The sequence below is a fragment of the Protomyctophum parallelum genome (assembly GCF_964188405.1).
Source record: "Protomyctophum parallelum genome assembly, chromosome: 21".
Classification (NCBI taxonomy): Eukaryota; Metazoa; Chordata; class Actinopteri; order Myctophiformes; family Myctophidae; genus Protomyctophum; species Protomyctophum parallelum.
The window spans coordinates 9,063,393-9,135,481 of record NC_139713.1 but is presented as its reverse complement, the minus strand read 5'-3'; the positions used below and the strand labels follow the sequence as shown (position 1 = coordinate 9,135,481).

General features: G+C 42.6%; 2 protein-coding genes across 2 annotated transcripts; one reads left to right on the top strand and one right to left on the bottom strand.

Moving 5' to 3' along the window:
• Window positions 1–34,706: 34,706 nt before the first annotated feature.
• Window positions 34,707–35,807, bottom strand: LOC310878649 (kelch domain-containing protein 3-like; the record flags this gene model as incomplete). The annotated part of the gene is made up of 1 exon (XM_083793013.1): window positions 34,707–35,807. The coding sequence occupies one exon, from the start codon at window positions 35,805–35,807 to the stop codon at window positions 34,707–34,709; it is 1,101 nt and encodes a 366-aa protein (XP_083649139.1).
• An 828-nt stretch (window positions 35,808–36,635) lies between these two features.
• Window positions 36,636–38,387, top strand: LOC310879126 (very long-chain specific acyl-CoA dehydrogenase, mitochondrial-like; the record flags this gene model as incomplete). The annotated part of the gene is made up of 1 exon (XM_083793566.1): window positions 36,636–38,387. The coding sequence occupies exon 1, from the start codon at window positions 36,651–36,653 to the stop codon at window positions 38,385–38,387; it is 1,737 nt and encodes a 578-aa protein (XP_083649692.1). The 5' UTR covers window positions 36,636–36,650.
• Between the last annotated feature and the right edge of the window lie 33,702 nt (window positions 38,388–72,089).

The window sequence follows — 72,089 nt, the reverse complement described above, 5'->3', positions numbered from 1 at the left end:
CAAGTCCAGTCTAGTTTCATACTAACGATTCAAATGAAAAATATTCATGTGGATCTTGGGACCCAATTCCGAACGGGCATGGCTCCAGTTATAGATAGCTAGCCTCCTGCAGAGCCAAGTATGTCATGAAGAAAAGAAAAGGATCAAACCGTACATAAAACAACTTAGAGTTACAGACTATGTAACTTTCCTCTAGTCCAGATTTTAACTGGTTCCCTACGCAATGCTGACATTTTTACCATTGAGCTAATTGAGATACCAGCCTTCTGCTTTCTCAGGGGATAAATTGAATCTCGACCATCAGGTCCAACTTTCGCGTCAGATCCATGTATCTATAGGTGAGACATGACCTTTGACACGATCTAAACGTCTCGATAGAGCGCCGAAGTCCTGACGTCACTGGCTCTGCCTGGTTCACGGAAGTACATTTCTCTATGGAGAATAACATGCGGTCATCTTACAATCGTTTCATATAAGCATTGTGGTCCAAAAATAAACAAGCTGTGTCTGCGTTATTGTCAGGGAGGTGTCTGTTTCTAGCGAAGTAACTAATTCAGTAGCGGTAACAAACACAGTTCAAATAGGCAGTCTAAAATCCCCCTATGGGGATTACAATACAAATAAAAAGTACATGAACCCGTGGATTTGTGGCCTCTACTGATATTGGCGTCAGACTTCGGTGCTCTATAGAACAGCAGGTAGTATACAACTACCCCAATTGTATAAGTTATATTGTAGTAACATACCGTTATGCGTTGCCATGACATTGATTTCTTTTTTGTTCAGTGAGGGCTGAAACTCATTTGTTTTGTAATTTAATTTTGTTTCCCATCACATCGTCTTGTCAAGTCTCAACATGTGACTGGTGTATCAATCAAAGAGTAGTTGGTTTGAAGTCATTCGGTTTGAAGTCACACCTGTCAGTTTCCCCCGCCTAAACACTCGCTTCTCATCGAAAATGAATCACTAGGTGTGTCGGTCTCTCCCCGCGGATCTCACCTTCATCGTATCTTGGCGCTGTGCTAAATGTGAGTTAGGGTGGATTTCCTGCTGGTTACTAATTATATTTCACTGTTCTCTAAACTAGAGAGAGGTTGTGGCAAGACAAGTGATGTATATTTTATACCATACAGAGGAGAAAATGTGCAAGGCAGACAGACGAGATTCGATGTTCCATGAGTTGTTTATTTCAACGAAGTACAGCTTACAGCATAGACAGACTCACGCCAGCCAGCAAAGTGGCTGACGTCTCCACACAAGGCTTGTGCCCCAACTGACCAAATTATTGTATTCTAGGTGACTACTTAAGCACTTTACATTGGCGTGGGGTGTCGACATTTATTGCATATGTAAAACCAAAGTCTTTGATCAACCCGTCTGTTTTCTTCATGTCAACAAACTCCTTTGTCATGCCAATAACCACCGGAATTCGGCTCCAGGATATATCACCCTGAGAAGGCCGACACCCTATAGGTGCTAATCACCAAAAATAGGTCTACTGCAGAAGGACACAAGAGCATGTAATATTGCAGAATTATGGAATCTCATATTCATCACAAGTCTGCAGACAGTCTGTTCAGAATTGAAAAGAACGGACCCGACATCATTTTTCTTAAAGTGTCAGAAATCAATCTCGTCAATAAATGCACCCATTGATTAGTTCAAACATGTATACTGCTTGTAGTGTTTTCACATGTTTGACTGAAAGAGGAAAATCTGAATTTTAGAAACATGATAAAGATTGTTCATGAAATAGATAGATAAAAAATAGGTTTGTCAGTGAAACTACAGTAGTCCTGTCTTTCTTTTCACTTCAACACGTGGAGGCCGTGACAAGACCTTTTTTCACGTGCGTTGGGGGCATGTTTATTACGTTGCCTTTACTGTACATACTGTACACTATACTACATTTGCGTCAGTATAGCGTCACGATCCAAGCTATTGTGATTTCAAGAACATCATGCAAATATACACAGATGAACAGGTTGAGGGAAGGAACCATGACATTACTAGTGGATTAAGATGATCACGCGTCTGTAAACAGCCAAATGGAAGCGTGTAGGAGACGATAAATGATGCACATCATTTGTACAAGCTCTGTATATCAGAGCTTGTACAATCTGTTCTTCGCATTGTCATTTTCCACCCCCGTCAGAATCTAACTCCCCGAATTACATCAATAAATGATATCAATGACAAATACATGTGGCAACCAGTATTTTTCCTAGAAAAAGCCTACATTTGTGTTGGAGGTGATGGTTACAACTACAATTTATCTGACGCTTGCTGCAGTCGAATTTCCCACTGTACAATCACCAGCAGTACTCCCTGAAACATGACATGTCATAAGTACGAGCGTCATGTGATCCACATGGCTAGTGCTAAGGCTACAATGCAGCAGGATATTATTGCATATGATCTCTTTCATACACAGCATTTTCGTACGGGGCGATCTCCAACAGTTCTGGATGTTGTGCTCCGGGCTCGTGTAGTCATAAAGCCATGGATTATCACAGACGAGTTTGCAAAGCCTCAAAGCTTCAAACGATGATGTCATGTTGTCCTGTTTCTCTATCCATGCCGTTCAGATGCCGTTCCGTGTTTACGTTTACAACTCAAGGCGCCGGCGGAAGTGGCATCCTCTTTCGGAAAGAGGGGGGCCCCCGGGGGGGGCGACTCACTAATTCTCGCGGCCGGGGGCTATAGGAGCAGAGGAAAAGCCTTTCTTGCTCTCTACTGACAATGGTCGCCAGGGGTACTGTTCTCCGACGGAGACCGCGGCTGACATCCGTCGCCATCCGTTGCCAATGGGATCAGTTCCCAAAACGAATGGAACTACATCACGGACTGAACGCGATAAATTTAACTCCCCCCTCCCTCCGGCTTGGTCGCTTTTTGCGTCGATTACGGTCAACTCTGAAAATCACTTAGGTGGTGAGGTGACGAGCTGATATCTTAAGTATAACTTAATTTACAATGATATTCTCAAAATGGTCTCACATTGACTTTGTGAAAAGGGTCTCAAAGTCAATGTTTGGAGATAGCCTACATCATGGCAAGGTACAACAACCCAAACCTCTACCAAAGTGTTGTTTTCTTTTAACCCATTCTGACCTGAGATCAGATTCATACGAGGTTTTCCACTGGACACACACTGGTCTGATCAACCCATTCTGACCTGAGATCAGATTCTAAAAATGTCAGTCGTTCTTCGATTTAAAAAAAATAGCAGACCTACAACCTTGTATCGCGCCACTCGGTGGCGCGATATGAGCTTGTAGATCTGCTATTTTTCAATAGCTAAAGCATAACATGATGCTGACACCAAAATGGGTGCCCGTTCAGAATGGGTTAAGCATTCCTGGCATTAATCGCAAAAACAATCCAATAAGCTCATGTTCAGACCGAGCACACTGCTTTGATAACGCCTCACAGTTCTGCATATTATCACAGGCGGCGCAGCACAGCAGGCAGGCACAGGAAATGGAGGGTGCGACAGAGAGATAGGTGAGAGACAGAGAGAGAAGTGTGACTAAATTGTTATTCCTTGCATGTGGGGAAATACGTCCTTCCAACTTTGAAGTAAGTGCACTGGTGACGTCGGCAGAAAATATCTAGGGGCCAAGTTGCCTTTGTTTGTTTCATTGCACCAAGCTTTATAGTTTATACTGTGAGATTTATTTCATGTTGTCATCTTGCTGTTTGACACAATGCCACAGTGTGACACAGACTGAAGTACATTTTATGTCAACCAGATTAACCCATTCTGACCTGAGATCAGATTAAAAAAATGTCTTCTACATCCTGACAGTTTTCCATTCTGACCTGAGATCAGATTCTAAAAATGTCTTCTATGTCAGTCGTTCTTCGATTTTTCAAAAATAGCAGACCTACAAGCTCGTAGTGCGCCACTCGGTGGCGCGCTATGAGCTTGTAGATCTGCTATTTTTAAATAGCTAAAGCATAACGTAATGCTAACACCAAAAGGGGTTCCCGCCTAAACTGGGTTAATTGTGACCCCTGAAATGCAACACGCAGAGATCCCATTGGATAGAAGTAGCATATACCATATGAGAAAGATGTTTTAGCATGTTATTCCAAATATATTTTTTAGAGTAATCAAATATTTAAGACATTGGCGCGGTTAAAATATGCAGGAGACTGTGGGTTGAAATCATTTCTCCAACTTCTTCCTCGCCTCCAGCAGCATATCCACTCTGCAGGATGAATTTTTCATAAGTATGCTTGCTACCGACTAAAGAGCAACACACAGATAACGTAAATAAATAAATAAATAACTGTTTATAAGTCTTTCTTTTTCCCTTGACTTTAGACATGGCTGATAGCTTTAAATTGCCCAGGTAGCTTAGGCTTTGATATAAAGTCTCCTCACGTTAGATGTGTTTATTAGAGTGGGTAGAAATGTAGCATGGGTTATGAATATTAAAGGTTGATACTCAGACATAACTCAGATAATTTACTTCAGGTTGGATTTCCCTGGAGAGAAAAGACGGGGTATATCCATGCCTCTGCTTTTGATAGCAGAGGCCGTCTTTCCTTTTCATGGTTGGTGGGGATTTATCTACGTATGCTTCCGGTCAAACTGAATGGATTTATCTATGCTTCCGGTCAAACTGAATGGATTTATCTATGCTTCCGGTCAAACTGAATGGATTTATCTATGCTTCCGGTCAAACTGAATGGATTTATCTATGCTTCCGGTCAAACTGAATGGAATACTTAGGTTTCCTTTTGGGAAATGTTAGACTGTAGATTTTTGTGTGATAATATCAATAACAAAAATCAAAGTTGATCAAGTTCTGGTCAACATTTTTTTGGTGAAAAACAGATAATAAAAATCTCTTGACGCGTCACGATCTTCTGCTATTCTTTGCAAGTTGTCATATATGAATTATGGCTTTAGTCGGTATAGGCTACCTGCCCTGGTCAGGTGGTAGTTCTGTGGAGCCTGATGTGGATTATCGTTCTTGCTTTCAAAAGGAGTTTGGACACAACTCAGAGCTCTGTGCATGGGTGCAATCAAAGCAAGGCTGAATAATTGCATTGATTTGTTCATCTTGTCAAGCAAAACGAGCCGTAATTATCGTACCACTCGTGTGTTTATGGATATTTGAAACCTATGTGTGAGTTAGAATGACAGGCTGTAGAAATATGGAGCCCTTGACCCTCAAGCAACACAGTGTCACGGTGGCAGAATGACTGAACCCAAATGCAGAGGCAGAGTAGTTTCAAAAACAGTTTATTTAAGCAGAAGGCAGCTTAGTTTACAGCAAAGTAAAAATGCAAAATGCAGCAGTAACTCAGGAGAGCCAAACTGTTCAAAAACGGGGAAACTAGGAAATCCAACAAGGTCAAACTAGCCAAAGGCACAAAACATAGGAAGTCAAAAACCTTACGAGAACAAGGAAAATCCAGGTACAGGAAAACACCAACATGGAACACCAGACAATGGATTATGTTCCGACAGTGTGAGTGTGGTTTGAGTCCAGTCTTATAGTGAGCAGGTTGATTGTGGAAGTGTTCACAGGTGTGTATTGTGGGCGTGGCCCTGTTGGGCTGGGGATGGAGTGGGAACAGGTGTGTGACAATGACTGAGGGTAGGAATGCAGAGTGGGAGTGGCTGACAGGGATACATGGTATGCAGACCATGACCATTTTGCATTTTTACTTTGCTGTAAACTAAGCTGCCTTCTGCTTAAATAAACTGTTTTTGAAACTACTCTGCCTCTGCATTTGGGTTCAGTCATTCTGCCACCGTGACAGTATGTTCCGACCACATTGAACCCAGCAGACAGAGTTTAGTTTTTTTTAGTTTTTTCTAGTACTTTGCCTGTGAGCTGAGGCTGTCCAAAATGGCCAATAGCCATCAGCCCCGCCTACCTTTTTCCTCTGAGGATTTTGGTGTAACCAGGGATGTATTCAATGAAGATCCCCAGTTCCTCGAGCAACTGGAAAGATATTGGACGGGATCCGAAATTTGCCCAATACATGGGTTTTTTCAGATGGGAGAGTCGGGGAGCCATTTTTCCCCAGCTGCCGGAGGTAGCCCCACCGGCCTCTCCTGTTCTTCAGCCCACTACCTCTCCAGTTCTCCAGCCCAGCACTCCGCTGCGCAGCCTGCCCAGCTTTCCGCTGCCCAGCCTGCCCAGCTTTCCGCTGCCCAGCCTGCCCGGCTCTCCTCTGCCCAGCTCTCCGCTGCCCATTCTGCCCAGCTCTCCGCTGCCCATTCTGCCCAGCTCTCCGCTGCCCAGCTTTCCACTGCCCAGCCTGCCCAGCTTTCCGCTGCCCAGCTTTCCGCTGCCCAGCTCTCCGCTGCCCAGCCTGCCCAGCTTTCCACTGCCCAGCTCTCCGCTGCCCAGCCTGCCCAGCTTTCCGCTGCCCAGCCTGCCCAGCTCTCCGCTGCCCAGTCTGCCAGGCTCTCCGCCACCCGGCTCTCCACCGCCCGGCCCGCCCGGCTCTCCGCCGCCCAGCACTCCTCCGCCTGTAGCCCCGTCTGCACCCCCGGCTCCTAGACCTGCAGCCCCGTCTGCAGCCCCACCTCCTGAGCCTGCAGCCCCGTCTGCAGCCCCACCTCCTGTGTCTACAGCTCCGCCTCTGTCTGAGGCATCCCTGGCGTCTCCTCCAATGTCCTACGCATGGCCCCCGACCGTCCTCCAGACCGCGTGTCCTCTGCCTCGTCACGGCCTCCGTGGCGACCGCCCGATGACCCCGCTTCGGCCTCGTCACGGCCTCCGGGGCGACCGCCCGATGACCCCGCTTCGGCCTCGTCACGGCCTCCGGGGCGACCGCCCGATGACCCCGCTTCGGCCTCGTCACGGCCTCCGGGGCGACCGCCCGATGACCCCGCTTCGGCCTCGTCACGGCCTCCGGGGCGACCGCCCGATGACCCCGCTTCGGCCTCGTCACGGCCTCCGGGGCGACCGCCCGATGACCCCGCTTCGGCCTCGTCACGGCCTCCGGGGCGACCGCCCGATGACCCCGCTTCGGCCTCGTCACGGCCTCCGGGGCGACCGCCCGACAACAACTTGACCACCTCGTCTCGGCCTCCCGGCCGCCCGCCAGAAGAATCCTCCTTCGCCTCGTCTTGTCCCCCAGGCCGTCCACCTGACTCATCGTCTCAGCCCCCAGTCTCTGCCTCAGTGAGGCCTAGGATGAATATCTTTCCTATTATATTAGTGGTGTGCCTTCTCGGGTGTTCTCTTATTATTAAGCTCTAATGTACTGTAACGTTTGGTTAGTATTTATGCTTAACCCATTTTGGGCGGGAACCCCTTTTTGGTGTTAGCATTATGTTACGCTGTAGCTATTTAAAAATAGCAGATCGACAAGCTCATAGCGCGCCACAGAGTAGCGCGCTACGAGCTTGTAGTTCTGCTATTTTTTTTAAATCGAAGAACCACTGACATAGAAACATCGCTTTTTCAGAAAACTGTCATTTTCAAACAGACATTTTTAGAATCTGATCTCAGGTCAAAATGGGTTCATTAAATGAAGTCGAGAAACGTTGCCTTTCCTAACTTACTATTTCCAGGTTGAGGAAAACATCCTGCATGCATAATAAGGCCCCTGTAGACACTATGATGAACATAATGAGGCTGCACACAGTCCATATGCAATGTTAGTTAACCTTCAACACACCATTGTTTCGTTGTTTTGTTTCCCCTTCTTATCCCAAGTGGTATAAATATGGAAACCTTGTATGGCGAAGCATTTATTCTTCAGGAAATGGATGGAAATGGATAAAAATAGCCTTGTGTTCCAACGGATCCAATTAAGATCCGCGCCGTGGCGTGAAGTGTGAAGCCGCGCTCCAAGGGTTCAGCCTTATAGAGCGTTGCAGTCCCGCCCCCTTTCATGACGACGCCAGGCCCAGGAAATGATTCCCAATGCATTTCTCCCATAGACATTTCAAAAGGAATTTATTTAAAGACGGTTACGCCGCGGAAAAAGCCAACTCGAGTCATGACAACTCATGACAACGAACACAATATTTTGGACCAAACAAATAATTACAAAGAAGAAAAACAACAAAAAAAGTGTTGTAACCTGACGTTTTTTTCTTCTAATTATTTGTTCGGCCCAATTTTTTTTGTTTGTTGTCATGATTTGTCACGACAAGAGTTGGCTTTGTCCGTGGCGTAAACGTCTTTAAATAAATACTTTTTGAAATGTCTATGAGGAAAATGAACGGAGAATCATTTCCTGGGCCCTGGTAGGGGGCGGGACTGCGACGCTCTAATGGCACGACAGGTTGTGTCAGTCTGGCGAGTGGGAGACTGGGGTTCAATCCCCGCTCCTGCGCATCACTACACACACACAGATAACCACTTTCACTTTCAGTTATACAATGTATTTCATAAATAGCACTAAAAAAGAGCACATCTGGAAGCTCACAAAGCATCACATTGGGACACATACGTAGCATGCTTGTAGATCGGCTATTTTCACTACTTTTGTGCGAACCACTTGTATAACAAAGTAGAGCATTCGTAAAAAGTTTCTGCCTGAAAGCAATGATATTGGCGCCTTGCCCATGTGCTAATATTGCACTAATGGACAAGGACATGCAATTGTGCTAATACAGTTTGTCAAAGGGCACTAGCTGCTCAGAACAAGAACACATCTAAGAGAGATAAACACTTTAATCATCTAGTTTAGATTTCCCTTAATCGGTGTAGGCCAGGGTATAAAAAAAGGTTGGCTGATTTTAATCAGTCAGACCGGGCCTGAGTCAATGAGATAATTGATGCAAGGGGAATGAATTAGCCATCCACAAAGAGCTTCTGTCAACACAGGATTTTATATTATCCTCCCAACATATTATTTCCAAGTTGGCTGTTAATGTTTTGATTATTACAACTAAGGCATATGGCAAGCAGGGCAATGGTTGGACATAATATAATAACTTCTTTGATTCAGATCCCCGCTGTCTTCTGGTCTGTCCCCCGCTACAGTCTATGCTATAGTTTAATTGCGTCTGGGTCTTTGTTGAATTGATTCTGCCTTAGAAAATTATTCATCATGAAACTCTAACAGGGTTAGGGAAGGTTCCTTGATTGTCTGTTTGAGGAACTGTTTGATTTTCTTTCGGTCCATCTAACATATGCTGAAATTTAAACCAAGTTTAAAATGAACTCCATCATCTGAATTCTGGGGGAAACTTGCAGAAAGTTATTTTAGCTATAGCTATTTTCACTCAGTGTGCAACATCATCCATGCAGCATTATTATTACAAGTGGGATTTTTTAAGATTGTAATTAATTCAGCACAGCTCTTCCAAGCAGGGTTATACATAAACCAAAGCAACTCACTTCAAAGGCTAGTGCGCTCATCTCAGAAGAGGTTTAAGAGGTCAAATCTGTCACAGATTCTTGGCAACATGAACAACATCCACTCTCAAACAAAGTTAAGTTAAACTCTTTAACCTGTTAAAACCGGGAAAGCATCCGTGTCATTTTAGACTTCAAAAATAGCAGATATACAAGCTCATAGCGCACACTTTGTGTGCACCTATGAGCTTGTAGATCTGCTATTTTTGGGCAAAATTGTGAAAATGTGTGCCCTGGAACAAAATTTAAAAACACCATTGACCATGTGTTTTTCAGAAAACTGATTTAGAAGACATTTTGTAGAATCGGCCTCAGATGTTAATGGGTTAATAATATGCCACAGCAAGTGTTACGACCGGCTGACGATGGCCAAAAGGTCGCAACGCGCACATTTAAACCAGCCATTTGATCCATTATTATATCATCATATTATCATTTGGATTGTGTATAGCAGTGGGTTTACTTTAAACCCATTTAATATCTAATATAAGTGCCATTATTTATTAGGCATTTAAACATCATCACACAGGGTGAATTACTGTACATCATCGAGTATGGAATAAGTAATCATTATCTTTTTTCCCCTGTTGTTCTGTTGTTGCACACCTTTCTGTTATATCCCCTGTAATGCAGGTGTTTAACAATAATTTAACTCTTGAGAGTGTAGAACAGGTCCATTTGGTTTCATTTTACACTCTCAAGAGTTACAGATATAATAAGGTTCCATTTCCAATTCTCCATCATTTATCTGCATGGGGACCACCTGGAACCCGCTCAAGGACCACTGGTGGTCCCTGGAGTCCACTGGGGTGTGTATAGTAGTATTATTGCCTTTGGGTTTATACTGTACCAATAGTCTGTGATTTATTCAAATGGGCATCTAATGTGATGGAATACTTGTAATATAATATAAGATGTTTATAGGTTTGTCAACAATAATACATAGACCTACAGTCTGCGTATTTGCAGCTTGCCACAAAAAAACACAAATTGTAGTAATATGTAAGAACATAGTAATGATGAATTAGCCTATTGGAACGATCGATGGCACTATGAAAGGCACAAACATAGCCATAAAAAAGTTCAATTTGTAAGGTCCACCAAATAACAGGGAAAATGAAAAGCTAAACAAAAGGAACAAAAACAAACACATTCTTGTTCTCTGCGCTAAAACTTGTTGATGTACTTTGCACAGTCTCCCCGTCTCCCTGGTTACTTGAATTGATGCCGACACACAGAGTTTTATTAGCAGGGTTTGCCATTGTGATTTCCAATTACGCGATATAAGCTCTGTGCTGGGGAATTGTTTTCTCGATACAAGGTCGGCCCCTGTTGCCATAAAACAAAGAGATGTGTCAAGAGGTAGAACTTGGTGTTGGATGAGTTACCTGCTGCCCCTGCGCTCTCATCTCATTCAGTGGCATAAATTACTGCAGGCTCTTCCCCAGTAAAGCTGCCACCCGTATCCCTGGGGAATATACAATAAACTTATTTTTTTCAAGTATATATTTGCAATGATTGCATTATGGAGTTATCTGTTACGACCACAAAATGCCAGGAGAAGTGCAGAGAGGCCGAGGGAATATAACAGAAAGGTGTGCAACAGAACAACAGGAAAAAGAAGACAATGATTACATATTCCATACTCGATGATGTATTGTAATACACCCTGCTTGATGATGTTCTTCTGTTTGTTATCACGCCCCTACTAGGACACACGTTTTGAAGAATCAAGAGGGATTGATTTGACATTTTCTCATACAAGTGAGACTCACTCACTCATTTTGACCTCGGCCAAATAAATAAACACCATTAAAATAAACCAAATTGCATTGCCTTGCCTTATACTACTATGTAATTAAGTTTAAAAAAAGAGAAGAAAAAACAAAAGTAAACCAAAAAGTATAGTATAGTCAAATAGAAAGAAAGTGAAAGTACAGGTAGAAAGGCAGGTGTGATAATAAACTAGACAGGTATATATTTAGCAGCCGTGTCAACTCAAAAATGTGTAAAGCAGAAGGCATGTTCATATATTGTCAGCAGCAGTGTCAAAATGTGCAAAGAAGCAGACGTGTAAGCACACACATCAACATCACTTGTCTGTTTCAACATTCTGAGCAGCTGCTCAGGACTATCTGTCATTATGTTTGAAGAGGTTGTTGTCGCTGTTATAGTTATTGCATGGTGGCTTGGTGTGTCAGGGGCAGGGCCTATGGAGTGAAATAAGTGGTGTGAAACATATTTCACGGTGTGAATTTGATTCCATACGCTACACTACAGTTTCAGATAAGGTTTGACTATAACTGACATTTTGTCCCCGTTAAGCAGAATAAGGTTTAATGACTAGTATTAAAATGTCAAACATTCTGTAGAGATTATTGATTTTACGAGCTCAACAACTATGTTTTGTTCTTTTTCCCTTCCATCTCTGCAGCGACATATCACTTTTTTTGGAAAACCCTGCAGATTATACTCACCTTTTTACTCACCTTGACTTTCTCTGGCGGTCACACCTATCAACAGAGGTGTCACATTCTCCCTCCCACGGTTTGCATCCTTTTTCAAGTGAGAATTGGATGTCACTCTTATGACAGGCGGGGCCGGCAGCCTTTTGGAGCACAAGATCGCCTATAGCCGTTTTGCTGAATTACAGAAAAGTCAAAGTCAGAATTGCAGCACAGAGCAACAGGGGGATTGTACATTAGGTCAAATGTCGTGTTTCCACATTGCAAAAGGAACAAACACCCGCACACTGTCTTCAAATGCAGTGAAACAACTTTTACAGACAGCCTACAGAAAGGATGCTTTCTCATTTGTGTTCATAAAGATAGCCTGATGAATAGGCCCAAACGTTGCAGCTTTTCCCTATTAAAAGTTGGTTCACAGGCATTTGAAGACAGTGTGCGGGTGTTTGTTCCTTTTTCATTGTCGGGCACCGTAGCCTCTCCTACGCACCTGTCGCCTGTAGGTGTGCAAAAGCCTTGCTTTTTGGTGTTTCCACATTGCAACATCAAAAGTGGCAATTTCATTTTAGTGATTTGAGCTTTCACTGGAACCATCCAATGTGCTGGGCTGCATCTTTCTGGTTGGAGCTGTGCAGAGGGCGGACAAAGAGATAAATGAAGTGGGGCACTGCTCAGTAAATGTTTTCTGCCTAGAAGACCACATCTGCCCTCCAGTGTTCTAACCTTCATCAGACAAGAATGTGTATTTATTTGTGTGTGTGTGTGTGTGTGTGTGTGTGTGTGTGTGTGTGTGTGTGTGTGAGTGTGAGTGAGATGTGTGTGACCGCATGCACATGCACATGTTTGTGTGGCTGTGCCCTTGCTCACACTACAGTAGATAAAGACTAAATCAGATAGCACAAGGTGCAGTGGACCTTGAGAACATACCAATACAGGTGCAATTTGTCCCTTGTGGGCAGAAAAGATATCATCAGCGCTCAATGTACTGTGTACTGTATTGTAGACTTGCTTGACTGAATCCCTGTGCCTATACTGGGAGAATTTTGTTCATGTAATTGATTTGCCAGATATATAGATATAGATATATATTTTTCTTAGAGTTGTTTAGTAGCCTACATTCACAAGCGACAATAAAGTGACAGGTCGATTTGATCAAAAATAAAGTGATCAACTGTATCAATGAGGCATGTACAGTATGAACAGTTTGATGTGGAATATTTGCTAACGCATTTAGTCTCTGCACCTACAGCCACCCAAACAACCTTCAGTCTATCTACACTACACACCACTGCTCTATACATCTCCTTACAACAGGTTTTTTTACCAGATTTTGTTATTAGAACCGCCAATACCATTTTCATGTCACGCACCCCCTAGACCAGTGGTTCCCAAAGTGGGGTCCGGGGACCCCTAGGGGTACTAGAGGGAGTTCCAGGGGGTCCCCAGCATGATAGTTAGGAACCAAATGGACCCTTATGCCTTATGGGTCTGTAACTCTGAGAGTGTACACATTACTCTCAGAGTTAAATGAACAGTGATTTTACAAAATAAAGAGATAGAAATTACATTAAATGGGCGTCTGTAGACTAATTCAGGTCTGCTAGAGCTGTAGAAACCTTCTCCTATGGGGGGGGGGGGTCCCTGGCATATATTTTCAAATGGGGGTCCGCGGGCCAATTAGTGTCAATTTGGGGGTCCTTGACATGAAAAGGTTTGGGAACCACTTCCCGAATCCCTAGCCCATTTTGGGCGGGATTATGTTATAATTTAGCTATTGAAAAATAGCAGATCTACAAGCTCATAGCGCGCCACCGAGTGGCGCGCTATGAGCTTGTAGGTCTGCTATTTTTGAAAAATTGTGAAAATAATTTCAGAAAACTGGAGGATTTAGAAGAATTTTTTTAAATGTCGAGGTCAGGCCAAAATGGGCTAGACAGCGTTCATCACGCACCACACAGGGTGCACGCACCACAGTTTGGGAACCCCTGGCCTACAGTATCTCTGTGTGTATGATGGCAGCAACCCCCTGATACAATGACAGCCACATACATTAATCAATGGGACAACATTGCTGGGAGGAACACACATGTGTGGAAGAAAATACAGCGTGAGAGTGAGAAGATGGATGAACCAGAGAAAACAAAACATGTTGTGATGAGATATGGAGTGCATACTGTCTTTATTAGTGTCATTTATCAGCTACAGTTTTATAGTGTTCCAGTTGCATTATTGTGTCATCACTTTCAATTCCACTTGTTTAATCTGTATCCTGACTGCAGTTATCTATCCTGATTGGATCAAATTGGTATCCCGGCCTGAAAATGCATTTTCTGTTTAATAGAAAGCTGGAGAAACATTGAGAGTCCTGTTACTATCACAATATAGCTATTTTTTTACACTTATTCTAACCAAAGAAAATCACTTACAGTAAAAATTTCACAATGTTGTTGATGTCTGAGGTGGGTCTTGATCATGCTGAAATATTAAAGAAGAGTACCTCAAGTTGCCATGTATTGCTGAGAAATATGTTTTTTGGAATAATATTACATTGGGTAAAATATACCCAGGTTTAAACCCATTTTGGGCGGGAACCCCTTTTGATGTTAGCATTATGTTATGCTTTAGCTATTGAAAAATAGCAGATCTACAAGCTCATACAAGCGCATCTACAAGCTTGTAGGTCTGCTATTTTTGAAAAATCGAAGAACGACATAGAAACATAGCTTTTTCAGAAAACTGTCAGGATGTAGAAGACATTTTTAGAATCTGATCTCAGGTCAAAATAGGTTAATAATAGTGATCCTTTGACAAAAGTTAAGTTCAAGGGAAAATCGGATCTACAAACTCACAATGCACGCTATGTAACGCATTGTGAACTTATAGATCGACTGTTTTCGCTATAGTCTTTGAAAACTCCGCAAAATAACGTGCTCAAATTGGGACGCTAACAATCTTATAGGCCTGCCTATCCTACATGCAAAGGTTTCATGGCATTCATTTTCATTTCAGGAAAATCAGAGCACTTGTTTGAGCCAGAAAACCCCAGACCACAGAAAATCTACTGAATGTTAAAAGTTCAGGTTTTTTGGATGCAATGGAGCAGATCCCTTTAATTATTAGTAAGATACATAAATAAATTAAATCCAATTGGCCTTCCAGGGGACCACGACCTCCACACTCTACCAGTTTGTTTAAAATAAAGTATTGTTCATATAAAACAACACCAAATGAAAGCTGTGGATTGCAGCTTTAAGAATTTAATTTGAGAAAGCTCCCCGCTGTGTGAACGTCGTGGAGATGATGAAGTGATGGAGTCATAAGCACTCAGCAGCAGCCGTCTCCGGGCAGCGCCCAGAAAGCTCCGCAGCACATTATCAAGGTCCATTTGGATCACAACTCACCCATCCTTCACTCCTGCCACACCGTATTGATCTGCTGATGGAGGCCCAAGCGGTGGCTACTCATTTGCCCTGACTGCAAATGAAATGCGCTGTGGGGGTAATCGCTGATGACGGACATTATGACATATGGCGGAAAACAGGTGCAGAGCGGTTATAGACGCGTTGGTGACGCACACTCACACCGTGCAATAATCAAGGCTCAAGGGAGGCCATGTGAATATGAGGCTGCGTGTACATACTGTACATGCGTGTATACAGTATACAGTGTGATTCAGGTTAACTACTTTAACTAATACAGTAACTGTACCTACTTTAACCCTGGCATCCCTATTTTGGTCATTATTCTTCACAATTGCTTTTTGTATGTTATTTTCATTATTTAAAACACATTTCACTAGTAAGAGACGCATATTGGATGGGGAACCCAGGTAGAGTGAGGCCCTTTTTGAAACCAGTCCCTTGACTTGAAGTGCTCTCGGGAGGTTACCTCGAGAGGAAGTGCCCCTCCAGCTGAATCAAGTTCCCTTGATTAGAGTGCCGAGTATAAAAAACAGTTTGGAAATACACTCGCCCTCCTTGTGCAGAAACAGGAAACAGACACCATTCGTTGCCATGGTTACCATCATGCAATTGTGTTCGTCTGTTATTTTGTTTGTACGGTTATATTGCATTGCATCGTGTATGTTTGTGTGACATGTGGATTTCATTGATATGGACATTTAAAAGGAAATACAGCGTGACTGTCAAAAAGGACATGTCATAATACATCCATGGTGTTTACAAATCATTGTGTTCAAAGTTGTTTTGTTTGTGTGGTTTCATTTATAGTTTTTTTTAAAAATAAAGAGCCCTTGTGAACATCAGTTGGAGCGTTGTCTATTCTGCATCAGATGAAGATTTTTTTTTTTTTTTACAATGTTATTTATACATTTTCAGGTTTAAAGACAAGACATACTTTACAAACAATCACATCACACACACATATACACACACACATAAACCCTTCCCACCCCCCCATTCAAAGGAAAGAAAAAGGAAAAATAATACATTTAGCACAGAAACGAAACATACACAAATGAAAGTAATACTATACAATAGATCACAGTTAAGTTTTTTAGAAAATAAAAAATGAAATAAAACATTTATGTGCATACATACTTCAGCCTGTTAATGATAGGTGAGAAAAAAACGGTTGCCACATTCTGTCAAATACTTTCGTTTTAAGAGAAACGTCATATCTTATCTTTTCCATTTGTAGCAGGTTGGTCAATTCTGCTAGCCCAGGGGTCGGCAACCGGCGGCTCTAGAGCCGCATGCGGCTCTTGAGCACTCCCCTGGTGGCTCTCTGTAGCATTACAAAAAAATCGATGAAAATGTATAAAGTTTATTTTTTCACATTTTTATTTTTCATTTATGGTTTCTGTAGGAGGCAAAACGTGACAGAAACATTCTTAAGTTTCCCAAATTTGTAAAAATGTGTAGAATAAATATTAAGTTTCAATAATGTCAACTAAAATTCGCGTCATAGCATGCGACGCATGCTGCGCGCCAGACACTATTATAAACAAACCGGTGGGTGTGTGAGGCTGGTGCCTGCTACGCTATGGCTTCTACAGGGAGAAAAAGAAAGATAGCAGACGAAAACAGAGGATTTAACAATTCGTGGACAGACGCTTATGCCTTCACAGCCAATGCAGATGGATTTCCTGTATGCTTGATCTGCAGTAGCCCATGACGCAACAGCAGCCTGTTTTCGCAATCGCAGTCCAAACGTGTATATAAACATTCCGATTTCAAATATAAGGTCCTCGCCACATGTGCCACGGGGGTTAGAAATTTGCTGGTACAGTGATTAGCATTGCTGCATCCCGCGTTGTTTAATAAAAAGCATTTTTATCCGAGCGCCCCGGCTACTTTTCTCAAACGGGGTTGGGAAATCCACAGTTGCACACCGGTTGGGGGCGCGTAGTTGAAAGCCAATGGCAAAATAACAGCTCGGATAAAAATGCTTTTTATTAAACAACGCGGGATGCAGCAATGCTAATCGCTGTACCAGCAACATTTTAACACCAGTGGCACACGTGGCGAGTACTTTATATTTGGAATCTGAATGTTTATGTACACGTTTACAATGTAAATGTAGCGATTGCGTAAAACAGGCTGCAGTTGCCATGACGCACCATGGCTAAATCTGCAGTGACAAACTTATCAAACAATAAATAAAACGTGGCAAGCCGTTCAGACGGTGACTACAGTATATGAAGGAGTCATATAGACGTTGAAGGAGTCATATAGACGTATTATCTCCCGTGTTGCAACGAAACTATAGCAGCAGCCAGCATGAGTGGTGGAGTAAGCTGCGATCCACTTCTTAAAAGTTAGTTTGCTGACTTTGCTCCCTTCTGCTTTCTTCAGCAGTTCTGCGACTGCAACAGCCCTCTTTCTCTCATTCATGCAAACTTAGCATGCTTTCCCTGGAAATGTCTTTCAACGTTACTTTTTTATTGTTTGATAGTTTGTCACTGCAGATTAATAAGCATACAGGCAAATACCGATATTGTAAACCTCCCAAAACACGACACACTTGTGTGGAAAACATGGAATGCTCTTCCAGACAATTACGGAAGCGCACTCGCCTATATTAGTTTGCATTGCACAGTGCGCTCAGTGCGCTATTTCCGAACGTGCCCGTAATGAAAGTTAAACCATAGCGCACTTTTTATTTTGATAGATAGGCTAATATCCACTTGCAGCCCTTTTGTCTTCATTATATAAGCATTTTAAGGCTTACATTTTTGCGGCTCCAGATAGATTTTGAATTATTTTTTTTGGTCGAAAATGGCTCATTCAACATCTTGGGTTGCCGACCCCTGTGCTAGCCATACATTAAAAGTGGGTACTTCCACTCCTTTCCAATGGGTCAGAATATTCCTTTTTGCGATAACCATGCCATATTGTATGGCTTTATGTTGGTAGTGAGTCAGAAATGACAGGTCTTGAAATCCACCCAGAATAGCACAGTAGGGGTCTGGGGTGATAACACAGTCAAACACGTCTGAGAAAAACTTAAAGATGTCACTCCAATTTTTTTTTAGTTTAGGGCACGACCAAAATAGATGTCCTAGGGAGCCCTCTGCCGTGTTACACTTTGAGCATAGTGGAGAAACAGAGGGATAAAATGAGTGTAGCTTAGTGCAGGAATAATGCAACCTCTGGATTACCTTAAATTGGATCAATTGATGTCTGGAGTTTATGGAGCAACTGTGTATGGTGTTAAGATATGATTCCCAGGCATCATCATCAATTGTTATAACTAGATCTTCCTCCCAGGCCTCTTTCAGGTGTTGTGTAGAGGGAGATTCATATGATGTGAAAAAGTCTACCATTTGTGAAACCAGACCCTTAGAATCGGGGAGTTGGTTCATGATTGCATAGAAATCATGTGAGGGAGGAAGAGTAGATTCAAAATGTGGTACATTTCTGCGCGTATAGTCTCTGACCTGGAGGTATCGGAAGAACTGTGAAGTCGGGAGTGTGTAAAACTCCCGAAGTTGTGTAAAAGAGGCAAAGACATTATCAATATAAAGGTCAGATAAAGTGTTTATGCCATTATTCTCCCAGAGTGTGAAGCTGTTCTTATCCAGTGAAGGGGTGAAAGCATGATTATAATGTATAGGCGTATAAGCAGATATTTCAGGTAGTTTATATGCTTTCCTTATTTGGTACCAGATTCTCAGAGAATGTTTAACCAAGAAAATATTAGAGATGGAAGCCAGGGATTTTTTTGTTGAAAACAAAAGGGCAGGCAGGGACGTTTTATGGATATCCTGTTCTATGGTGAGCCATGAGGGGGTTGAGCTGGTGATTTTGCCTGGATAAGCGTCTAAGATGAAGATTGTTAAGGAGCAGTTTATTTATCATTTATTTGTGGTGGTACTTACATTTGCAGGTCGCGGTTTCCATGCGGACACAGAGCAGGGCTGCATAAGGCAATGGAGTCTAGATCGGCACAGACTCGCTCTTGAGGGCTTTATAAGCCACTTCCACTCAAGGCTGCTTGGTTCGGGACGACACTTAATATGGCGCAGCCTCGCGTGAACACGCATATCGAGGGCGAGTGGCGAGGAGGCGGCTTCAAAAAGAGGGTGAGACTCAGGGTGGGGGAGTATAGTCTCGGGAGCGGACGCCGTCGATGCTCGCTCAGAAAGTCGTCTCTGCTCCGATACTGCCCCGGGTTCCTGGGAGAGACGGAGAAAAGAGTAGGAAGGGGGAGAATGAGGAGATGGAGGTGGTAGGGGTGGGTGGGGGGATTGTTCAAGACCACGTAGGTAGGCAGTAAGAACAAGCTCCCAGGTATATTTATAGGTGTGATTGTGACAGGGATTGGTCGAATGATAATGGAAGGCAGGTGATGTTGATAAGGAGTGAGCAGGGAGTGGCCGTGATAAGCAGAAGGAGGTCTTGAAACTGCGTACACTTTATTTCCAAAAATAGCAGCACAATCTCACAAGCTCTCCCAGCGACATGCACTTGTACAGCTTGTTGTTCAGCTGTTTCAGAAAAAAAGTTATAACACAATTTAAGTGGTTTAGGTTGATAATTTGACACAGCCAAATGGTAGCAAGAAACTTTCCGCAAAGTGGTTTCTCACTTTGCGAGATTCTCTGGACAAACACACACACTCGCTTGCACGTGCCCGTGCACACACACAGACCCTCTCATAGACGGCTAGCCTCCTACAATGCCATACAGTAGGCTACATTAAAATGTATAATTCAATAACTGTTGAAGCTTTTTTTTTTTTGGAATAGAAACATAGTAGTTGGCAACCATACACAGAACATAGATTTGCTTCTCAATCAATATGTAGGCTACATATTTTATATCCTGTGGATTAATGAAACGTGCAAGAGGAGCCTAGAACTGCCAGCAACTACCAGAAAATAAACAGAACAGAAGGAAGGATATGCTCAAGCTTTACTGGATTCATGCTTTGAACAGTATGTGTGCTTGTGGACTTCAGTCGAGATCGCCCCCGTCTCACTCCAGCAGCAGAACACAGTATGGCCGCAGGGATTATATACCCTCACATTGCACTCCCAGAAACTCACTTCTCTTATGTCAAAAAGTGTGTGTATTCAGCCATGCCGTAAGGTGCTGGAACTCGGGGAGTTTTTTGAGTCGGAAGACCTCTAGCCCATTTTAGACCGGCGGCCGATTCTAAAAGTATGTCTTCTAAAATTCTAACAGTTTTCTGAAAAACGTTATGTCAGTGGTGCTCAACCATTTTCATGTCAAGGAGAATTATCTGTATTTGGCTGCGGACCCCCATCTGAAGATATGTAGTTCCAGGGACCCCCCCCCCTTCAGAAGCAAATATTTGAGTTTGCTCTGAAAGAATATATATTAAAAGATTTACGCCATATTTTCACGATTTTTCAAAAATAGCAGATCTACAAGCTCATAGCACGGCACCGAGTGCCGCGCTATGAGCTTGTAGATCTGCTATTTTTCAATAGCTAAAGTATAACATTATGCTTAAAACAACCAAAAGGGGTTATCCCGTCCTGAATGGGCTAGTCGAGCTTGTCCGCGTCCATATCTGGATGAAATAGCAGCACGTCAGGTTCATTTCAGGTTATATCTCTGCTAGGCCTCAGAAGGATTGCTCTCGCTGCGTGAACATGCTGAGTGATGACTTTAAGTGCCGGCACAAAGTTCACAGTCAGTGCTGTTTTCATGGCGCGGACGAAAATGAAGGGCTTGAGCCGACCGCGCCGCTTTGAGAGATTCTCATCATTAGTCCTCTCACAGGCCGGGATTTAATTATCCGTGGGTCGAACTCACCCGTACTTCCTCCTTCTCAGAAATGTATTTTTAGTCCTGGAGGACAAAAACACTATAATGCTTTATGCCTCGATCTCCTAAAGAGAGAAACAAAAAGGAAAGACAAGTGTATAATACATGCATTATGCTGTATACTGTGTTTGTACAGCATATTCTAAGTTTTGGTTTCAATATGTCTTCAGTTAATTGCCCAGCCCTAATAGCTTGTTAACACCCAGTGGACTCTATTAACTTACTGAGTTGATCAAATGCTATTTTCTCAATATCTTGATGAAGTATGATAGACAAATTATAGCCCAGCATTAATCCTTGTTAGGCTGGCATCGTGCATGGCTACCTCAGCCCTCACCAATAGCTCCAATGATGAAGACTGTATACCACTGGTTTTCAACCAGTGGTCCGGGGACCACCAGTGGTCCTTCTCCAATGATGAAGACTGTATACCACTGGTTTTCACCCAGTGGTCCGGGGACCACCAGTGGTCCTTCTCCAATGATGAATACTGTATATCACTGGTTTTCAACCAGTGGTCCGGGGACCACCAGTGGTCCTTGAGGGTGTTCCAGGTGGTCCCCCAGCTAAAGGATGGAGAGTTGGTAACAAAAAAGACCCTTATGATCTTGTGTGAAATGAAACCATATGGTTAAAATGGTAAAATGGTGCATTTAGTAAATGGTAAAATGGTAAAATGGTGCATTTAGTAAATGGTAAAATGGTAAAATGGTGCATTTAGTAAATGGTAAAATGGTAAAATGGTGCATTTAGTAAATGGTAAAATGGTGCATTTAGTAAATGGTAAAATGGTGCATTTAGTAAATGGTAAAATGGTGCATTTAGTAAATGGTAAAATGGTAAAATGGTGCATTTAGTAAATGGTAAAATGGTGCATTTATATAGTGCCTTTATCCAACGCACTTTATAGTGTTACATTCACCAATTCACTCACACGCACGCACGCACCCACGCACACATGGAGGAAACTATGCAAGGCAACTTGCTCTTCGGCAGTAGTTGGGTTTTTCAATAGTCTACATATTTATTTTTGTATTGCATCGCGACACCGCACGATCGGCTATTGTCACGAAATATAAAATAGGTTATTATGAAGAAAACATATAGAATATATATATATGGAGATACAACAGACTGCATAGAAGATGTATTATGATACATACAGTATCAGATGCGTGCGTGTGTGTGTGCGTGCGTACGTGTATAGAAAGGGAGTATGCAATTTAACTATAGCTTCATGTAATATTAATCTTCAGACAAAACATTGACCCAGATGTATAGCGGTGGAATCTTGTGCATAAAATAGATCAAATGAATCCCACACCAGAGAAAGAGTGGTACAGTGAAGGGAAAGGGAAAGGGAACAAAACAAGCGTTGATGATTAAGCGGTAACAAAGACATGAGGACAAGGAGGGGGGAAAGGACAACAACAGGGGGATGGATATGGTGAAAAAACAGAGACCTCTTATCTCCATAGTTTAACCCATTCTGACCTGAGATCAGATTCAAAAAATGTCTTCTACACGCTGACAGTTTTCTGAAAAAGCTATGTTTCTATGTCAGTCGTTCTTCGATTTTTCAAAAATAGCAGACCTACAAGCTCGTAGGTCTGAGCTTGAGCTTGTAGATCTGCTATTTTTCAATAGCTAAAGCATAACATAATGCTAACACCAAAAGGGGTTCCCGCACAAAATGGGTTGACATCCTGCATGGAAAGTAACTGTTTTTTGGACCTACGAGTTTTCTGCCCGACAGAGACGGAAAAGGAGAAGAACAAATGGAAACAGCAGAGGGAGCTTTATGGCCCCTCGGAGAGCGCCATACGACTAGCTGCTTTATGTCTTAACCCATTCTGACCTGAGATCAGATTCTAAAAATGTCTTCTACATCCTGACAGTTTTCCATTCTGACCTGAGATCAGATTCTAAAAATGTCTTCTACATCCTGACAGTTTTCCATTCTGACCTGAGATCAGATTCTAAAAATGTCTTCTACATCCTGACAGTTTTCCATTCTGACCTGAGATCAGATTCTAAAAATGTCTTCTACATCCTGACAGTTTTCCATTCTGACCTGAGATCAGATTCTAAAAATGTCTGTTTGAAAATGACAGTTTCCTGAAAAAGCTATGTTTCTATGTCAGTCGTTCTTCGGTTTTTAAAAAATAGCAGACCTACAAGCTCGTAGCGCGCCACTCGGTGGCGCGCTATGAGCTTGCAGATCTGCTATTTTTAAATAGCTAAAGCATAACACAATGCTAACACCAAAAGGGGTTCCCGGCCAAAATGTCTTAATGTTGATCACCCTGCCTCTGGTGGGACCTCATTAGCTCCACACTCACACTACATTGTTACATGACAGTAATCTATTGCCTTTGTTATACATGCATGGCTCAATGCTTGCAACAAAGGAGAGAGAGCACACACTGGTTTAAAGTAGAAAGAATATTTGTATTCAACATAAGCGTCAAGTACTGAAAAGTCATGATAGCAGTGTCAGTAATCAGTAGTGTAGTGAGTGTGTTGTACACAGAAATAAAGAAAAACCAACAAACAAACAAACACAGCCATGTGGCAGAGTGAACTCCGCCAGGAAGTTTGTCTCTAAAAGTTCGTCATATTGTCTCTATGACGTTTGTGTTTGTGTGTGACACTTGGCACATCAAAAACTGTGGAATGAACTATAGCTGGGGAGTGTATTTCACATGGGGTTGGGGCTAGAGGGCTGCACGGGTCCATAAAATTGGACCCGGTCCGAAACGGGACCGGTGATATCTGAACCGAACCGCTACGGACCCGAGAAACATTTTAATTGGCCGCACCCGCCCGGAAACGGCCCGAAAGGATTTGATCTGGTCCGAAACGGAGCCGAGAAGGATTTGACGGTTTGGACCCGGTACACTGATCCGATCCGATACAGATCCGGACCCATAGTGTGTTCTCTGCAATATCATATGCTTCAACATGACATGAGACTGCTCTCTATGAGCGACGCGTGCACCCCTTCTCTCGAGGCAGTGCAGTGGAGGGTTGCAGACTTGCATAATATTTGTGCATTTTAGTGCACCGACATTCTTACCAGAGGTGTTGACAATCACAACAAAACTGTCCCACATTGCTCGTTGCTTTGCATTTCGCCTCGCTCGCTCAAGGGGGCCACTATGATTGCATTAATGTTGCTGTGTGTGTGTGCGTGCATGTGTGCGTGCGCGCGCGCTGTCGGGATTAGGGTGAGAGAGGCAGAGCCAAAGCGAAAGTGTGAGAGAGAGCGAGAGAGATGGCATGTCGAGGTGCATGACGAGACCCAGCCCTCGTTGACTGTTCAACAGACAATATGTAATATGTAATGTAATAATTACAACGAACGCATGTCTATTTTGAAACCTATTTTTAAAGTTGAAGGGTTTAATATATAAAGCTCGGATCCTCACGGGTAATTTCGGGCAACTGCATTTCAGACGATCCGAACGAGACCGCGGCAATCTGGAATGGATCCGACCCTGCCCAAGGGACAAGTCAATATTTTGGGCCCGAACCGGCTCGGTTCTCGGTTCAGCTCTCGGGTGTTCGGTTCCGGATGGACCCCTGCTGCCCTCTAGTTGGGGCAGACCATTGTCTGACCACGGACTTCCACGCTTGCTGCTTCGCATCGAGGACAGCTTCGTGCTGTGGTGAAAACACCACGAGCCTCCGGTGTCCTCTGTGAGATATGTTTATGCTGAAGCAGCTAGCATGGAAGCTAACGTTGGTCATATGGATTATGGAACCTTTCCCCCTGTGTTGTGTGTGTGCAGCAGCAGCATTACATAAAGAGCGTGATGCGTTACAGCGTTACTGCTCGTTTTCATAGTAAGTGCGACCTAGCAGTTGTTTGTAGAGGGATAGAATCACAGTCTGCCTGTCTGTCTGCCTATATCTATCTAGATATAAGGTTACCTTATACATAGTATATTACAATAATAAACATAATATACTTACTTACTTACGCCTATTACCCCTTCTGGGGTTTAGGCCGTCGACAAGAGTTCTCCAAGCATCCCGGTCCTCAGCCAACACTTCCAGCTGTCCCCAAGTGTGGCCCATAGCTTTCGCATCTGCCTCCAAGTCTCTGCGCCAGGTGTTCCGTGGCCGACCTCTCTTTCTTTTCCCTTGGGGATTCCACTTGAGGGACTGCCTTGTGGTGTTTGAGGCTGGTTTTCGGAACATAATATACAGCGACGTATTTCTTGCAGCAGTATTAAGAAAAGAGAGGAGGAACAGTTTGTTCCTTTGATTTGTCTCCAGCTGAAGCCGTTACGTCCAGTAATCATGATGACGTATATTATAGGCACAACAATGGGCTCTCTACATGCCAGACAGATTCACCCTAATCTGTTTGTCTTTCTAGGGCCCAAAGGATGATTATATTTCCCCTTTTTCGGCAACAGAGCCACCACCTTGTGGGCTATTCTCCCATAGAGTATTCTTTATTGTTTTCCTTTTTTAGCCAGCAACATGATAGCCAGGGCTATCTTTATCCAGTGCACTCAGTGCGTATTGATCTGCAGGGTTAGCGGGGGCAGATTGCATGACAAAGTGGTAATCTTGGATTTGCCGGATCAATATAGCGCACTACTGGAGGATTCTGGGTGGGAAATTGTTTATGTAAGTGTCTCCCCTATAGCTATATCTGGCTTATTTTCCAGTCATTAGAATACATAATGGGATTATAATAAAGCCCCGCACCAGGGAACTGATTAGGGAAGTGTCATGTTGTCACGATTTCCTTGATATAGTTGAAAAATGTTCAATATTGAGCAAGGATTTGTACAAAAGTACCGCTTTGCACATTTTCACGCAGAAAGTGGCTTTTACTTTCCCTCTCCGCACACGCATGAGCAAACTGACACAGGCAATTAACCAGGATAAGGCGACGATACCGTGATACAGCATATTTATTATAGGGCTAGTAACAGAAATCTGTTTTGAATTTTGATTACAATTATTATTATTTTCCCCTCCTATCAGGGGGGGGGAGGGACCCCTACTTCCCTCAGCCAGGTGTGCCATGAGATTCCGAGTTGCCCTTTAGTGTGCCATGGGAACAGAGGAAAGTTTGAAAAGCACTGGGTTAGTTGGTGCATGAGGAGCAGTGCAGTGTGGAGGAAGCAGGGCCACCTGGGGCTAATCTGTGATTATTCTTCATTTGCATGTAACAAGGAGATTTGCATTTAGATTTCTATGAAATATTATGTGTGTAATTTTGACTGTGTAGGGTTGTGAGAGTCTGTGTGTGTGTGTGATCACTGATAAGCCTCAGGGCACGTATGTAAATAACATATTTAAACGCTATCAGTAATCGCAATTTTTTATTCCTGGTGGTGTGTGCTAATGTGTTTTGTGTTAATTATTCAGCATGCATGATTGATAAGATAACATGAAATAAATAAGATGTGGAACGCCCTACCAACAGTCATTAAGACATGCGAATCCCTTGACTCCTTCGAAACCGCTATCAAAGGGCACCTACGGACGGCCGCAATTCGAAACTGGCCCCCGTAAAACCTGAATCCCCAACCCACCCCTTTTCCCCCTCACTGTATGTATGTTTGTTTCTTTCCTTTTTTAACTTTTTTATTTTGCTATATTGTTATGATGAATTGAACATGGTGGGCCCTATTGTAAACTTGTGCAATGCTTTATGGTGTCGTCCACAGTTAACAGTTTTGTCTTGAGTTGTGCTTGACATGTACTGTAATTGTCCAATCTGTTAATAATCAATCAAGATAAGATAAGATTGCTGTGGAGTTTGCATGTTCTCCCCGTGTCCTCCAGGGTAGGTACCCTCACAAAAGAACATGCAGTAATCCTGGTCTCTAAACCACCTCCCCCTGGCCAGCCGGGGCGCCTGATGGAGGGGAAAGGAACTCCTGGTCTCCAAACTGCCTCCCCCTGGCCAGCCAGGGCGCCTAATGGAGGGGAAAGGAACTCCTGGTCTCTAAACTGCCTCCCCCTGGCCAGCCAGGGCGCCTAATGGAGGGGAAAGGAACTCCTGGTCTCTAAACTACCTCCCCCTGGCCAGACGTCACCTCCCGGTGACGTCTCTATTATATATATATAGGTCCAGTCAGGTTTATGAATGAACGGAACAGGACAGGACAGGACAAAAAAAAATTGCACGGTATTTCAATGTGCCTTTAATTCAAGACTTCACTCTCTCAAAACTGTATTTGTGTTGTATATTCTCTGGTTTGAAAACATCGATCCTCTCCTTCATGGAGCTATAGACCGATTCCGAAACGGTTCTCATGGTCGCAGGAGACGTATTTCCTGTAGGCGGAGACGAGTAGGCCATAAATGGCCAACTAGTGCGCAAGAGACGAGTAGGCCATAAATGGCCAACTAGTGCGCAAGCAGAGCGCGCAAGTACTTTTGACCGCTGTAAACTGTCAAATCTCAGTATCTCTGTGAAGGAACGTTTGAAATGTATAATTATTAGATGTAACTATTTGCTACCTACCTACTTTATGCATATAAACACCTAGTATTATTAAGTATGGTTCAAGTTTCTATCTATATAAGAAATACAGTTTTATCGATGTAGATATATTCTGGATCCCTTTTTAGTTTTTTAAAGAAAAATAAATCATTGATATGTGATGAAAAAAAAAGGTATGTAAACTGAATTAAAATATGTTATACAGTATAATTATTCTGTAAACTGTGGAATCTCAGTATCTCTGTGAAGGAACGTTTGAAATGTCTAATTATTAGGTGTAACTATTTGCTACCTATCTACTTTATGCATGTAAACACCTAGTATTATTAAGTATGGTTCAAGTTTCTATCTATATAAGAAATACAGTTTTATGTAGATATATTCTAGATCCATTTTTAGTTTTTCAAAGAAAAATAAATCATTGATATGTGTTGAACTTTTTTTTATATAAACTGAATTAAAATATATTATACAGTATAATTATTGTATTACTTATTGTAAATTGTAAATGACCATATTTCTTACGTCATCTTTGAGAGCTAGTCATACATATACACACACCACGTACTCTGGTCCCAGCAGATCAGGCACAATTTGCTATTTTATTTTTACTGATTATGTATATAGTATACGTATGACTAGCTCTCAATGATGACGTAAGACATACGTATACATATACATATACTATATAGAGTATGTAGTTGTAAGTTGATTAGCGGTATACTGTGGTTACTTTGCGCCAAAAACCGTGACAGCCAACCCGCCATTTTATGCATATGCAAGAAAAACAGCAAATCTGTGCCTGGTTTGCTGGGACCAGATTACACAAATGACCATATTTCTTACGTCATCATTGAGAGCTAGTCATACAAATACACACCACGTACTCTGGTCCCAGCAGATCAGGCACAATTTGCTATTTTATTTTTACTGGTTATGTATATAGTATACGTATGAGTAGCTCTAAATGACGACTTAAGACATACGTATACATATATACTATATAGAGTATGTAGTTGTAAGTTGATTAGCGGTATACTGTGGTTACTTTGCGCCAAAAACCGTGACAGCCAACCCGCCATTTTATGTTTATGCAAAAAAACATCAAATCTGTGCCTGTTTTGCTGGGACCAGATTACACAAATGACCATATTTCTTACGTCATCATTGAGAGCTAGTCATACATATACACACCACGTACTCTGGTCCCAGCAGATCAGGCACAATTTGCTATTTTATTTTTACTGGTTATGTATATAGTATACGTATGAGTAGCTCTAAATGATGACGTAAGACATACGTATACATATACGTATACTATATAGAGTATGTTGTTGTAAATTGATTAGCGGTATACTGTGGTTACTTTGCGCCAAAAACCGTGACAGCCAACCCGCCATTTTATGTTTATGCAAAAAAACATCAAATCTGTGCCTGTTTTGCTGGGACCAGATTACACAAATGACCATATTTCTTACGTCATCATTGAGAGCTAGTCATACATATACACACCACGTACTCTGGTCCCAGCAGATCAGGCACAATTTGCTATTTTATTTTTACTGATTATGTATATAGTATACGTATGACTAGCTCTCAATGATGACGTAAGACATACGTATACATATACATATACTATATAGAGTATGTAGTTGTAAGTTGATTAGCGGTATACTGTGGTTACTTTGCGCCAAAAACCGTGACAGCCAACCCTCCATTTTATGCGTATGCAAGAAAAACAGCAAATCTGTGCCTGGTTTGCTGGGACCAGATTACACAAATGACCATATTTCTTACGTCATCATTGAGAGCTAGTCATACAAATACACACCACGTACTCTGGTCCCAGCAGATCAGGCACAATTTGCTATTTTATTTTTACTGGTTATGTATATAGTATACGTATGACTAGCTCTCAATGATGACGTAAGACATACGTATACATATACATATACTATATAGAGTATGTAGTTGTAAGTTGATTAGCGGTATACTGTGGTTACTTTGCGCCAAAAACCGTGACAGCCAACCCTCCATTTTATGCGTATGCAAGAAAAACAGCAAATCTGTGCCTGGTTTGCTGGGACCAGATTACACAAATGACCATATTTCTTACGTCATCATTGAGAGCTAGTCATACAAATACACACCACGTACTCTGGTCCCAGCAGATCAGGCACAATTTGCTATTTTATTTTTACTGGTTATGTATATAGTATACGTATGAGTAGCTCTAAATGATGACGTAAGACATACGTATACATATACGTATACTATATAGAGTATGTTGTTGTAAATTGATTAGCGGTATACTGTGGTTACTTTGCGCCAAAAACCGTGACAGCCAACCCGCCATTTTATGTTTATGCAAAAAAACATCAAATCTGTGCCTGTTTTGCTGGGACCAGATTACACAAATGACCATATTTCTTACGTCATCATTGAGAGCTAGTCATACATATACACACCACGTACTCTGGTCCCAGCAGATCAGGCACAATTTGCTATTTTATTTTTACTGATTATGTATATAGTATACGTATGACTAGCTCTCAATGATGACGTAAGACATACTTTCGGCCTATTTCCAAGCTCCCATTTAATTCCAAAGTTTTGGAAAAATGTGCCCTGGCCCAACTGATGCCCCATTTGAACACACATGGCATTCTGGAAGTGTTCCAGTCCGGGTACAAAGCCCTCCACAGCACCGAGACTGCACTGTTAAGAATCTTTAATGACATCTTTTTGGCTACTGATTCTGGTGACTCTCTCATTCTGGTGCTCTTGGATCTTACCGTGGCATTTGACACTGTAGATTACAGTATCTTGCTCTCTCGTTTGGAGCACTGGGTTGGCATTAAAGGGCCAGCACTAGAGTTCTTTAGATCTTACTTGTCAGGGAGAAGTTTCCGTGTCACCCTAGGGGATGCCACATCCACCACAGCATCCCTCCATTGTGGAGTGCCACAGGGCTCTATTCTTGGACCAATTCTGTTCATGTTGTATCTGCTCCCCCTAGGATCCATTTTTCGGAAACACGGTGTTTCTTTCCATTGTTACGCTGATGACAGCCAAATTGATTTGCCTCTAAAGCGTAACAATCCTGACTCTTTGAAACCACTCCTTGCTTGCCTCGAGGATGTAAAAGCATGGCTGGCTTTAAACTTCCTAAACTTCAATGACAGCAAAACTGAAGTTATGGTGTTTGGGCCCACACAAGCACATGTGTCCCCTCCTGGTGTTTTAGGCCCCCTTGAGCCCTTCTTGAAGCCTACTGCCACCAATCTAGGTTTCAAAATCGACTCTGACCTAAAGATGGACAAACAAATAAATGAAGTAGTAAGAAAGAGCTTCTTCCAGCTTAGGAGGCTATCTAAGGTTAAGTCTTGTCTATCCCGCTCTGTGTTTGAAACTGTAATTCATGCTTTCATGACTTCCCTCCTTGACTACTGTAATGCCCTGTATATTGGAGTAAACCAGGTTTCCATATCTCGATTACAGCTAGTCCAGAATGCAGCTGCTAGGTTACTTACAGGCACACGTAAGCGAGACCACATCAGCCCTGTACTAGCCTCCCTCCACTGGCTTCCTGTGCGATACAGGATTGACTTCAAAGTATTGCTCTTTGTCTTTAAGTGTCTAAATGGTTTGGCACCCATTTATTTATCTGAACTGCTGAAACCCTATGCTCCGACACGGACGCTCAGGTCCTCTGACCAGCTTCTCCTGGTGGTTCCTAAAACCAAGCTGAAGCTCAGAGGTTATCGAGCTTTTGCAGTGGCAGCTCCCAAGCTCTGGAATGAGCTGCCTCTGCACACAAGACAAGCCCCCACCCTCCAGGTGTTTAAGTCACGCCTCAAGACTTACCTTTATTCCTTGGCTTTTCCAAGCACAGTATGAGATGTTTGATGTTTAACGTGACACTGTGCATGTTGTTTGTGGTTGTTTTGTGGTTTTTAAATGAAGTTGTTTTTTAATGTTGAAGTTGTTTTTTAATGTTTTACTGTAAAGCACTTTGGTACAACGTTGTTGTTTTAAAATGTGCTATATAAATAAAGATGGTATGGTATGGTATGGTATACGTATACATATACATATACTATATAGAGTATGTAGTTGTAAGTTGATTAGCGGTATACTGTGGTTACTTTGCGCCAAAAACCGTGACAGCCAACCCTCCATTTTATGCGTATGCAAGAAAAACAGCAAATCTGTGCCTGGTTTGCTGGGACCAGATTACACAAATGACCATATTTCTTACGTCATCATTGAGAGCTAGTCATACAAATACACACCACGTACTCTGGTCCCAGCAGATCAGGCACAATTTGCTATTTTATTTTTACTGGTTATGTATATAGTATACGTATGAGTAGCTCTAAATGATGACGTAAGACATACGTATACATATATACTATATAGAGTATGTAGTTGTAAGTTGATTAGCGGTATACTGTGGTTACTTTGCTCCAAAAACCGTGACAGCCAACCCGCCATTTTATGCTTATGCAAAAAAACATCAAATCTGTGCCTGTTTTGCTGGGACCAGATTACACAAATGACCATATTTCTTACGTCATCATTGAGAGATAGTCATACATATACACACCACGTACTCTGGTCCCAGCAGATCAGGCACAATTTGCTATTTTATTTTTTACTGATTATGTATATAGTATACGTATGACTAGCTCTCAATGATGACGTAGGAAATATGGTCATTTGTGTAATCTGGTCCCAGCAAACCAGGCACAGATTTGATGTTTTTTTGCATAAACATCAAATGGCGGGTTGGCTGTCACGGCAAAAGAGACTGGGCTAAATTATTACTTGCGCGCTCTGCTTGCGCAAGTAACAACAACGGAATGTCAAAATATCTACCGCGGTGGCTGAGACCAGAGCCATATAGTAATTGTTGAGACAAAGCAGTGAAAGGTCCTGAAAGATACATAACGCCAGTCTTACCCAATACCCAATCTTTCTGGTTTAGGAACACAAGGCTGCTGTACTTTATACCTCATACCTTTAGTATGCAGGTATAACGGTACTTTAGTATGAGGTATTTAGAAGAAAGAATCGGCCTTGGGTCTTAATGGGTAACAAAGGGAAACAGGAGAACAGGTGTATATTGAGTGGGAGAGGTGGTTAAATTAGTAACGCAAGGATGGAGCACATCCGAGGGGGGGTGCAATGAGAGGAATACAGAAAGTCACTAGCAGAGAGACAGAGAGAGAGAGAGAGAGAGAGAGAGAGAGAATAAGAAGAAGCCTTGGATATATATATTTGTTTCAGCTGCACATGATTGATCCATGCTAATAGCCGGCTGTCTGTGTGCAATCAGGCATAGTAAACCATGTCTCTAGGAGGCCATCTCTCCCTCTGCTCGCCCACATGAGAGACCCTGGATCAATCCAATAAGTGTGCTCATCACCCCATGCATTACATGGACACCAGGGTTCAATTTGCTGGGGGAGGTGGGGAGTTGTCCATGCTTCTGCTTTTGATATCCTTTGGTGATACATTTGTATATAATGGTGCATTTATATAGTGCCTTTATCCAAGGCGCATTACATAGATTGTGCATTGCCTGTGTGCATACCTATTCACACGCACATTCATGGTGCTATACGTGATTATTTGTTATCTATCTATAGATGAACGTCTGTGTCTATTCTGACCTGAGATCAGATTCTAAAAATGTCTATTACATCCTGACAGTTTCATTATTAACCCATTCTGACCTGAGATCAGATTCTAAAAGTGTCTTCGATTTTTCAAAAATAGCAGACCTACAAGCTCGTATCGCGCCACTCGGTGGCGCGATATGAGCTTGTAGATCTGCTATTTTTCAATAGCTAAAGCATAACATGATGCCAACACCAAAATGGGTGCCCGGTCAGAATGGGTTAAACGTTATGGTAAGTTTTGCTGATTGGACATTCGGTCTGACCAGCGGTTATGCAGAACCGAAAACATTCACTGTATCTGTCTTATCGGTGTTGCTGTCGGTCTGTGTACCTTTTATGCCCATATGTGGAGATCCGTGATGTCATCAATATGATGTCGTAGGATCGATGTCCTCCAAGTACTATTACAAAGGGTACTGCACTAAATACCCATACAATGGATTCAATGGATATTGCTTAGCCAAGTCAGTAGATATATAGTGTATTAATATTAGTGGGTTAGTCAACTCACTGTGGAGAAAACACAGTTCCAGGCAGACGTCGGTTTCTTCATTTCATAGTAGGATATGAAAAAAAGAATGGACAGAATAATTGTTAAGACAATAATCGAGAGTTACAGCCGCGACCGTTTCCTTGCTTCTTCGAGCCTGGTGGCAATATTTGACAACTGGAATGATATGCGTTCAGTGGAGCACATACGTATACAGACATGACATGTGTCTTCACACCTTGCTGATCTTTCCCTGTAAAGCAATTCTTTCCCCTTTGTCCTTGCTGATTTGTCTCTTACTTTCCTCCCCTGACGTGCCAATGGCAGGCCAGCCCTTTGCAACCGTCTCATCTGTAGCTGTCAGAGTCCAGTGAGTTGACTTTTTTTTATTATTGCTACATGTCTCTAAAATGAACAAATAGTTCAGATGGATAGCTGAAACGTTTGTTCATTTTAGAGACATGTAGCTATAATGAAAAAGCCTACTCTTTCCACTCTGAGAGCGACCCATTACTTGTATAACTGTTGATGATCTAAGAGGATGTCGCACCAGAGCCAGAGCACAGCGTTAACAAAAAGTGTATTCATCCGTATATGCAAGTCATATCGATGATGTCCGCGTCGAACTCCTATAGAGTTAAAATATAGAGAATGACGTCCCCCCACCTATTCTTTTCAATGACGTTGCTCACCCAGAGCATGAAGCACCCGGAAGTGCCCTCTTCTTCTGCATTTGGTGCTCAAATGCGACAGTGGATCCGAGGTTATTTAAAAATCACACTCGTTTAAACATACATCCTACTCTAAACAAACATAAAAGTCCATAGAAGACTTGTCTGCCACATGACATCACGTTTAGTACTCTAAACAAAGGTTTAAAAAGCCCATAGACTTGGCTGCCATATTACCTAATTTCTTTTAAAAAAAAGAATATATTAATAACAATAAATCCATACAAATTATGGCTGTCATCTTTTCACTTTCCGTTGGTCATAGCTCCCAGTTCCCACTTGATGGTGTGTGGAAGTCCCGAAAGCTCCAGGCCGTGCTGAATAACGGCTATCTTGCATAATGTCCTCAGACTAGGAAGTAAGTCTAAGATGTACAGGCCATCGTCTTGCGTGAACGATTTGTATCGTCCAAAGAGGACGATGCGGTGTCCCACGACGCAACAGCTCAACATAATCAACTGATCAGGGCCGCTGCCCTTGGGCTCAACCTTCGTCCAGAAGAAGGTCTGTGGGTTGAATCTCCACAGATCGTTGAAGATCATCTCCTGACCTTGGAAGTTGCAGCCACCAAATACGTAAAGATCTTCGTTGTAGGTGAAGGCCGAATGAGACATGCGTCCTTCTGGATGAGACGCACGTCCTCCTGGAAGAAGCTGGGCTTGTGAGGGCGTGGTCACCCAGCAGTCGGTGTCCGTGTCAAAGACCCTGATGTTGTTGTAGACCTCATTGTTGTTCCCTCGACCGCCATATATAAACATCCTCGTCCCGATGATGGTGGCAGAGTGGCATGCCGAAACGGGCGCATCTCTGCCTCGGTTGTTAATTAGACACCAGATCATTGTGGCGGTGTCCAGCTTGAAGGTGTCATTAATTAATCCAGTCAGAGTGCTGCCTCCATAGATATACAAGACCTGCCCCAAGGCACATGCCGAGTGACTGAACCTCGCCTTTGGAACGGTCCCAGAAACATTGGGTTTGAACCATCTGTGGGTGTCGACATCGAAGGCAAAAAGGATGTTGCAGCTGAACCCGTTTATGGTAACCCTATCGTCGTTGTCATCTATCTCAAAATCGAATATACCGCCCCATATGTAGACGGTGTCCTCTACAAGCACGGCAGCGTGGCACACGCAGTTGGAGGGGACCTCGGGGGGATGCTCTCTTCCGGTTGTCACGGGAGGCAACTTCGTCCAACGTAAAGACAGTGTGTTGAAGACGTGCACGTCGATCTGGTGCCAGTCGTTCTGGTTGTTGTACCCGCCAAAGGAATATACCTTGTACCCCACTGCCACGGCAGCAGGAAATATGTTTGGCCCTCCTCTGAGTTGCACCGTCCAACACAACATTGCAGTGAAACGCACCACAGTCCATGTAGACTGATGAAGTGCTTGCTTTTACCGGTACAGCGGCACAAGCGTCACACAAAGAACTCCATATCTGGACAAGGAGCACTCCGATAGGATCAGCCCCAAGTGTTCGCGACCCACCGTTTTTTAAATAATTTTCTGAATCACCCTCCATCCATATTTGGGCATGACTGACACTGTCATTATGCCATCAACATGTGTCTGTACATGTCCAAATATAGAGATGGCTGACATATTGATTACATAATAGTTCTATCTGACAATGTGCATTGCACAGGTTATTATTAGAATAATATTAGATCCCTGATTGTAGATTTAAGAAAGCTCTGAGGGAAAGACATTAGGTCGTTTAGTTGTAGCACTTCAAACATGCCACACATTTGATTACCTGCACATGTATGTCAACAGAGGAAACATCAATATTAGCAGAACAACCTAATGTACCTCCGTGACATAAGGATACACCAACTCTTGAAGGCAAAACAGGAAGATACTACACACAGCTCACATCCATACCCAAAACATTCTACTTAGACATAATGTGTGAGCACTAATGTTAATTAAGAAAGTCAATGTTATATCATAGTCAGGCCAGTATAAACAAATAAACAAAACATGCTGCTGCTTCTTCGTAAAGGGACCCAGTCTTCCTCATTATGCAGCACCATTCTTCGCTCTGCAGCTAGGGCTCACAGACAAGCTGCTGTTGTCGTAGCCCTCCCTCGTCCTTATGCAAGCCAAGCTACAAAGGGTAGTGACGCTGCCAGTTCTAAGGCGGAGAGGAAAGCAGTCAGCGCAGAATCCAAATCGTTTGCCGTCAACATGTTCAAGGGCCAGATCACCACACCTCAAGTATTCCCCTACCCCTCAGTTATGAATGAAGAGCAGGAACAGTTCCTCAGGGAGTTGGTGGGGCCCGTTGGCAAGTTCTTTGAGGAGGTGAACGACGCAGCGAAGAATGATACCCTGGAGAAGGTGGAGGACCACACCATGGAGGGACTGAAGGAGATGGGGGCCTTTGGCCTGCAAGTGCCCGCTGACATGGGGGGCCTTGGCCTCACCAACACACAGTATGCCAGGTTGGTCGAGATCGTCGGCATGTACGACCTGGGCGTTGGCATCACCCTGGGTGCCCACCAGTCCATTGGCTTCAAGGGCATCCTGCTTTTTGGCAACCATGCCCAAAAGGAGAAATACCTGCCCAAGCTGGCCACAGGAGAGCACTTAGCAGCTTTCTGTCTGACTGAGCCTGCCAGTGGCTCGGACGCCGCCTCTATCAAGACCACAGCTGTCCAGTCCCCCTGTGGGACGTATTTCACACTCAACGGAGGCAAGATCTGGATCAGCAACGGAGGCCTGGCAGAGATCTTCACAGTGTTTGCCAAGACCCCGATGAAGGATCCCGAGACAGGAGAGATTAAAGACAAGATCACTGCCCTCATTGTGGAGAGGAGCTTTGGAGGAGTCACCCATGGCCCACCGGAGAAGAAAATGGGAATCAAGGCGTCCAACACAGCCGAGGTTTACTTCGAGAACGTGCGCGTGCCGGCTGAGTGTGTGTTGGGCGAAGTAGGCGGAGGCTTCAAGGTGGCCATGAACATCCTGAACAACGGGCGCTTTGGCATGGCCGCCGCCCTCTCGGGCACCATGAAGGGAGCCATCGCCAAAGCTGTGGATCATGCAGCGAACAGGATCCAGTTTGGGAGCAAGATCCACACATACGGAGCTATCCAGGAGAAGCTGGCCCGCATGGCCATGCTGCAGTACGTCACCGAGTCGATGGCCTACATGATCAGCGGAAACATGGACAGCGGGGCGACCGATTTCCAGATGGAAGCGGCCATTAGCAAGATCTTTGCCTCCGAGGCGGCGTGGACAGTGACTGACGAGTGCATCCAGGTTATGGGTGGCATGGGCTTCATGAAGGATGCTGGAGTCGAGAGAGTGATGAGAGACCTGAGGATTTTCCGGATCTTCGAGGGAACCAATGACATCCTGAGGCTGTTTGTAGCACTCAACGGATTCCAGAGTGCTGGACATCATCTTCAGAGCTTACAAAAGGCCTTGAGGAACCCTCTGGGCAATGTTGGGCTGCTGGTAGGAGAGATCAGCAAGAGAGCCAGGAGGAAGGTAGGTTTGGGCACAGGGCTGACACTGCAGGGGACTGTGCACCCAGAGTTGGCCCAAAGTGGCGCATTGACGGAAAAGGCCATTGGACAATTTGGAAGTGTCATCGAAGAGCTGCTGGACAAACATGGAAAGAGGATCGTTGATGAACAGTTCGTGTTGACGAGAGTGGCTGACAGCGCCATTGACCTGTATGCCATGGTGGTCGTCCTGTCAAGGGCGTCTCGCTCTCTGAGTCAAGGCCACCCTTCGGCTCAGCATGAGAAGATGCTGTGTGAGACGTGGTGTATGGAGGCCCATGGCAGGATCACACAGGACGTCAGGTCCCTGCGCTCCAGTCAGTCCAGGCAGATCTTCAAGAACCTGAGGACCATCTCCACAGCCATGGTGGACAATGGAGGAGTGGTGGCCCCTCACCCCCTGGGCTTCTGAACACACTAATCCCTTTAAGCCGTATTTCACCTTTACAAACCACCGCTCTAAGTCAGATGGGTCGGGACCCTTCATCTCCCTAACAAAAGGGAAGCTTTCAGGTAAATGTGTTGCAATAGTATGGGCTTGGAGTCAATGGAATAATGAAAATATAATATTAATACATTTTTTTAGTAATTCCATGTTTTTCCATTACAGAGCGTTCGCGTCTGACATTTAATGGTGCAGCTGGTAGTTGAATGTTTCAACCATTAGAGGGAGGGACAAAAGTGGAACAGAAGGTATTGTTAATGCCAGAACTTCCATGTTTTTCATTCGTTTGAACAGCAGTTATTGAAACTCATGATGTTATGATGCTGAACAGTTGCTGTATTGTATACAAACAGCGACAGCACGGTGATCACTTGTCTTTGTAGATATAATAAGATAATAATTATGACGGAACGGTACTAGAATGTGTATTGTTGATCTGACAGATACAAAGAACAAGATCAAAACACAGACGAAAAACAACTCTGGCAGCATCACTCACTCACTGATGAAAGCACAACAAAGGAGTCAAGCTAGAGCCTCATTGACAAAACTTTTCTTCCTGTGAGAAGACCCTATGCAAATCGAAACATAGAGAGTCCCTTGATTATGTGCCCCAGGTGTATAGCAGATGATGAATGCCAACTGTTTCTAAATTGGCCGCACAGTGTGAGTGTGTGTGCAAATTAGCTGTGGAGAAAAATCCCTTCAAGTTCAGAAATATAAATTGTATTGTCATGCCATGCATGCTTGAAAAAAAATATTTTCAAAAGTCTACAGCCAAGTAGTGGAGTGACAGACACTGGGAAAATAAAATAAAAATGCTCACAACTGATGAGGTAAAAAACAAAGATGGTTTACTTGAAAATATAACTTGGTATATTGAGACTGTGTTGGTAATGTGTTATCAATAAAGCTTAAAGAGGAAGTCTACAGTATTTGCTAATTGCTATGCAATACTTGGTGAGCAGTCAGCACGATCGATACTTTGAAATATATCGTGTGAAACAATACTTTAGACAATAATAATGAAACAATAATGAAAGAGATCACTCTGTCGCAGGTATCAAAGTAATATTACAATATATGGGGGAAAAGTACATCTATCATTCTTTGTACTACTGATTTTAGGTCTAAGCCTAAAGTGTACTGTATGTTTTATTTGCATTTCATACATTATCGGGGTTCTACCACAGTTTTCCAGCTGCCATGTGAGCATTTACACAGTGCTGGGTGAGCATTTGCATGGTGCTGTTGACATGATTATAATCAGAAGCCCCATTATAGGTCCTCAAATGTACTGGAGCATTTACTTGTTAATGGGGTTTGCATGTTCTGTTGCAATTCATCATCAATACCTCAGAAATAAATAGCTGTACACCCTAACAACAATGTAGCAAACCATACATAATTAAAGAGAGACTGTATCAATCACGGAAAATGAAAAGCCATTTGAGGCATTTAAGACCTGGCATAGAATGTAACTGATAATTGTGCAAAAGGAACACTATTCTTGTGTGTCTTGAAGTGAAGACAGGGAGATTATCACACAGACTTGTAATGAAAGCAATCTATGAATAAAGCAATCACTGACATGACTCTGGCCTGCATGCAAGAACCAAGTTAATTTATTATTTTTTACAATTTCATTTTCACAATAAAAAAGAAAAAAGCAGATCTACAAGCTTGTAGCGAGGCACTCCATGCCGCGCTATGAGCTTGTAGATGTGCTATTTTTCAATAGCTAAAGTATAACATAATGCTTAAAACATCAAAAGGGGTTCCCGTCCTGAAGAATGTCTTTTGGGTCTCGAGATAAAAGGTCTGGGAACCACTGATTGATAACAGTGGTTCTAAAAGTGGGGTCTGGGGACTTCGAGGGACATCCTTGAGGGGGTTCCAGTTGATGTGTGACATTTATCTGCTGTGATAAAGTGCAGGGTCGAGTCCAGAAGAAAGGGGGACATTAAAGTTGATCTTATCTTATCTTCTCTTAACTTCATTTATTTTGCACAAGGGATAAGGTGGTTCCTTATGGTAGAAGGCAAGTGTAATTCCTTCTTCACAAATATGCCTTATACAGATGCAGTAGATAAAGCTATGTATAGTAATTTCATTCTTTCTGTGCTTGTTCGAGGATAATGTAAGGTCTTCTCATTATCCCCGCCAATTTGTTGCACCTACGCTGTGGAATGATTTACCACTCTGCTTGAGAAACGCTGTATCTGTTGAGATCTTTAAGAAGCTACTGAAAACGCATTTGTACCGCAAACATTTTGGCTTGCTCCAGTGATTTCTATGTATTGTTTTATCTTATCTATTTCTAGGTACTGTCTTTGCTGCTCTGTTTCTTATTTCATGGTTGGTTTATTTTTGATTGAGATGTTCTTGTTTTATTCCTTTTATTTTATTGTACAGCACCTTGTAACAACTGTTTTGAAAGGCGCTCTATAAATAAAATGACCTTACCTAATGTAATTTTGGAACAAGTGTTAACAGAATATTGATGTAACGCTCGGTTCCAACTGTACATTAAACCCATTGTTTTGGATCCAGGATTCCAACACATCTATAAATAAACATATCCTATGATCTTGTTGTTATGCCACAAGATTATGTGTTCTTTACAATGTGGATTGTGATAAATCATGTTGCACTTTAGTTTGAATAAAATCCAGAATCGAACTAATACACTATTACACTTGAAAGGTTAGCATATTGTATCACTCATACCGTCTATTGAGCCAATTCTTATAGCCTATTTGGCCATAAAAAATGATTTTCAAATTATGGTTAAAATATACCCACCTACACATATAGTGAATTCGAAATATGGGATTGAACAAGTTCAGAGTAACCTGCTAGGGTTTCTGATAAATCTGCTTGGGCCTATATGAATGTAAATATTTGCATAATACGTGAAGGTATATGCAAGTGGTATGTAATGTACAGTATGTATACGTGGCAGTACATACGTACGTGTCTATAGATATTACTGCATATTTATTTATATTACAGTATATATCTTTTGTGTAACAGTTCATTCTACACTCATGACTACTAAACTAAAAGTGTGAGGGAGGGGGTTCATATGTGAGTATTGGTGTGTACATAATTAATAACATGGACTGTGTTTTTATGTATTTTCATTTATTCATTGTGTTATAGTTCATTTGTTTATATTTTGTTAGAATTTCCCCTCAAGGTGGAGGTGGTGGGATGCTGTTTATGATTAAAAGTGAACCAGGGGAGAAATTGTGTAGTTTCTGGGTGCATTGCGTTTGCATTGCATTCTAAGTTAATTATTAACTCCTCATTAGCATGCATTTTAATGGCAAACCATAATAAAATATAAAACGGGCAATGTTTGTAAGTAGACTTAACCATCAAATTTGATTGTACCTTCCTTTTTATTATGCATATTGCAAATATGTGTTTTTTCTTCTTAAAATGTCTCAACTGCAAGTTGTCCTGGGTATATCTATAAAAACTGACGTATTCATTAATAAAAACAAAATTAAAGCTGTGATCCAGGACTTATTTTACTGAATAAAACATTGTAACCAATATTTATGTTAGATAATACACAGAACCACTATTGCAAGTGGTTAGGGGTGGTCTTCGTCTTCTAATCTCGCTAAAGCTTATATATGTGAAGCAGGAATTTAGCAAGTTAACAGTTTGACTGCGGAAAACGATTTATCAGACTTTTAATCAACCCCCCTTCACTGCCGAGATTGTTGTATTACCTTTAGAGCATACGCTGAATTATTTGGTATTTTAATCCGCGAAAATCGAGCGAAAAAAGCTTCCTCTGTCTGTTATGAACGATCGTACCACCCGCCATCTTGGTACACCCGGAAGACGCAGCACAGGACCCTCCTCCATGAGGCGTTGAACCCCATTCGTTTACATTGGCCTCAATTTCCCAGAAGCCCTAGCAGCCCACAGCATGTGACGATTTCCGGTTTCATCTCAAAACAGATTCATCTACTCTCTTTCTCCGCGGCGATGACGGATTTTCTTTTTTTTGTTTACATTACGGCGGATTAAACACATAAAACAAAAGGCGCGTATGTCCGATATGGCAGCGACAATAACCTGGAGTAATCCATTCAAAGCACGGAAACTGTTAACAAAGGAGATGCACAGGAGACAGCTTGTCCGGCACACCGAAAAAAGTAGTAGTAGTCGTAGTAAAGGCCACGACCGACGTATCGACGTATTAATGCAAGAAGGAAGTATGTAGTCATGTAGATGTAGACATGATCCTGTTTCAGGTTAACCCATTTAGGACAGACCAAATTCTACAAAATGTCTTCTAAATCTCGACAGTTTTCTGAAAAACCTATGTTTCTGTCAGTGGTTCTCAAACTATTTCATGTCAAAGGACCCCAGAAATTATATGAACTTCACAATCCCTTTAACATTTTTTAAAAAATCTTGAAAGTGTGAGAACTACTGATTTAGAAGTCATTGTAGAATCGGCCTCATATCTTAACAGGGTAATTGATTAATATGCTCAACTTTTACATCTGTGACAATCAATATGGGCAAAAAGAAACACACCAAGAAAGGAAAGTTCCAATGACTGAGTTGTATGCACTGCACGTGGCTCTCCAAGGCCTTTATCCCATTCTGACCTGAGATCAGATTCATACGAGGTTTCCACTGGACACACACTGGTCTGATTAACCCATTCTGACCTGAGATCAGATTCTAAAAATGTCAGTCGTTCTTCGATTTTTCAAAAAAATAGCAGACCTACAAGCTCGTATCGCGCCACTCGGTGGCGCGATACGAGCTTGTAGATCTGCTATTTTTCAATAGCTGAAGCATAACATGATGCCGACACCAAAATGGGTGCCCGTTCAGAATGGGTTATTGGCTTGCTATGGTGTAAACAACCGGATGCGCATCCCATTTCAATAAGTAATTAAAACCTACTCATTCATCAGCCATATGAAGAGCCGTGCTCTGACGTGGTGGGAGATTCATCATGGTTACAGCAAACCAATGTTTCTGTTGCCTGAGGCGGTTTGAGCCTGCAATGCATGGGAAGCCATTCAGCCATGCATGTCGCCATCGCTGTCCACATGCGTGGAAACCCTGTATGTCCAAAACTAGGGATGTCCCGACCACGTCTTTTTGCTCCCGATCAGATTCCGATCATTTGATTTTGAGCATCGATCTGCCGATACAGATTTTTCCAGATCAGATATTTATATTTTATAGAACACGTTTATGCCATATCACAATAGTACAATATCCCAAATCACAGACAATTTCCAGTCTAATATCATGATATGGATATAATATTGATACTAGTGATGTCCCGATCACGTTTTTTGGCTCCCTATCCGATTCCGATCATTTGAAAATGACGTGATCGGCCCCGATTTCTGATCACCCGATCCAATCGGGACAGCCCTATAGGTGAAACCTGTGTTCCCATGGATCTGATGTAGGTATTATTTAGTCACATTTTAATTTTAATTTTACTTAGTGGTGGTTCTTCAATTTGTGGGTGGTCTTCAGATGGCAGTGAAATGACATTTAAGGACTTTAAGACCCTTGTAATGCCTCCAAAAAAGTAATCAACTAACTATACGATACAAACTGGTCAAACACTGACCAAGTTGTCAAATAATATAAGAAAGGGGAAAAACTTTGGAAAATAGCCGATCTACAAGCTCACAACGCCTCGCACCACGAGGCATTGTAGCTATTTTCACTATGTATATCCATGGAACCGAGTCAAACTAAATGCAATGCCTCCTACAATTCCAAGTGTTTATTATCAGGGTAAATATCAGGTTCAAATTTATATTTTTTTTAACCCGAGAACAATTATATCTTCTATTGCAGGCTAACTTTCCAGGAATAGAAGGCCTGCAGTTTCTATTAGAACTTGTAGATCAGCAAGTTTTGCTATACTTTTGTGTGACACTGTACTGTATGTCTACTATGATGTAGGGCATTATTTAAGAAAATAAATCAATGATGAGATACAAGTTTTCGGCCGGACAGCAACGATATTCATGTAGCATGCACAACTGCTCCCCAACTAGAACTCGACTGTAGTCCATAAAAAGACACACATCAACAGCTGCAGATACAGTTTCTTGCACGCACAGTACATTATATGCCAAGAAACTCATAACTCATGCAGAGTGAATAGCAGGGGTCAATAATATATAGCATTGCTGGAGGCACAGATCTTGAGCATGATATTCGACCCATGAAAACTAGAGATGCATCCAAATACAAATGTAAATCATGTCTAAAGTTAGTAAATCGATATACAGAAGCATTGTTTCTGATTATCGCAAGCTTCCGTAGCTCATGTGACGGTATAGTTGGCCGGAGCAAGGACTTGAGCTGCAGTGAAATATGGAGCATGCATTTCATTTCGTCCATTTCATTTTGGCCATTAGCATGCAAATGCACATGCATACGCACACGCACATGCATATATACATGCACATACGCGACACACGCATGCACGCACACACACACACACACACACACACACACACACACACACACACACACACACACACACACACACACACACACACACACACACACACACACACACACACACACACACACACACACACACACACACACACACACACACACACAACACATTTGGATTACATTTGTAATTGTATACAGTGCATTTTAGGATGCCGTTGAAAATAATATGAAAATACAGTAGCAGACAAATTGTTACGGTTCGCTCTCCATCACCTCCACATCCATGTGCTGTGAGTGATCTGTCTGGACATCTGCAATCATCTCCTGAGGCTACAAGAGCCAGCCCCGCCCGGAGCTCTGTGCCAGTTCCTCACCAGTCTACGGTTGGTAAAGTTAGACAGCCAGACTTACCTGTAGGTCCTCAGTGCTTAGAGTTAAGACAGTTAAACATCATGCCGTTACTGTGCTATTATTTTCTCTCGTCTGCCATTGACTCAACCTTCTCTTCTCCTCTCCAGTGTTTCCGGGATGCGAGCTCTGCGGAGCAGCCATACGGATCCCTGCACTCTCTTCACTCGCCGTGTTTGTGAATAAAGATCCGCCCGGGTGGGCTTTAACTCTGCTTAGCCTCTCCTTTGTTGTGCTTTGGGTCACACTACACTCGAGTCATAACACAAATAGCCGATTTAGAGGCTCACAGCGCTGCAGTTCACATGCAGAACGATCCGTTGTGAGCTTGTAGATCTGATATTCTTTCGGTGTGTGTGTGACATAGAGCGGCCAAAAGCCACTCGTGGCCGGCGTCTCTTCCTGGTATGGAAATTAAGCTCCCGCGGGAGCAAGCTTTTCCGGGAATCTGGCCGACGCGGCATTCTGCCGTGTGGGTGGAGCTTCATTTCCATCCACCAGCTGCCTAAAAGCCAGGAAGAGACACTGGCCACGAGCGGCTTTTGGCCGCGCATGGAATCCTAGGTGTGCTTACACCCATTACCAAAAAATAAATAATAATAGGGAAAACTCTATAATTCTAATCCCACCCCAAATAAACCATGTATCTTGCAGAGAACCCTCACAAGTAGCAATACAAATATGCTACTCACACGCACGCACGCACGCTCACACACGCACACACACGCACACGCACACGCCACACACAATCTCCCCCCCGCTCAGCATATAGCAGAGCCTGACGACTTTCAATCTGCAGATATATCCGGATAACAACCCGGGTTAACCTTGTGGCCTTTAGCGCTGTGTAGTCCCGCGCTCTCCCAGGGTGCAGCAGTGCAGCAGCGTGCTGCTGCTGGAGAAGGAAAGGCCAGGGCAGGCGAGGAGGAGGAGTAGGGGGGGGCACAGGGGGGGGCACGAAGGAGACGCAGTGGGCTAGATCATTGCATGGCCCGCGGCTTCCTGCATCGATCACACAACAACTATAATAACCTTTCAGAAGCATGCTCGTGGCGAGAGAGGTCGGGTCGGGGGAAGAGAGAGAGGGAGAGAGAGAGAGAGAGAGAGAGAGAGAGAGAGAGAGAGAGAGAGAGAGAGAGAGAGAGAGAGAGAGAGAGAGAGAGAGAGAGAGAGAGAGAGAGAGAGAGAGAGAGAGAGGGGGAGAGAGAGAGAGAGAGGGAGAGAAAAAATAAACCACCTGCCAGAGTCTTGTCAATATCTGCGCCTAAATAATAACGCGGCAGCTATGAATAAATGCAGCGGGATGATTTATACGCTCATTATGGAGTCGTGTTTCACAGACATCCGTCTCTGTGGGCTGCTTTGTCTGTTGCGAGGCATCCGGTGCGTTCTCTCTTCTGAACACCGGTAGTGGACAAAGTCAGTGAGTTGTTTTTACTCAATAATATTGGCATCAAAATAATAATGAAAGTACCAAAAGTAAAGTTATACTCAACTTGTCAGAATGTCGCATTTCACAAGTTTTCAAATTTATACAACACATACAGTAAATATCTTTTGAGAATAGCAGACAATATTTGCCTTGGAGATATACTGAGTAAAGTACTTTTCCACCACTGGTGGACAATTAAAGTATTCGAGAAATGACATATCTGACCTATTCACACCTATACACACACCATTCAAATTGTGAATAACATTTTCTTAAAGATATCAATTTCTATTTGAAATGTAGCAGGGGGCCAGCCATTTACTTTTTCGAGGTTTTAATGAAAGAAAATACTGACGGTTTCTTTTTCATATATTAATGTCATACACTATTATAAGAATTCATCTTTGCATTCTGGCAATCATTTGGGAATCCCTGGCCCACGTATGATGTAAAATACAAATACAAATTAATAAATTATAATCCAGAGGGCATAAATAAAAAAAGAATGAGCAGCTGAACGAAGCTGGCTCTCATGTCACCAAGGCATGAAAGATTAATTGAACTCATTTACTCTGCCTCTCTCATTGTGCCACTGTAGTTGTGCTCACACCATAGACTGTAAAAAATATGGACAAAGTGTTCTCCGGGTCTAACATGGACGTAAAATGAAGCCTGGAATTCCTTGCAGTGCTTGCACTGTAAGTCGCCATCTTTCTAGATCAGTTTGGGCCCAGCTGGCCATTGGCTGGCTCCATTTGGGCCCGGCTGGCCATTGGCTGGCCCAGACAACGAGGCGGGACTTCCCCCCTTCTTCTCCGTTGGTTTTTATTTTGACTCGAGTGGGAGGGGAATCCCGATCATAGACTTTAACGGTAGCCACGCCCCTCAGAACATACTCGACTTTATGGTCATTTTTTTAATAAATGGGACCATCATTTTCCAAAAAGAATATTATGACATTAGAAATGAGACTTTAAACTAGTGACTGGAAGCAGAAAGTATTCATGACCATGTTTATTAAGGTAATACAGTCTAGGTGAAGTTGGGCCCAAATACATGGACTTCTATGGGGCTATGGGTTTTTCTGGGTCCAATGACAGGCCATTATATGAACTTTCATTTCCTTAGTGGCTTCACAAAATATCTGTCTGACTGCCCCCCTGGCTCACACACAGGGAACACCACAACAACCCTACAGGGGAAATATCTACTAAATAAAGGCTCAAGGCTAGCCTCTCTAATTGGTGAAATTGTGGGAGGATTCCAAAAGGCACCATTAGTTTCCTACTGGTTAGAGACTAATGGGGAATGAACCCTGCCCAGACAAACACACGCGCACGCACAAGCACGCACGCACGCACGGGAGAGATAAAAAGCACATTTGGTCCTTTTGTATTTGAACGTGCCTTCATGCCAGCTCCATCTGGACATAGAGGGGGAAAGCGTTGGAAGTGCGCGGCCTCAAAGACCACAAGTGGAATAACAGCAACAAGGTCATATGTTTTTATGGAGCCTTTTTATCTCAGTCTGACGGGACACCTTTCCAAAACTGTCCCTGGGTAATTAAAGCCACAACATGCAGACGGTACACAGGAGTGCTAGTGGAACTTGAGTACAAATTGCTGCATGTGTTGGACAATTCAGAAACAGAAGTCTCTGTGTTTGTCTGGTTGGTAGATAAAAAACGGCTCTTTTCTCAGTATCTGGTATAGTACGGTATATTTTATTCGATTTTTCTGTTCATAAACCATGGAAATAGCCGGTTCTACAAACTCACCAATGGGCCACACTGGCCACACATTATAACAAAAAATGTTCAGTGACTACCTTTTTTCCCAAACTAAGCTATGACGACAAAAACTAAGACTAAATATAATTATTGACAAAAACTAGACCAAACATTTGAGATGACTAAAATATGACATGGAACTAAATTAAATTGTATTCGAAAGCTAGACAGACTATATAGGAAACTAAATCAAAATGCTTGGTATGCGCGTCCTTATGCCGGACAGTGATCGGCAGCAGCAGATATATAGAAAATGGGCTTAGCAGCGCTGAGCTGGCCGTTCCTTCCTGTATCTCATTACATTAGCAACTCCATCATTCATCCTCTCGTCTGGGAGGCTTCATAAATCGTGCCACTCCTTTTCCCCCGTGAACGGCACACTCTGGGAGCACGGCACAAAATATTACACAGATTTATGAGCGGCTCAGATAACAGATCTGACAAATAAAAAGGTGAGATATGGTCAATGAATTATATTTACATGTGGAATTTAATAAACCCGCCGGTTAGCATGTGCATGTGGTGGTGGTGTATCTTCTTAAGAGAACGCTATTAAAAATCACTTTCGTTTTTGCTAAATCAATCTACCCGGTGGTGGGCAGTAATATTATAAAGTACATTCAATTAAACACATTTTGTAGTGTCTGTACTTGAGTAATTGAGTATTTGTATTTTGTGGATACTTTTGACGTTTCTGGGAGATCTTAGATTTTTTTGGGGGGGGGGGGGGGGGAATTTATAACAATATAATATAACAATTCATTGATATTACAAAGAAAACATACTTGATAATTTGCACTTTTGAATATACTTTGTCAAGTACTGGGGTTGAGTACTTTTGTCCACCACTGGTGATCGAGTGAGCAAAATGCTAGGCCACCTCTACTCTCAACATTGGTAATGTTCATAAACAGTGGGGCAAAGTGAAAGCTCAGTGGCCTTGTGGTTAGAGTGCCCATGCATTCTGACACTATAGGAGGTCAGGGTTTAATTCCCCTTCCAAGTCATACCAAAGACTATACAAACATGCTACCCCAGCATCAAGGGTTGGATTGGGGGTAAGTCCTTTAGTTGTGACATACTAGTGTCATGTCCAGGGGGTGTACCTGTACATCATGTGACATACTAGTGTCATGTCCAGGGGGTGTACCTGTACATCATGTGACATACTAGTGTCATGTCCAGGGGGTGTACCTGTACATCATGTGACATACTAGTGTCATGTCCAGGGGGTGTACCTGTACATCATGTGACATACTAGTGTCATGTCCAGGGGGTGTACCTGTACATCATGTGACATACTAGTGTCATGTCCAGGGGGTGTACACTGTACAGTACATTGAGCTGCATCACACTAAGGAAACAGGAGATAGGCTTCTGTTTTGACCTATGGACCACATCATGGCTCTGGAACAGTTCTTTCCCCATGCTACATACTTGCTATTATTTGGAGGAATAGTGACCGGCTTAGCAGATTTGACAAAGATATGCTTTGACTCTGTGTTTCATGTTCACAGACGGCGAGCAGACGGCGAGCACTGCTTGAATACGTTCAAAATAGTCCATTGAAGCAGACAAACATCCAAAGTTCTGCTGTAGGCTACTGTTGGCGACAGTTGAGCAATGAGCCATAAAGCATGACCAGAAGCACTGTGAAATCAGGAGAGCAACGTAGATTGCTTGTATACTTCAATCGACATGGTGGATCGTTTTGTATCTACGACGTGAGATGGGGACATTCAAAAATGTGTTCCATCGATCTGGACGAAACTACTGACATAACGGTGGCATGTTTGTCATTACAAATTGCGGCTGCGATGGTATTTGAAGATGCCACGCTGAGAGGTGGTAGCACAGACTGAGGAGGATGAAAGGTGTGCAGTGGAGTTCATAATATTTATGACCTTATAACATGCCTTGAAGGGACGCTGGGGCACAATTGATATTGCAAGTTCAACATGCTGCCAGCTGTAGGCTTTTTGAGTAAGGATTTGTTTTCTGGCTGCTAGGCCGGCAGGTGGTCTGGCGCTAAAAGCCTGGGTCTCCTGAGGACTCATGAACACGCACAGACTGGCACTCCAGATGGAATGAACATCTTTGCAGCAAAGAGCCTAATCTGTGTGCACGTATAGCTCTGCCCATTTCATCAACACATTGTTCCTCAATATTAGTGGTTACTACTTGGTTAAAGGCGCAGTGAAATGAAAAAGACGTTTTTCACACTTTTAGACCATATCCGTGGTCATCATATGGGCATACCTAACAATGGATGCCAAAAAAATGTGAAAATTCTCATTTCTGTGTGTTTTTATATCAAAGGTCCATAAAAACGATTGTATGATTTATTTATTAAAACGAAAATGTGCTGCGTGATGACGTGTAGAGATACACATTGATAAAAGCCAATAAAAATGAAGCTCACCCGTTTAATTCCCCATATTTGCGCATCCGTGCAGCACAGCTGCTACTGATTACAGAAATCCTCCGTTTTTATTCCCATTCAAGATAACATCCAGACAGTGTATTACTCGCTTTCAACTTAATCATCACGCTAAAATATGTATCTGAAAACATTATAGTAAACTGTAAACTGTATAACTAGTATAACAGTAAACTGGTACAGCTGGCCGACCATCTGATTTATAAACAAACACATACCACGCTGTTGCGCATAGCATAGCTAATGTCCCTAGCTACCGTCCCATCGCCTGAAGGGATGCGACACTCTGATTGGTTCAGAAACTTCAGACCGGTGTTTCATGTTGAAACACCATTTTCATGTTGTTCACCATTTCTGTTTCACTGCGCCTTTAACGTACTTTGTTTGTTACTTTCCACCACTGCTCAATATCTGTATTCCTCTGCTCACCCCATCTTCTCATATCTCACCCTATTCCCTTCCATCTATAGTCCTATTGATGCCATCTGCGTGTCTAGTACAGTATATGTAGCCATTTCTCACAGTCTAAAAAGGGAAAAAGGAAAAGAGCAGAATTACATGTCTGGGTGACACTGCAAAGGCAAAGACCAGGGAATGAATGATAGCATACAGAATGTGGGGTATTTTATATTCCAACCGCATAACTCATATTCATGTTCACAACTGGTTGTTCCCCCTCCTCAGACAATTCTCTCAGTCGTTGCACCTCCGCACACATCTCCTGTAGTAGGCTTTGATATTTGAATGAATGGAATGAATGAATGAATGGAATGAATGAATGAATGAATGAATGAATGAATGAACGAATGAATGAATGGTTTATGTTGGTGCTTTACCATAACATGATGATACTGTACTTCAGTTTGGTTTACAAATACAGAGGTGGCACTGAAAAAGGTGTAGGCTGAAGTCGGGGATTTTATAATGCCTATACCCAATTTGAGTGTTACAAAACAAAAACACATTTTCAGAATTTTTCAGAAACACACACACATACACCACATACTGTACATATCACAGCCTGTTATTGGCCCATGCATATTTGCTGTATAGCAAGTTTTACATGTTTAAATGTCAATCTCTGCTATAATGCCTAATGTGTATTTTACTGCATTTGTACTGTATTTGACCTATTAATGCATTTATTCCTGATGGTATCATGGGAAATTAGCAGATCTACAAGCTCACAAGCGTGTCAGGGATGTGTCACATCAAGATTTAAGCCTGATTTATACTTTGTCGTATGGCGTCGCAATCACTTTATGAAAATAGCCACATCTAACACGACACACTGTGATCTTGTAGATCTGCAATTAGGTGGCCACAGCATGCAGACACGCTGCTAGGGGGTTTTCAGTGCATGTGTGCGTCAAGAGAGAAACTGCAGACATTTCATCATACAGGATTTACAGTCTGTAAAACCTACAATACAGCATGCATGTATTTGCATGTCAAAGCAACGCCTGCGGGGTTTGAGAACCACTGCTGTAAATACAGAGGAATGGCCCATACATCTCTCTACATTTGATTAAACTATAAATTTCATTTTAGCAAATTGTCGATGGTGTCGCGAACCCGGCTAGTTCAGGCCGATGCTTATTTTTATGGGCAATCAATCGACTGTTTCCTGCTTGGATCAATTTGGAACTACCATTGTATATGTTAAGTTCTTATTCATCTGTATCACAATGAATACTAATATACTAATTTAAGCTTTTAGAGAAAACTATTTCTATTTTCTTTCCACACATTTTTCACATTAACCCATTTTGGGCGGGAACCCCTTTTGGTGTTTTAAACATTATGTTATAATTTAGCTATTGCAAAATAGCAGATCTACAAGCTCATAGCGCGCCACCGAGTGGCGCGCTATGAGCTTGTAGGTCTGCTATTTTTGAAAAATCGTGAAAATAAATGATAATTATTAACCCCTCACGGCCCACCAGTTTGAACCCGGGTCCTCAGGATGGGAAGCACTGACAGTGGTAGCAGAAGTACTCACATTCTTTACTTAAGTACTAAAAGTATCAATACCCTATTGTAGAAATATAGCCAAGTACAAGTTGAGGAATTCAACATGTGAAGGTGAAATGTACAAACATATTGGTATCAAAATGCGCTAAAAGTACCAAAGGTAGAAAATAATCCATATGCAGAATGTTTCACATCTACAAGCTCACAACGTGTCTCGATGCAATGCTTTTACATAGTAGTCTATGTTCAAATTGCCAGTATAGACCAATCCATGGAGGGATGCCCTGGCTGCTGTGTGCCATTAAGCGCAAAAATCGAAATCTAAAGTAACTACGTATAGTAACCAGATTTAATAATGGCAGTGCAGTAAAAAGTAGGACAATTTGCCTCTGAGATGTAGTTGAGTAGAAGTAAAAGTACTGACAACTGGACATACTCAAGTACTACTACTACTACTTTGTGTTCCTGCCCCCCCCCCCCCATCTCTCCAAGGAAATCACTGTTTTTCCCTCTTATAGTGGCTGCTCTTATATTACTCCACTCCCCAGGGAAGCCACATTAAATGTGGCTTCACCATCAATCTCAGATAAACACCTTATGTTTCTACGCCAATGCAGTTCTGAACTCATAATGTTAGTGTTGAGGAAGAAAAAAAAAAATACAAACAAGGCCAACAAACCACGGGCTCATGTTGTCATTATACAAATTATGTTGTGTTTGGTTGTGTAAATCAGAGAGAGAGAGAGAGAGAGAGAGAGAGAGAGAGAGAGAGAGAGAGAGAGCGACCCCCCGCTAACATATTGCATAAAACTGTGTAGCAGATTGAAATTTACCATAGATTTCATACAAGATCGCTTCATAGACTTTGTTTGACAGCCCAATCATCAGTTTATGTTGAATTCATGTTAATGTGTATCTATTTTTTTTTACATTTAATCACTTAAATCTTCCTACTAGTAAACTTGACCTTGACCTTTCACTCTGTAGTGTGTTGTGTGCTTGTAGATCTGCTATGTTTGACTAAAGTTCTCCTCAGAATAGGGATGGTATAGGGTTCAAGTCGTAAAATAATATATCCAATCTCACAAAGAGTTGGCTCTGAGGAGGACCCCCTGTTGAATATCCCTGCTCTAAGGGTATTGAAGATGTGGAGAGCCTTCAAAGACCGACAAGCAATATTCTGAACAGACAAGACAGGGTTTGATAACAGCGTGGCATCTAGTGGATCTCATACTTCATGTGGTCAGTCAGACATTTTTAAAGCACAGCTCAAGACCCACTTCTACACCCTTGCTTTTAATTGATCTTTTATTTTGTGTTATTCATGTCCTCACTGAATTGCATTACTGCTTGTTTTTTTAATGTTTATGCCTTGCTTTTCTTTTCTTTTTTCTCCATTGCTCTGTAAAGCACTTTGAGCTGCATTTCATGTCATGAAAGGTGCTATACAAATAAAGTTTTATTATTATTATTATTATCTATGACGTCATATCTGAAATAGTGTATGACTCCATATTTGGGCAAGCTTTCAGCCCGAACCGACCATTGACCTCCGGTATAAAATGTAAGTTAAATATTTAACAATAGTGTAAAAGTGAATGAAAACGTTAGATCCAACTGGCTGTGGGCAAAAGGAATTTGGCAGCGATCAGTCCAGCGAATTACGAGGTAAGACTATAACAAACACGCACATAGTGTACACACAGAAACAGACTCACAGACAGGGGCCGGCGTTGGCTCAGGGGTAGCATGGCCGGATGGGAACCGCAAGGTTGCCAGTTTGAACCCGGGCTCCACCAGAGTTAGTGTCGAAGTGTCCTTGAGCAAGACTCTGATAAAACTGACATTAACCCATTCTGACATGAGATCAGATTCATACGAGGTTTCCACTGGACACACGCTGGTCTGACGAACCCATTCTGACCTGAGATCAGATTCTAGAAATGTCAGTCGTTCTTCGATTTTTTTCAAAAATAGCAGACCTACAAGCTCGTATCGCGCCACTCGGTGGCGCGATATGAGCTTGTAGATCTGCTATTTTTCAATAGCTAAAGCATAACATGATGCTAACACCAAATTGGGTGCCCGGTCAGAATGATGTATATCTGTTGTTGACGCATACATTTTGCATTGGCTATGTCGGTATGTTTGATATCTGCAGCCTACCAAGCTGTAGATTCTGAAGTATGTCTTGTATTGAAGATGTACAGTATTTGTTTCTCTGGCATAACAACAAAACAACAAAAACAAAATAAAAATACAGGTATATTGGTATCAGTATCGGCTATCGGCTAAATTGTTATTTGAACCCATTTAGGCCTGAAAAAAAAGTCTTCTAAATCCTGACAGTTTTCTGAAATACCTATGTTTCTAGGCCTATATCACTCAATATTTCATGTCAAGGACCTCAAAAATGATCTGTAATTGGCCTCTGACCCCCATCTGAAAATATGTTACCAGGGACCAGGGACCTCCCCAGAAGCAAATATGAGTTTTTTGATTTGAGGCACATTTTCACGATTTTTCAAAAAATAGCAGACCTGCAAGCTCGTAGCGCACCACTCGGTGGCGCGCTATGAACTTGTAGATCTGCTAAAGGGGTTCCCGCCTAAAATGGGTTACACATCGGTATCAGTATCGGGCAAGAATGTCCATATCGGTGCATCCCTAGTCCATTTATCATTTACAGACTCACTCACGACTCTGACTCCTTCGAAACCCCCTGCTATGAAGTTACATGCTCTCTGTATTGCTCCTCTGACATATTTTGACAGCAAACAACAATGATGATGCTGTGGTTCAGTGAGAGACCACCGACGTGTAAAGAATCTGAGCTGCTAAAGCAGGCCAGAGATTCCCAGGATGGGGTACTGTAGCCTTCTGGATGATAGAGTAGAGCAGGCCTGTCGAACCCATTTTGAGGTGAGGGCCGCATTGGTCAAAAGGTCACTTGATGTGGGCCAAAACCAGTTGCGGACCCGCGCTCACAGCACACGCATTCACTCATACAGCATTGTTTTTCAGTCTGTTTTCTCAGTCACTGCTATAACTAATATATATATATATATATATATATATTAGGGATGCACCGAAAATTCGGCCACCGAAAATATTCGGCCGAAAATGGCTAAAAATGTATTTTCGGCCTATTCGGTTTCGGCTCAAATAAGCCGAAAAATATCACCGAATAGTAGTAGTGGTCCTAAAGTTGTGAATCGAACTAAACTGCGGGGAAAACAAAGATGTACAAGCCCAACGCGCTGTACATTGCGACGGGTAGATAGCTTGTAGATCTGCTACTTTCAGCGCAGGAAGGGCGCATGCTTATGACGCTCATTAACTATGCATCAGCTCAGCAGGCAGCAGCCACAGCCAGCCAGTCACAACACAATGACAACAGTGAGCAGCAGTCACGGAATGCTTCAATGCACAGGCAGATCCGACACAACTTTATTGCATACATCTGTGCTTTAATCCACGCTTCCATAGCCTTTTAAATCTTATTTCCCATCCACGGGCACAAGCAAGGTGATATCAGCAGCTCTTCCAAGTTCCACCCGATCTGTGGACGGGTGGTACGTGTTCTGTTGACGAGGAAAGCTATAGCTAGCATGGGAGCTAACGTTAGTTTTAAGTTACACTATGTACTTTCCATCTGTTCCCCAACACCTCACACTCGCTGCTGCGTTTACATGGCCAGACACAAAGACGAATGGGAATATCATTTGGAGCTTTAACAATGAATGATACTGTATCGTTGCGTCAGGGTTTCACTCACTGTCCACAGTAGGCAGACCTGTCAAAACGATGCACTTCCCAAAACTCAGAGACATGCCACCACCTATAAATTCAAACCCACCTCTCATTCCACTTTAATTTATTTTATTCCATAGTCTTAGTTTTTCTCTAATAAAGTTGTTTTTATTTGTTTTCTCATGTTCTCCTTGAAAAGTGTCTAAGTACTCAGAGAAGCTTTATATAAATAATATTATCACTATTATTATTACTACTTGTTTTATTGCCAATGCTTATGTAGAAAAAAAAGCTCACTGCTCAGGTCAAATAGGCCTATTGATATGTGATTAATTGAGATGAATTAATCACAAAGCCTCCAATTAATTAGATGTTTTTTTAATGGACCCATAAGTGTTTATTTAAGTTAGGTTTTGCCATAATCATGTCTTTTGCCATAATCAGGTAGCTTTACAACAAATATGTATTCGGCTATTCGGTATTCGGTTTTCGGCCAACTGTTTCCTTTATTCGGTAATCGGTTTCGGCCAAGAATTTCCCTTTCGGTGCATCCCTAATATATATATATGAGACAAAAAAGGGACTCCTGCACATCCAAAAAGACCCGTAGGAGGTGCAAGTCTAGTTAGCAGGCATAGACATCAAAAAAGAGAGAAAAACCTTCCAAGGAAGGGACTGCACACTCCAGGGAACAGAGACGGACAACTTACTGCATCAAACTTATTTATTAGCACGACGCGTTTCGCCGTGAGCTTCGTCAGGTGCTAGCACCTGACGAAGTTGTCCGTCTCTGAAGTTGTCCGTCTCTGTTCCCTGGAGTGTGCAGTCCCTTCCTTGGAAGGTTTTTCTCTCTTTTTTGATATATATATATATATATATATATATATATATATATATATATATATATATATATTAGGGCCGGGACTAATTGCGATTAATTACGATTAATTAACTACAGAAAAATTAATGCATTAAAATAATTAACGCATTTTAATCGCACTATTTTTTTCACCGCGGAACGTTGTAACTGGACAGTTTTCAGACGGACCTGCGCACCAAGTGTCCGTGTCCTCTTCAGACAATAACACCACCAGAAACCTCAGACAGTTCACCAGACTGGGAGAAGCCGCTGAGATCACTTTGCTTGTCCCTGTGGATTGGAAATAGGATTTAAAAGGCTATCCGATGGTAGCGTGGATTACAGCACAGTTGTGTGCAATTATTCAATAAAGAATTACTACCCCTATTACTACAAAAACAATGTTTTATTGCTTAAACTTATGTATTCACTATTCATTGATTCACTAGTATACCAAAATCCATTTGAAAAAATTGCTTTCTCACTGTTCTCGGGTTAAATAATGATATGCGATTAAAATGCGATTAATCTAGATTAATTAATCGCAAAGCCTCTGATTAATTAGATTAATTTTTGTAATCGAGTCCCAGCTCTAATATATATATATATATATATATAGGCCTATATATATATATATACACACACGAGGAAGACTACTATTAACAAACAATGCAATAAGGAGCCCCAATAAAACATTTGAAAGAACAATTATTATTATTTGAAGTGAGGATGTTACCTGTCTAGTAAATACCTGTCTAAATATAAGCAAACATTTCTATCTGCAAATTTGCGATATCTGCAGCTGTAATTACTACACAACATTATGCAGACCTACTTTCAGCAATCAAACTCAGACAATTAACTCAGTTTAGTATTTTTATTGAATTTAACTGAATAATGAAATATTCAGAAGATGTCAATAAAAACACTCAATGCTTCATGCATGCATGCAGGAACTACTCTACTCAGTAGAGTGTTGAAACTTAGCTCCTATGCTTACGTACCAGACAATATACAGAGAAGACAGAAACAGCATAGCTGTGTTTTATTATATTGTTTTTATTTTTTTGGTATGCATTTGATTTCATACAATAAATAAATGGAGAGCGGGTTGACAAATGGCTGTATGAGTATTACACTTATTGCCGGCACATTCCATTCTGAAACTAATCCACTGTGGGATTCCAGTCTTGAGGTTTATTAGATTACAGCCTACGGCTAGTGCAGGTCGAGTGCGTGCGTTTTTGTGTGTGTGTGTGTGTGTGTGTGGCTATAGTCACATTGCCATGGTGCAAATGGATTGTGGGTCCATTTTTACACTCACTCTCTTTTACACTATTTCGGGGCGGGTGGATTGGGTGTGAGGCTTGCGGTGAATGGGTGTTGGATCGATCATTTCTGGAGGTGAGGTTGCCTGCTTTTCCTCACCAACGTGAATCACACAAACCTGCCTTTATTATGCTTGTCTGTATGAATTCCTCAATGCTGACAATATATAAATGTTTGTTTCCAACAACAACAAAAATCGATTGTGTGCCGTGATACGAATGGCTACTGAAAAGTGTCTACAGTGCAGATCTGTTTACATTCCTGGGGCATAACAAAATAAGTATTGGATATGCTTCCGGGAGAAGTACAACTGTAGCCTGGAAACCAAACAAATCTGCCAGTGAAAAAGAAAATAGTAATAATAATAATACCCTATAGTGATATTAGTCTGGCCATGCCAGGCTACAACAACTAACTAAATAATTTGACATCGTCTGATGAGCTTTAAGCCTCATCACCAGGGCTGCACATAAGTGGTGCGCAGGTGCGCATGCGCGGTAAAAATTAAAAATGCGCTGTCAATCAAGCGCCGGGAAGCGCTTCTGCGTACCAACAGCTGGGGCCGCCCAGAATGATTATTATGGCCAGAATACTAGAAAATGTTGTGGCGAGAGCATTTCCCACCGACTGCCACTCAAAGTGGCTACTGGCCCAATCACAGCGCGTCCTTACTCATAAGGGGGAGGATCCATGCTTCTTTCTGAGTGCTAGGAGCCTGGGAGGAGGCGGAGGGCGGTTGACAGGAAAACCTTACACAAATAGTTTCGTCTTCTCTTCTCCGTTTCAGATAGCAAACTACTGTAGTCCCCGGTGTAAAAGGTCATGCTTTGGATGCTTTGCACTCTTCCCATTTGCCGCTGTGCTTGTGTTTGTTTTCCGGCTGTTGGAGCAGCATGGTTGCTCGTGTGCGATGCCGTCTCAAAACCCGAATCCGAGGCAGAAACCATATTAGCGTCTCTCACAGCCTAGGCACCGGCCACCGACTTTTTACGGGTACTAAGGTTTTAGTTCCGACATAGTGGAGTGGGAAGAGTTTAAAGCATTGCGGACTGGCACTGCTGCTGCCCAACATGAACACCGTGTCTCGACATACTGTCCCTTATTATCGTAAAGTCGGGTAGTGTACACTGTTTATTTTTTTCACCGAGGAGCCATGTGTGTGTGTCTGACTGTCTGACTACGTACGTCGCCTCATCTAAAAACAAAGGGGAACTAGGGAAGCCTGATGTATGATTCGCCGTACGATGTGTCGCATGTTAAAAAAATAGCTGATCTGCAAGCTCACAACGTGTCGCAACACGTTGTGAGCTAGTAGATTGGTTATTTAAATACAAAATAATACAAAATCTAAATATTGCTTTGATGCTCATATCATATTATCCTTAAGTTGTTAACTTGTTTTTATTATAATATGCATTCCATAGGGCTGGACCACACATGGACCTAGATTTTAGCAAATTTATATATTTTTAATAATGGGATGAATCTACAACAAGAGCCATTCTAGGGCTAAATCTAGAGTTGCAATACCCTCCATTGACTCCCCACTCATCCAATAAATATTGTTTTGCTATAAGTTATTCATCCCTCTTTTATCCATCCGGCGAGACGGGTCGCCGCATTTTAGGAGCACCAAGCAACTCCTCCAGGTGCTCTTCTGAGTACTAGACCAAAAAAGTTGTGTGCAGCCCTGCTCATCACAATCGGCATGCTCTTTCCTACTCCACCCTACTCACTCGCCTGTTTCAATACAGCAATGCATTGATATTAAAAAGAAAATATCCTTTTTAATTTGTCATTTTGAACACTTAAAGCACCACCATGTAACTTTCCTCTTCTACCCCGGATTTGAACCTGATTTCCTGATGAAGTTATACTGTATTAACCCATTCTGACCGGGCACCCATTTTGGTGTCAGCATCATGTTATGCTTTAGCTATTTAAAAATAGCAGATCTACAAGCTCATATCGCGCCACTCGGTGGCGCGATATGAGCTTGTAGATCTGCTATTTTTGAAAAATCGAAGAGCGACTGACATTTTTAGAATCTGATCTCAGGTCAGAATGGGTTCATCAGACCAGTGTGTGTCCGGCGGAAACCTCGTATGAATCTGATCTCAGGTCAGAATGGGTTAACATACTCTACCATAAATATTGGACATCATGTACTGTATTAACAAGATACTCTACCATAAAGATTGGACATAATGTAATTGTATTAATTGAAAAAGTACTCAGAGCAACTTTCAGTTGTAACATTTCCCCAGGGGTAGGCCTGTGTTCTTTTTGCTACGCACAAGGTGCGGTGAGTCCGCCTGGTGCTGGATGCTAAGCATTTGGCCAGGTAGAGAGGACCCAAGGCCAGGTAGAGAGGACCCAAGGCCAGCAGTGAACCAGGTAGAGAGGACCCAAGGCCAGCAGTGAACTCCAGGAGTCTTGGCATCAGCTCAAACACTTTATCGATGTTCCAGAATTTGGAAACATATGGCTCTCCAGCCAAGTACTCTGTGCACGCACGCGCGCGCGCACACACACACACACACACACACACACACACACACACACACACACACACACACACACACACACACACACAGTCGCTGTTTAACAGAAACCTTTTTCCAGTTTTTTTTTGTCAGTTAATGCCCTAATAAGCTACTTCGACATACAGTACTACAATGTCAGATCTACAAGCTCACAAAGTGCCAGGATGTGACACGTTGTACAGTTGTAGATCTGCTATTTTGTTTACGTGAATGTGGGTAAGGGTGTCTGACTGTCTGTGGTCAAGAGTTTCGATCTAAATATTGAACCAATATGAAAAGTATTAACACGCTTGTGCAGAAAATAACTGCATCAGATTATTATTTTCCTTTTCTTGGTTTTCCTGAAAAGTAACTGTTTTGGACAGGGTTTGTGTGATAGAGTGTGCATGTTTGTGTGAGTGTGAGCTGCAGAGCTAGATCCATATTCCACAGCACGTTTGATTTGCCTCCAATGTCTTCAAGACTTCACTGGTGCAAGGATCTCTCTCTCTCTGTCCGTCTGTCCCTCCCTCCTTCCTTCTCCATCCCTATCTCTCTCTTTCCCTGCAGTCTGTCTCTCCCTCTCTCTCTCTCTCTCTGCCATATGGGAGAGGCTGACACTGCCTCTATGTTGAGTTGTAATTTATTCAGTTGTACATTTTGTTGCCACTTATTTGTTGTTCTGGCCTGGATCAAATCTTTGTTTTTCTGCAAGCCTACACAGTAGCTGCCTCTTCAACTCTTGGTCAATTTATCTTCCCCCCCCCCCAACTTTTCATGGTTTTCACTGACTTTATGCCGATCTCCTCTTCCACTTTGTGACAGTGGAGTATAATCTATAATGCAATCTCCCTGCCTGGAGGTCCCATCACAACAGAACTGACCACAGCTGCTGACATGGGTAAATGGGCATTATTAGAATGACCTATGTCAGGGGAATAAAAACACCAAGACAGGGACAGACAATAAATCATGCAGGTTGGACAGTTAGTTTATATCTAACTAATATTAATGTTCTATTAGTGTATTGCCAATTATTTGGTGGCCAACTCGCAATAACCTCATGACCCACCCATAGCCGTAGCATACCCCGGGCCACAGGTTGAAAACCACAGATCTAAAGCCATTTAGAGTTTGACACAAAGCAATTAACCCATTCTGACCTGAGATCAGATTCATACGAGGTTTTCCACTGGACACACACTGGTCTGATGAACCCATTCTGACCTGAGATCAGATTCTAAAAAAATGTCAGTCGTTCTTCGATTTTTCAAAAATAGCAGACCTACAAGCTCGTATCGCGCCACTCGGTGGCGCGATATGAGCTTGTAGATCTGCTATTTTTCAATAGTTAAAGCATAACATGATGCTAACACCAAAATGGGTTCAGAATGGGTTAAGTGTAACTCTGTGATAATCAAAGATCCTGAAGAACGGTAAAAAGTTGAAGAAAGGTGGTGATCCGAGCACTCAAAAAAGTATAAAAATGAGGAGATGGTGGATATAAAATCAAGGTACTTTATTGATAATGTTAAAACGCCAACATGTTTCGAGATGGTGGATATAAGATGATGGTGGATATAAAATCAAGCTATACTTTATTAATTATTAATAATGTTAAAACGCCAACATGTTTCGATGTTTTATCAGGGAAAGTATGAATGGTAAAAAAAAGTGTTTGAAACAGATCCCCAGCCTTTCACTGACAAGATGAAGCTACGGCCAAAAAACCTTGCCCTTTGAAATACTATACGAAGCCTGATTTATAGATACATTTAGATGAGATATAGATTTATACCATGAAGAGGATCACTGAGATTCTGGAGGATATTCTGGCCTCTGCCAACTAAAGTCAGGTGAAAATAGCAATGGGCACCATGCATGCACCAATATCCACACACACACACACACACACTGGTAGGGGAAAAAACATGTCAGCTCACATCCGGGAAATTGTCATGTCGCCTAGTTCACTGCACGTCTCACGCCAACACGGCTGCTCCAAAATAGACCCTATACGTCTTGTTTCTCTCTGGCTTTCCGACACATCGTAGTGCAAGGCCAAGAGCTCAACTATCACAGGACTCTATAGGACTTTGGGTCAAACTGCAAATGTCCTGTACTGCAGCATTATACAGTACGAAACACCATACAGTTTACACTCAACATTATCTATTCAGGACTCACAGGTCACAACATGGACAGACGCAGTGGCGGAAAAAGTACTACTTTACTTAAGTAAAAGTATCAATACTGCAATATAGAAATACCCCATTACAAGTAAAAGTCCAGAATTCAAAATGTACTATAGGTAAACGTACTCAGTATGCAGAATGTCCCATTTCAAGTGTTCAAATTAACCCATTCTGACCCGAGATCAGATTCATACGAGGTTTTCCACTGGACACACACTGGTCTGATTAACCCATTCTGACCTGAGATCAGATTCTAAAAATGTCAGTCGTTCTTCGATTTTTCAAAAATAGCAGACCTACAAGCTCGTATCGCGCCACTCGGTGGCGCGATATGAGCTTGTAGATCTGCTATTTTTAAATAGCTAAAGCATAACATGATGCTGACACCAAAATGGGTGCCCGGTCAGAATGGGTTAAAAAGAATAAATTGGAAATGGCAGATCTACAAGCGTGTGACACGTTGCATTGTGACACATCGTACAATCGACTAGGGGAGGAGAGAAAAAAGTCGGATGAGGGTCACTAAATCCACAGAAAACCACACTTGCACTACAAAAACCACACTTATGCGCACTTAGGGTGATTAGGTGCACTCTAAACCCACACGCAGCATGCAGTGAGGAAGAGGCAGTTAGTTCTCCCCCACAGTGCGCCTGTCGTTGCCTACGTATGTTCTCATCCGAGTAGACAAGAAACAACAATTAGTACACAATTAACAGCTAATGGGCAGTTGGTTATCAATGCAAAGTAAAATTGATTTTATAGACCAGTAAAATGCCCTAAAGGACGAGGTCGCGTGCACGCATCCGCCTGGGTGACCGCAGACTCCTGGGCGAGAGCTGGTGCTTTGGGATGGGGGGGGGGGGGGGTTCAGATCAACATATGGAATGAATTCTGTACTGGACATTTATGGACCACGTCTTCTGTACAGGTATGAGGTCTGGCCATATATTGAGCGTGTCTTGAGTGTACAGGGTTTGATGAGGTCTGGCCATATATGGAGCATGTCTTGAGTGTACAAGGTTCGATGAGGTCAGAACATCATATGGAATGTCAGAACAGGTAAGCATGAAAACAAACCAATGCCTACCTTGCTCACACAAGTCAGTGCATACCGATAGATAGCTAAGCAGGAACGACTGACTGAGCATCTGGCTTTATAGGGGAGGGGGTAATCAGTGACCACTTTAGAGTTTTATTAGGATCCCCATTAGCTGGTGCATAGCAGCAGCTACTCTTCCTGGGGTCCACACAGAACATAAAAACATGACATTCGGGGACAATGATATATAAATAAAATAAAATACTTGCAGCTGAGCAATAGAGGCGTGGACACAGAACTCTGTGTAGAGACAGACAGGTCTCCCTGGCTGTTACACAAGTAAGACGCGCAAACGCGGGAAGCGAACGCAGCTCGTAAATTGCAATAACAACAATTAGAATAAATTACTTACTTTTTTTTTCTTTTTAGTTAGTAATTTTTTTAAGTTTTCTACTGTGTGTGTGTGTGTGTGTGTGTGTGTGTGTGCTACAGCTGCACCCTCTGGTGGCGGGCGGGTGGTGTCACAGCGGGACAGACAGACACACACACACACACACACACAGACACGATCTGCAGGGTCTCATAGTTAGTGCTCACTGCGTTCGCAATCACTGCGTTCGCAATAAGCATACTGTACAGTATATAGACGGTCTAAGTGGTTAACAACTAGTAGTCGCTGGGACCCTGTTGTGTTAATGATGATATTGCCTTTTTGGAAAGAACCATGTTTGAAACGGCATCCGTAGCCTTTCAGTGACAGCTTGAGAGTGCAGCCAAAAACTTGAAAACTTGATTTATATCCTTTGGCGTGAACGGATCTTGCCCTATAGACTGAGAAAAACAAGACATGTGGCTTATTTTGGGGCGCAGGCAGGTTGGCATGAGACATGCAGCCAAACAGGTGTTATTTTGGGGCGCAGGCAGGTTGGCATGAGACATGCAGCCAAACGGGTGTCTTGACAATTTCCGGAGGCAAAGGGACATGTTTTCCCCCTCCTGCGTGTGTTTGGTATTTCGGGGACATTGCTATTTTCACCCACTGTAGTGTAGATAGACATCTCCAGAATGGCACCAACACTCTTTATACATTTTCAATTAACTTTGCTATTTTTTATCACTTCCAGGATAAAGAGTCTTCATGCATGAAGGAGGAGTGTGCCTGTGTGTGTGCGTGTGTGTGTGTGTGTGTGTGCATGCACTCAGCCAGTGATGAACTCAGCCAGTAAAAGTGTCAATACTGTAGTAGATAGTATACTCTTTTACAAATCCCGTATTCATCACGTACTTGAGTAAAAAGTACAAAAGTATCGGCATCAAAATATACTTTTGGTACCAAAAGTACCAAAAGTAAAAGTACTCATTGTACAGAATGTCCTAATCTACACGCTCGCAATGTGACACAGATCTGCTATTTTCATATGGCCGAAGTGTATAGGGCTGAAGTGGTTAGTGTGTTTTGAAATACAAAACCTCTGATACATAGTGGGGTAGAAGTAAAAGTATTGAATATTGTAAATACTGAAGTTCAAAAAATAAAAACACAGAGTACATGTATAGTTACTTTACACCACTGAACTCTGCTCATGTTCAACCTCACCCACGCACGCCCGGATGCATTTCTCATCCGTGCGTGGGACTGTTTTACACCGGAAGTGTTTTAAGTAGTAAGAAAGTTTGAGAGAAAATGCTGTTGTGGAAGTACTAGTGAGGAAGCTAGGATGGATACAGTAACAGGATTTATACAGAGAGAGTTGTGTGGGAGTTTATACAGTATAAAACAGTACACAGTATGCACACCTACTCCTACTGTAGGCGGTCTGTTCTCTGCTGCAGTGAGTTAACCCATTCTGACCTGAGATCAGATTCATACGAGGTTTCCGCCGGACACACACTGGTCTGATGAACCCATTCTGACCTGAGATCAGATTATAAAAATGTCAGTCTTTTTCGATTTTATTCAAAAATAGCAGACCTACAAGCTCGTATCGCGCCACTCGGTGGCGCGATATGAGCTTGTAGATCTGCTATTTTTAAATAGCTAAAGCATAACGTGATGCTGACACCAAAATGGGTGCCCGTTCAGAATGGGTTAAGCAACGGTCTCATTATAAACCATGAATTCAATACATCGTTAACTCCAGCACCATTTCAAGGCATGGATCTCTGGTACAGTGAATTGCACCGGCACTGTTAACCTACTGTTTTGCGATATAATACATGGTGAGCTGCAGTCAAAACACCCCCAGCTATACAACAAGAGTTTCCAATGGACTCGAGGCTGCATATTCTTACCATAACTTATTACACGGCTTGATTCATTAGTCAATCGCTGAATTAAGCTGTGTAACGTGTTATTTCTAAATAATGACCGAATGACTCAATAACACGCCTATAGTCAAAGGCTCAGCACCTTTTTTTTAACATTTGCAGCGAGAATTAGACGCTGCCGAAAATGTCTTCTATTTGATCCGGTGCACGTGTCCGAGCCAGGAGTAATATGACCCAAATGCAGACAGACAGGCGGAGGCAGAGGAGCACGTCAAATGCAATACGCAACAGAGTGCATTACCAAAACAAAAAAACTCTTAAAGAACCAGGACCAAACAAGAGGAAGTAACTAGGAACATCAGATACTTGGAATCACACTATAGGAACTGAACACTGGTGACTTACAACAACGATATGACAAAACAGGGGCGGAAAACGAAAGGAACACATGACAATACAAGGAAAACACCCAGCCCACCCACTCAAGGCAGATGGCCCGAATTGTTGTGTGTCTGTAAATTTACAGGTAAGAAATGAATAAATGCGATGGTAGTTGACCTGCTCTGAAGTGTCATGATATAACTCTTGTGATTTGCCAGTATATATAAATGAAAATTGATCGACTGATTTATTGATGTGGCTTTAGTTTATCACCGCTGTTGGGAGGGGACCATGAGGTCAGCCCAGCCGTGACCCTGGCCCTTGATTAACCTCTCTTGTGATGACAGACTGCCCTGCTACAGTATGATTAACCCTGGAGAAGGTGAGACTGCCCTGCTACAGTATAATTAACCCTGGAGAAGGTGAGACTGCCCTGCTACAGTATAATTAACCCTGGAGAAGGTGAGACTGCCCTGTTTACAGTATGATTAACCCTGGAGAAGGTGAGACTGCCCTGCTACAGTATAATTAACCCTGGAGAAGGTGAGACTGCCCTGCTACAGTAAGATTAACCCTGGAGAAGGTGAGACTGCCCTGCTACAGTATGATTAACCCTGGAGAAGGTGAGACTGCCCTGCTACAGTATGATTAACCCTGGAGAAGGTGAGACTGCCCTGTTTACAGTATAATTAACCCTGGAGAAGGTGAGACTGCCCTGTTTACAGTATGATTAACCCTGGAGAAGGTGAGACTGCCCTGCTACAGTATGATTAACCCTGGAGAAGGTGAGACTGCCCTGCTACAGTATGATACATTTAGTGCCGGAAGTGCATCAAAATAGAAGCTCCGGGGTGCCAGAGTTGTCTGATCGCTTTTACTCTGAAAGCCATGAACCGGAAACACTTTCCTAAAAAAGTTGACTTTACAAAGTGACCTCACATCCCCGATCATCTTAATAAAAAAAATTACGCTCCAAAAAGCGTTCATATTTTGCGGGAGAGACGGATGAGGAGCAGAAATGAAGCGCCAGCATATCGATCCATTCATCACCACGGAGAGCGCCCTGGATTAGGAGATACGAGTCATTATTTCCGCCGCGCTAACATGCGAGTCAATGACAAGCTAATAGTTGCACAGAGCGTTAGCATACGGAAAGCGAAAAGCGAAATGCCAAAAAAGAAAATAGGAAGAATTCGGAATATTCTTATCTCGCCCCGTGTCACTAGGACGTCGCTAGGACGTCCACAGACGTCATAGGCACTAATTTTTCGGAATCCTTATATGATCGGCCTCATGCGTCGTATGAACTGAAACGGTTAACCCTGGAGAAGGTGGAAATATTAGAACGGTTCATGTCCGGAAGCTGATTGAATTCAAACCAGTGCATGGTTGACAACGTTACAGGAGGTCCCCAACAAAATGTATACTTTTAGCATCATATCGCAACGCATTGTGAGCTTGTAGATCTGCTATTTTCAACTAAAATAAATAAATATAAAAGATTTCACCAATTTTCTCTTATGATTGAGTGCCACAACCACTGAATGAAACCATTTGGGAACGTAAGTAAATGATCCATCCATCTCTCTCTCTCTCTCTCTCTCTCTCTCTCTCTCTCTCTGGTTATTTTTGCTTTCCTGCTTTGCTATACCATGCCCGTCTTCACCTACACACAGCATGAGCACAGTGTAGCCTATATAACCTACAAATGGGAGTCTCTGTCCAACCACCGGTTGCCCCCGCCCATGCAAAAAAAAAAAAAAGAAAACACTGAAGAAAGCGTTTGAAATAGCATACTTATAGCCTTGCACCGACAGCCTGAAGCTATACTGTATAGCCGGAAACCTTCCTCTCTGCAATGATGATTTACCCTTCGCCTCACGGATGGTGCCGCGTGCTGAAAATAGCCGATCGGCACCGTCCGAGAAGCGAGCGTAAATCAGACATAAGTGTCATGCTGCATGCATTGCATGGAAGAGAAAGGGGCGTGACTTTGAGTGCCACTGACACTTTGAGGATGAAATTCAGAAAGTATACGGCTATATGAAACATAGATTAACCCATTTTGACATGAGATCAGATTCTAAAAATGACGATTTTTCAAAGAAATAGTGACCTTGTGATTCTGGAGGAAACCCAGAGCAGGAGTACAGTGAGAAATAGCTAATTAAATTCTATTTCTCTTTCATCCCATCTGTTCGGTGTGTCTCGTCCGTGTGTGTGTGTGTGTGTGTGTGTGTGTGCGGGCGTGCAACGTGCAAGACCCTTTGTCCATTTGTGGCTCTAGGTGTTTTTTTGTGTCTAATGAAAGTTTGGTATGTGACGCTATATGTGAACACAAGTGTGGACATTATTCATACATTATGTATACGTGCTGGGCTTCTCCTTGTTTTGCATATTCAAGGAGGTGATTTTGATGTTTGAATAAAAAATGGATTAAGAATCAACAGTATATACTGTACAGACAGATTTGTTTTTAAAGATGGATCTCATAGCAATGTAGAAATATGCTGCACTGAAAAGAGAGATATTATCACGATCCTTTTTGTTAATACCTCTCATATACATGCATAACGCACAGCAGGTCCAGGAGTTTGATTTGATGATCAGGCCTAACCATAGAGTTATATATCTATAGAGAAGACACCCGAGTTCTCCTCCCATCCACTTGCATTAAGTTGCTCAAAAGCGCATGAGGCGGATTCACTCCTCCTTCCTGGTAGGAACAGAGTGCATTCTGGGACGGATTGGCCTCAAACACATGAACGCACTGCCGTTGACTATCATTGTGCCGTTTGTGCGCGTTCACGTATGAATCATTCGTTCACGTGTCATGGCCCCAATCACATGAACGTGCGCAATGATAGTCAACGGAGCAGCGCTGGCTCGAGCTGCACTACCAAATCCGGCCACTATGTCCATTTCGCCTCAGGGTTTCCTCTGGGTGCCTTCTCTAGAAATATATACTCTAAGGGCCTAACATGTCAGCCACGCAAGACAGCCTCCATCTGTGCTTTGTTCAATCAGTGAGAATATGTTTAGGTATAGTGGTGGTACAGTAGGTAGTGTGGTCGATTTGTGTGTCTGTACGTGAGAGCCTGATGTATGCTTTGTTGCACAACAGAGAACAGAGAGTGGGGACACCATCAGAGCAGACATTAGAAAGTATAGAAATTTGTAGTAGAAAGTACAAAAGTATCGGCATCAAAAGTATACTCAGCAGACGACTTTGCCCATTTTCAACCTATCTTCATACAATTGGTCCCTCTAATGCTCATGATAATATGGTACCATTTTGTATCTTGGTCTGGGAACAGAGTGGCATTCCAATTAACACACCGCCATTCTTAACCCATTTTAGGCGGGAACCCCTTTTGGTGTTAGCATTACGTTATGCTTTAGCCATTTAAAAATAGCAGATCTACAAGCTCATAGCGCGCCACCGAGTGCCGCGCTACGAGCTTGTAGGTCTGCTATTTTTGAAAAATCGAAGAACGACTGACATAGAAACATAGCTTTTTCAGAAAACTGTAATTTTCAAACGGACATTTTTAGAATCTGATCTCAGGTCAGAACAGGTTAAAGCCCCTGCCGACAGATTCAGTAGTCCTAGGCAGTAGTGAGTGAGCTAGGCTGCACTGGAGGCAAAGCGTAGACACTAGACAGGCAGCTTGCGTGCGTTCCTGCAGTCCCTTCCTTAACAGGGGAGGGAGAGAAAGGCTGTGGAAGGAGAGAGAGAGAGAGAATGAGAGAGAGAGAGAGCTGTGGATGCTGCCGGGTATAAGGCGTGTCATTAAAAGTTTCGGAGGCACATCGGATAGCTGTCAGAGCCCATGCCAATTAGTGCCACTTTGGGTGTCAGTCTGTCTGCCGGGCAGGAGGGAGAGACGCTGGCAGAGAGAGAGAGAGTGAGGAGCAGGTACCCTGCGGTGCTGAGCGAGCCTCTCGTCTGTTCCGATGAGCACACACTCCACGGAGCGCGGACCCCGAAACTTGATGTTTCATCAACATGGCAAATTCCCCCGTTTCATTCATTCACTCTCACCCCGACACGTGTGCATGCCTGTGTGTGCGCGCACACACACACACACACACACACACACACACACACACACACACACACACACACACATTGAATGCCACTCCTGATATATACTGTATATATGCCATGCAGCTCTGAAACCAATCATTTTTCAGCATAGAAACCAATGCTGAAAAATGAGTGTCTCTGGTTGACTGCAGTAGGTGTGTGAGTCTGTGAGACGCATTCTGAAATCCAATAACTCACCATTGGCTGCAGGCAACAATGATGAAAGACAGTCATAGCCCTTTTGTGACACTTTTCGTCCACATCCGTCCACCCGCCCCTGCGCCCTTCTCTCCATTTGTCTGTCTGTCTATCCCAAGCCCCCGAAATGTCTGTCCAACATTGAAGCTGCCACTACTGGAACTGCAGCACGTTGATGGAGATGGACGGACGCTCAGTGCGGACGCTCATGTGCGTAATGTGCGTCAAACCTGACCTCAAATTTGAGACCACTTTCAACTTCCGCCAAATTCCAATACCCCAAAACTCGGCCACTCGCTCACTCACACTCGGTCTCTCCAACATCGTGGTGTTACGGTGAAATTGGTGACCTGCTGAAATATGTGACAGTCGTGTAGACAAACCCATAAGATTTCAACCTAATGGTATTTAAGCTAACCTTTTTAAGACATCCATGTAAGTTGTGTGAAATCCACAAGATGGTCACATATTTCGGCAGGTCGTCACTCGAGTGTGAGTGAGTGGGT